This window comes from Musca vetustissima, unplaced genomic scaffold (genome assembly GCF_032173495.1).
Source record: "Musca vetustissima isolate MV318-11 ecotype Yass unplaced genomic scaffold, APGP_CSIRO_Mvet_v1 utg6038, whole genome shotgun sequence".
NCBI lineage: Eukaryota > Metazoa > Arthropoda > Insecta > Diptera > Muscidae > Musca > Musca vetustissima.
In genome coordinates, this window is record NW_026880962.1 from 243,512 (window position 1) to 315,600 (window position 72,089).

At 33.6% G+C, this 72,089-nt stretch overlaps 7 protein-coding genes across 7 annotated transcripts in view; 4 read left to right on the top strand and 3 right to left on the bottom strand.

The window, feature by feature from the left end:
• Window positions 1-2,401, bottom strand: part of LOC133326968 (uncharacterized protein CG1161) — a 3,959-nt gene extending 1,558 nt beyond the window's left edge. The window contains exons 1-3 of the mRNA XM_061535578.1: window positions 2,290-2,401; window positions 2,086-2,210; window positions 1,739-1,841 (exon numbers count right to left, since the gene is read on the bottom strand). Coding sequence (XP_061391562.1) covers window positions 1,739-1,841; window positions 2,086-2,210; window positions 2,290-2,358 — 297 coding nt within the window. The 5' untranslated portion in view covers window positions 2,359-2,401. The remainder of the gene's footprint in view (window positions 1-1,738; window positions 1,842-2,085; window positions 2,211-2,289) is intronic.
• A 2,042-nt stretch (window positions 2,402-4,443) lies between these two features.
• LOC133326950 (stromal cell-derived factor 2) lies at window positions 4,444-5,264 on the top strand. Its single transcript, XM_061535560.1, has 2 exons — window positions 4,444-4,519; window positions 4,655-5,264. Exons 1-2 carry the CDS (start codon window positions 4,447-4,449, stop codon window positions 5,233-5,235), a joined length of 654 nt encoding a protein of 217 aa, XP_061391544.1. The 5' UTR covers window positions 4,444-4,446; the 3' UTR covers window positions 5,236-5,264.
• A 16,075-nt stretch (window positions 5,265-21,339) lies between these two features.
• On the top strand, window positions 21,340-22,689 carry LOC133326952 (coiled-coil domain-containing protein 22 homolog). Its single transcript, XM_061535561.1, has one exon. It carries the CDS (start codon window positions 21,340-21,342, stop codon window positions 22,687-22,689), a length of 1,350 nt encoding a protein of 449 aa, XP_061391545.1.
• Window positions 22,690-30,571: 7,882 nt separating this feature from the next.
• Window positions 30,572-35,184, bottom strand: LOC133326953 (mucin-2-like). The gene is made up of 7 exons (XM_061535562.1): window positions 34,101-35,184; window positions 32,757-33,343; window positions 31,983-32,696; window positions 31,279-31,454; window positions 30,996-31,206; window positions 30,788-30,931; window positions 30,572-30,724 (listed from the first exon to the last, which is right to left on the bottom strand). The coding sequence occupies exons 1-7, from the start codon at window positions 35,182-35,184 to the stop codon at window positions 30,572-30,574; spliced, it is 3,069 nt and encodes a 1,022-aa protein (XP_061391546.1).
• Window positions 35,185-38,539: 3,355 nt separating this feature from the next.
• Window positions 38,540-45,738, top strand: LOC133326961 (alkaline phosphatase). Its single transcript, XM_061535571.1, has 5 exons — window positions 38,540-38,597; window positions 41,572-41,831; window positions 43,092-44,166; window positions 44,227-44,310; window positions 45,572-45,738. Exons 1-5 carry the CDS (start codon window positions 38,540-38,542, stop codon window positions 45,736-45,738), a joined length of 1,644 nt encoding a protein of 547 aa, XP_061391555.1.
• A 12,201-nt stretch (window positions 45,739-57,939) lies between these two features.
• LOC133326974 (importin-7) lies at window positions 57,940-64,668 on the top strand. The gene is made up of 11 exons (XM_061535582.1): window positions 57,940-58,143; window positions 59,700-59,935; window positions 60,192-60,689; window positions 60,757-60,933; window positions 61,002-61,147; window positions 61,215-61,324; window positions 61,434-62,345; window positions 62,419-62,729; window positions 62,809-63,008; window positions 64,122-64,388; window positions 64,457-64,668. Exons 1-11 carry the CDS (start codon window positions 58,054-58,056, stop codon window positions 64,651-64,653), a joined length of 3,144 nt encoding a protein of 1,047 aa, XP_061391566.1. The 5' UTR covers window positions 57,940-58,053; the 3' UTR covers window positions 64,654-64,668.
• A 1,057-nt stretch (window positions 64,669-65,725) lies between these two features.
• LOC133326975 (apyrase) lies at window positions 65,726-70,343 on the bottom strand. The gene is made up of 2 exons (XM_061535583.1): window positions 69,256-70,343; window positions 65,726-66,023 (listed from the first exon to the last, which is right to left on the bottom strand). Exons 1-2 carry the CDS (start codon window positions 70,329-70,331, stop codon window positions 65,726-65,728), a joined length of 1,374 nt encoding a protein of 457 aa, XP_061391567.1. The 5' UTR covers window positions 70,332-70,343.
• Between the last annotated feature and the right edge of the window lie 1,746 nt (window positions 70,344-72,089).

Sequence of the window (72,089 nt, forward strand, 5' to 3'; positions counted from 1 at the left end):
TTTTGGAAATAATTCCGTTTTCAATTAATCAAATTTAAAGAAAAGCTATAGAGATTTAGATATAGCTCCCGTATGTTACAGTAAAAATCCTAGGAAAATCTCTGATATATCCCCAAAGTGGTGAAGAGTATCATTTTCATTTTTTAAATTATCACAGTTGGGAAGTTCTTTTTAGCTCGGTGGAATGGTGACATTTCGCAGTAAAAAAATATTTTGCTGTTTTTTGTTTGGTGCATTCAGTTGTAAGGTACAGGGTGTTAAAAATGGAAGTGAACGAAGAGAAAATTCGGCACATTTTAAAGTTTTCCTTTGACAAAGGCGAAAATGCAAGCGAAGCGGCTAAAATTGTGAATGGTCTATATGGTTCCAATACTGTAACAGCCAATTATGCAAGAATGGCGAATTCGACGGCAGGAGCCGACGGGTTACCAGCCGAACTATTCAAGACTGGTGGTCAGCGCCAAATCCTGGAAAAGACCCACGAAAAACACATCGACACATACCACCTATTCGTCGACGTCGACTATAAAGCCGCATTTGGCAGCCCTATTCGTTCAGAGGTGTTTAAAGCCATGTCTACGTTTGGCATTCCTGCAAAATTAATACGGCTATGCAGGATAACTTTAAGTGGGACAAGGTCAGCAGTTAAAGTCGGAAAGGACCTATCGGAGCCCTTAAATATCGAACGAGGTTTCAGACAAGGTGACAGTTTGTCGTGTGATCTTTTTAAAATCCTGCTGGAAAAGGTCATACGAGACGCAAGGGTGAACAGAATTGGCACTCTGTACACCAAACAACACATGTTACTCGCCTACGCCGATGACATCGATATAATGGGTCGAACATTGCGAGCGGTAACAGCCACCTTTGAACAAATTGAGAAGGAGCCTGCCAAAGTGGGTCTGGAAGTAAACGGGGAGAGGACCAAGCTGGTGGTATCAGCGCGCAAGACGTCCAGAAGACTCGGACCAACTGTGGAACTTGAGAACTACAGCTTTGAGGTAGTTAAAGATTTTATATACCTTAGTACCGCCACAAATAAAATGAATGGAATCAGTTTTGAAATTCGGAGAAGGATTGTGATGGTCAACAGATGCTACTATGGTCTAAGTAAGCAGTTTAAAAAAAGCCACTTCCCGCCAGACCAAACTCACACTTTACAAGACGCTGATACTACCCATGCTGTTATATGGATCTGAAGCAGATATGGCAGCTCTTGTGGCGTTTGAAAGAAAAATTATCCGAAAGATCTTCGGGTCGATCTGCGTCGACGGTGAATATCGGCACCGAATGAACCACGAGATTTACAATTTATACGCGGACATCGACATAGTCAGTCGTATTGAGCGGAGCGACTACGATGGCTAGGCCATATTCTGCGAATGAAGGAGAATGCCCTAGCTCAAAAGGCATATAAAAGCTAGCCTACTGATGGTTCCCGTAGAAGGGGAAGGCCACGAATTAGATAGCAAGACCAAGTAGAAAACAACATCTTGGAACGCGGTTTTTCAATTTGGAGGAGATGCACACAAGACCGACGAAATCTTTTTTAAGCTCGGCTTATGGAACAACCGTTCTGTAACAAATCAGCTAAGTGAGTAAATAAGAATTCTACGATCCATACCTCTGGAAAGACTAAAGCTATTTATCCATGTTTTACTTCAAATTTGTTATCTCTTAAATAGATTGTAGCCTTATTAACTAATTAATATCTAGTATTTTAAAATTATTTACATACTTTTATCAAAGTTGTATTGCGTGCTTCATGTTTACATTTGCATTCGGGACAAATTTCCAATTCATTTTCTCCCAATCGTGGTAACAGTGCTCCATCGCATACACTATAAAAAGAAAAAAATATATATATTTTAATAGGGGGAGGGTATTTACTTAATCAAATAAAAACAACATAATATAGATGTTGATAATCTTTTGTTATGTGGGCACACAGATGTATGTACATACATACTAACATATTCGATGAATGTATGCATACAAAGAAATGTCACTCGCTAATTATTTATCGTATTCTTTAGCAAATACAATCTAATTAAATCAACAAAAGACAATTGATGACAAACTTACCATTTTGGAGCTGTCGTCGAATTTGGTGAAGGAGCAATTCCGGTGCTTAATACTTTTGGTAATGGTGTAGCTGTTGTGGGCTTTTGGGGCTCAATTTTGCTGGTGGCTGTGCTGTTCGTGTCAGCCTATTTGTTTTTGTGTAAAGTTCGTTCGGTTAAATACCAATTGTAAGTTTTGCGATTTATTTGATTTATTTGGACTTACCCATGTCACGCCAATAAAAAAACATATCGCCAATAGCAGTGTGAATAGAAATAGACGTTTATACTCCATTAATTTGCGGAATAGATTTATTTTTTTAATTAAATGAAATAATTTTTGACAGCGGAGAAAATCATTCGCCACCTTCACTTTTTAACACGACAAGTCTCTGCAGAAAATAATATAGAAAAACGTTCCACCTTTACGAATGGGATGGGATAAGACAAAATGCTAATTACAACCCTGTAAACGTGAGGTGAAAGTAAACGATCCGAGGACCAACCGTGGCGAATAAGAATCAAAACAAACGAGAAAAGAACCAACAGCTGATCACAATTTGAACAGTTGATCAGCTGTTTGTAGTTCCGGAACGAACTAGTTCGCCACCTTCACAATTTAACATTACAATTCACAATGACAATTAAGGATAAGTAAATTGATTTTCGACTAATCGACTTTTTGTATAGAAAAGTCTGATATCTATTAATAAGGTCACCAAGGTAGCAATAGAAATCGGAAAACAGCTGTTTTTTCTCATGTCTAATGTCAAAAATTTCGTCTTTGTTTACGTTTTCATAATGGAAGTCAATTCACAATAATGCATTTTGACAGCAAACTTAAGAGGTATCGATTTCCAGCTGGTCTCCCTGGGTGACCTTATTTATAGGCCATGCCACTTCCATTATGAAAACGTACAAAGTCGAAATTTTTGACATTCGACTTGAGAAAAAACAGAATTCGATTGCTAACTTGGTGACCTTATTAATAGATCTTGTAAAAGTCGAAGTCGACTTTGATCTATGAGAAAATCGTAAAGTCGACTTTTCAAGATCGTCTTTCGATTTTCTTCATAAATACTTTGATTTTTTATCACAAAGCTCAAATTGTACAAAAATTGCTCTTTCTTGAACTTTACTTTATCTGTTCACAATTGGTCTGCTCCCGTACTGCAAGAATCTACTCGATTTTACTACGATAACAAATTTTCCTTTATGATATCGAAGGAAATAGTAAAATCTAGTAGATAATTGCAGTATGGGAACAGACCAAATAATTCATAAAAAAATAATTTTTAGTTGATTTTGCAGAAGTCAGTAAAAGTCGAAAATCGATTTTTAACAGTTTTGACAAAATCGACAAAAACCGAAAAGTCTAAAAATCGATTTTTTGGTCAGAGGCAAAAATCTAAAAGTCGACTTTTGCGCTCGACTACGTAACTCTAATGACAATTATGTGGTAGTGGGCAGCCTAAGTGAATTGATATCCCAAATGGAAGAAAATCAAAACAATGCTTCTTCTTCTCTTGGTCTCTTATTAGTATGTAACCTTGAGTTTACAAAATGCTGTGGCCAATATCGATTATGCAAAATTTGCGCTCGCAGCAACCACCGCGATTTCCAAGGCCAAACCCTACTCAAAGGCCTTGGCAATGAAGAGGTTGACAGTGGAACTGCAACTTGCTGTATAGAAGTCATCGTTGAAGCAGAGGAAAACACGTACGAGTATTCAGGCCTGGTTCGCTTTGTATGAAATGTCAATTTATTCTTTTACAATAAAAGAAGCCAATTTAACATGCCAATCTTGAAGTCCTCTTTTGTGTTCCCCCCTTTTACCTTGATATAAGTGCCTTTCTCCTTTATCTTGAGGTACTTCTCACCATCTTTTCATACAACACGGATATCGATTTGTATGAAATTGAATTGAACCATTCAGATAATCAGATAATTATTGTAAAAGACCAAAAGAGAACAACGTGCAAAATCATGTTTCATTCTGATATTCCTTTACAAATTGACATTTCATAAAAAGCCAACTTAGCAGTTCAGGCCTGAATCCTCGTATGTGTTTTCCCTTAAAGGCGCTATTTATTTGTTAGATTCACAGCGAAAACGAAAAATTCACGTACCTGATCACAAAAAATTTGATGTGTCGCTAAGTACCCTTATCTTTTACGTTCCTCTAAATGCTGACATTTTGTGTAGTCGTTTTCCAACACTTGTACATTCTGTTATCTGACTGTCAGTGATTGTTTGACAGCTGTTTGCGTGTCTATTAAGGGGCTGTTCTGCTTATATTTTACGTGTATTATAGTTGTTTTATATTTGCAAAACACACAAAGAATTAAATAAATCCTAAAAAGAAGAAAGAACCAAAAACAAAATGAAATACGAACAACATCGGATACTTTTATTGACAATATTTGCAGTTCTATGCAGATATCCAGCGGCTTTTGGTAAGTTTGTGCTAATGTTGTTGTGGTCGGTTGTGATTGGTCGCTGCGGCCCCCCTTTTTCCAGAAAAAGCCGATAGTAAATTGTTCGATGTTATCAATAAAAATTGTAATGTTGTAAATTGTTTCTATTTGCAGCTGCTAAGAAGAACTATGTTACCTGCGGATCCATAATAAAATTATTGAATTCGGATTACAATATGCGCCTGCATTCACATGATGTCAAGTACGGTTCAGGATCCGGCCAACAATCAGTGACAGCAATTGAATTGAAAGAAGATGTAAACAGCCATTGGGTCATCAAGGCATCTACAAACAAACACTGTGAAAGAGGTGAACCCATCAAATGTGGAGACATTGTCCGGCTGGAACATTTAAGCACACACAAAAATCTGCATTCACATTTCTTCTCGTCTCCATTGTCGGGCGAACAAGAAGTTTCGGCATATGGTGAAAATGGTGTCGGCGACACTGGCGATCATTGGGAACTTATTTGCTCAAATGAAAGCTGGATGCGTGATGCCCACGTTCGACTAAGGCATGTTGATACCGGAGCATACTTGGCTATATCTGGACGTACATTCGGTCGTCCTATTTCCGGTCAAATGGAAGTTGTGGGCGTGAATAATCCCAGTCATGGAACAAGATGGACCACAGCTGAAGGCCTTTTTATTGTTCCCAAAGAGAAAGAGACTGAATACATCCACACAGAACTGTGAGATCATTCACGCCACATTGATGCTTGCTATCATTTTAGATCATTTGAAAAAAAAAACACAGCCCCATTGACGTTTTAGTTGAATGAATTTCAATAAATTAATGATTTGAAATGTTGTGCTCATATTTATTTGGGAATTTTATGATAAGTAGATGATATTTTGTCAGAGTACAGTTTTATGTGTATTATAAATGAGTTAGTAAATAAATCTAATAATTTTGTGTACAAAATCACTAACTAGTTTATATGCTTCAATCGAATATTTTGCTAAATATTAAATGATTTATTTGGAAATTAAGTAGTCTATTACAAAAACAATTTATTAAATATTGTAGGGGAGAGGGATGCTTATAATGATGTACTTTGAATCTAGAAACGACACAATTTACTCAGATTTAATAATTATTCAAGGCTCGGGTAGTTTTGAACTAAATTGTTTCATACAAAAGATGTATATTTTTATTTTTATACTCAAGGAATCTATTTATTAAAAAATGCGTAATCATTAATATTCTCAAATAGAAAATTCATATAAAAATGTTACAGCAAAAAGGGGAAAAATTAATAAAACTTCACTTCATACGATATTATCGATATTATGGAAAAGCCAATTGCAAATTGAAAATCTCTTACTATTGTATAGTGCTCTCTGGAAGTAGTTTCTCCTAAATGTAATGTTTTAGCAGTACCATTTTAACGAAATATCTTCATAATATTTTACAGGGTTGATTTATTCATTCAGTACTTATCACATTTTTTTAAGGTCTTCACTTTTAAGTGAGTTATTTATAATCTTTCGAGTCGAGCTTAATGATCTAAGTTTTGCAATGAAAAGAAAAGCCATGCGAAAAAACATGTGTATACTATGGAAGCAATTGTAGGTGTTGTGGATAAATTATCAATCGCTACAACAAATATCTGCTTTGAAAAGAACTGTTTCTAGAATGAAGACGTTGACAAATTTGAATTTAATTCGCATATGCAAAGTTCGCATCAGGGCGAACCAACAGCGAAACGCGTCGCATAATGGTGGGTTCTTCTCCTGGCTTTCCTTTTCATTGCAAAACTTAGATCCAGCGTGACCGTTGTGCCACTAAAGTAGCAATTTTGATACTTTTTTTCGGCCTTGCTACTCTTGTGCCACTTTTTTATTTTGATACCAAATGTGACACTTTTTGAAATGTTGTGCAAATTCTTCCTATATTTTGCTACTTTGTTTTTAAATGCTCGTACACGAAGATATTTACTAAGGAAATTTCCATGTGGACCGTTTTTGATTTTATTGAAATTGTCTATTGGAATTTTTACATCCTGTTGTACAGGGAATTGTTATTGTGCATGACATACGGAAAATATTTTTGTAATCCAAATGAAGGTAACATTAATTATCCCAATTAGTACGTCTCATTTGTTTAGCCTATCCAAATTGTTTAGAATCGGTTAAGATATAGGTATAGCTGCCGTATACAAGATGGCGCGCATAAGGCCCGACTTTTTTCCCCAATTGGGGCAAAATTTACCATTGGGTATCGAATAGAGTCCACAATGACTTTTCATGGGATACAGGCTTGGGATGAGAATAATATGGATTTTGTTAAAGTCGTCTCAAATATTGAAATATTTGAACAAAAGACTTTGCTTTTGTCCGATTTTAAAATTTGTAACTACCGTCCATATATAATTTCATCAGATTCTATGTTAGGTTAGGTTAGGGATGTACGGTTGTTGTAACAACCGTCCACTCGGAAACTATGTCCTTTGTGATCATCCTTTAAAGAAAAGAAAAAAATAGTGGAAGAGTAGGGAGAAAAATAGTGAGGGGGCGGAAGAGAGATTATTTTAGCCAAGTCAATTTTTTGACAAAGCCTAGAATTTGGTTAGGTTTTGAAAAATTTCATGACATCCAAACTGTTAATGTTTTTTGCTGATCAGCGATGGACATTTGCAGAGGATTCCATGTTAATATGTAGCAAAATAGTGTGCCACTTTTTGTGCCACCTTTTCAAAAGATTTATGCCACCTTTTTTCAAAAATGATACTTTCTGTGATACTTTTTTAATTCAAATGATCACTGCCCTTACAAGGCAAATATTCAAATAACAAAAACTCTTTAATTTTATATATCGCTTATTTGCTGCAAGAGAGGCATAACTCAAAACGAGTTAATGAAGCTGGATTGTTCGCTATAATAGACTACATGTTGTGTAAGAAATTCATATGAATATCTCTTACACTCTCTAATTGAGAAGCTGTAGAAGTTCCTCTGTCCCATATAAAGTGTGAGTAAATTGAAAACTTAAAACGCATTTTCGGCAAAATCGTTTTTTTAGTTATTCCTGTCTTGCAGCAAATGAGCGATATTATCCGTCCGTCCGCCCATCTGTTGTTGTTGTAACAGTTTTTACACAATGGGCTGGGGTGACAGACGTTGGGCGAGTAAGACTCGGGTCGTTTCCGATGGTTCACCTTTCGAAGGGGGTAATCGATTTCATTCATAATGTCTTTTCCAAACTTAAATAAAATTTAAAGATGTGAAATATTCAAATGGCCGATAAAATGGTCAATTGCTGAAATTTATCTTTTGAAGCGAACGAAGTTTCCATTATCATCGCAGCTTTGCACATCGTAAATTTTTTACTTTGCCTAGAACAACTCCGAAGGTGGTATCTATCGATCCAGTTCTTCTGGTACCTTCCCCCTTAAGTGTGAATATTTCGATTTTTTTTAAATACAATATTAAAATCTATTCTAAGTCCGATGCTGAGACCCATTGGTCTAATCCTTCTTGCACCTCCCCAATATAGGGTCCACATTTTTGAATTTGTTAAACCAATATTAAGCTAAAGAAATGTCCGATTTGATACGAACTGTGCGCATCAACATTTTTCTTTCGATTGTTCCTTTTTGCATATTCTTATGCAAGTTTCGGACTAAGGTGCCCTTACTCATTTTTCCTTTTCGCACCGATTGCCATTTTGGCGTCATTCTAAAAGTGTAATTCGAAATAGTAAGACGTAGCGGCAGACCACAACAACAAATTCTACAGTGCAAAGTTATATACCGGTGCAAAGTCCTATTAAATAATTGGAAGTGGAGTGTTATTTTTTTTTTCTTATCCCTCCTGTTGGAATAAACTACTTTTGCGGAAAGTAAGCGGTTTTGTGGGTAGGTTTTGGTGAAACTTACACACCAATGTAAATTAGCGAGTTTGTATAGAAGTGTTTTTTTTTCCAGAGATTTTTTTTTGGAGCGGTAGTTATAACGGTTGCCTTAACGGTATCTGGTGTACCTAGAGTGCCACGTGCTTATCCCGGCCCAGGAATTCTATTACCCTCCTGTGGTATACAGTGGAAAATTACCACACCAAAACCAACTGTTGCCGTCATTATTTTTTTCCTTTTGGCATTGGTATAACCACACCGAAGGCGACATTAAAATTTCTTTGGACAATTTTTTTTGAACGCCACACACAATTTTTGGGACTTCATCATATACGAAGCCATCGTCAGAACCACCATCGGCATCAACGAATACCTTCCATCAGACAAGTCACTCTTACAGTAAAGGTTTGGTATCGATTCCCCAACTGTAAGTACACACCTGGAAAAGTGACAGTTTGCGTCAACTTATATTTTTTGTCCTCGTTTGGTACCCTATCCGACCAGTCACAGACCGGGAGGTTAGGGGCCACATTTTTTTTTTATTTGTTACTCGACGGTCAGCCGAGTTTTGGAACAAAACCATCATAAATTTAAATGATCAAATACACTCCTAAAATACTAAATTGTTTTGACTTGAAAATAACATTTATAAAAGTGAGAATTCCCGCCATTTTGTACACGAAATTCCACCGTTTTCTTTGTCTTCTCCAAATTCATTAGAATTACATCAAAATTAAATCTGTCAAATCAAGTTAATGTCAAAATTGAATACTCTTTCGTGTTATAAAGCAAATTTAGTTGTAATTGCATACTTATATTTCTATATATATATTAGATATATCTATTTTATAAATTATATATATATATACCCTCGTATAGTATCGTACCTAATATACATACATATATATAGTATATATATTAATATATATACACACATAAAAAAAAAATATATAATATATAATAGTATATAATACAAAAAAAGAAATAAATATAATTATATAATGATATATAATAAACATTGTATATATGTACAGTTATTATAGGTGTATGTATATATGAGCATACATTTGTAATATACATGCATACACTCATACATATATAAACGTACATACATATTCAATCTGAATGATTGAATTTATATAATTTGTGAACATTTTGAATTTAAATATTAAATATTAACCCCTATATATATTTATATAGTTATTAGTCTGGATTTAAATTTTTATAAAAATATTTTCTTCGAAATTATAATTTTGTCAAATGTTTATCCCTATTCGTATACAATTTTATTTGAACAATTTAAGGATAAATAATTACACCATTGAGCTCGATAGGTTATAAATATATCCTTTATATATATATATATATATATATATATATCCTCTAGTATACAATATAGTGCACAGTGGTACTTGAATTGGGATGAACATACCAATGTAATTCAAATTTGTATGTACTTCCATTATTGACATTGTCGATTGACACCCAAGTAAATAGATTTCAGATTATTTTTTTTTATTATCATTATGTAGTATATAATATTATGTATTATTATACGATCTAATGTTATTATATCAAAGAAAATAAATATGAAAAGAATTTATGAATTAAAAAAAATATGAAAATAATTAAACATAACAATATGTTTTAATCAACTATATAAGGGGATAATGTAAACTAAGGTGAAGTCGATATAGGTATTGGGGGCATCTCACCATGGTGGGAGCCCAAAAAGGGGATTCATACAGGAATCCATAGGGTGGGCGATAAAGGTATCCAATGACATCTGGATACCAGAAAACAACGCTGTCTGGAAAATAACGCAACAACAATTTATATCTTTTTTTTTTTTTGAATTTTATTTTACATTAGTAACTCAATTTCTTGTTGTCTCTGTTATGCACACCGCTGAGAGTGCCGACTGAGAAGAGCCGGAGCAAACCTAAATAAATCGATACCACCGTCATCTAGGTATTGTTAAAAGATATCGACCTCTCGTTTTAAGAGCATGCAATAACAGTTGACCTTACAACAAAATGGCGCCCAACGTTAAGGCCAGGTTCATCCTGGTACCTCTTTTGAATTTTTGGATCTTGATTACGTTTTTTTTGGTTTTCGACTTGAGTTGTTACCTAATGATAACACTCAATAGCGACTTGGCGTAATTGAAAAAATATTTTATTCTATATTTCCATCGTATAGAATTGTATTTTATATGTCATTGAATCGTCGTTTTTATTATGGTATTAATTTTGCGATAAAATACAACCAAATTCTGAAATTTTATTTGAAACATAAAAGTTATATAGTCATTCTCTGTAGGTAAATATATGACCAACAGTTGAATTTGCGATAGCTAATGTGTTTCATTATTGAGTTACTAATTAGAATTTCTTTCTAAGATCACATTGTTTGTTGCGTTACAGATATGTTGTTGTTTTTCTATATTGACTTCTTTAAACCAACCTGTTTACATTTCCCTTTTTATATTGATTGACATTTATCCATTTGATTTCTGAAGAAGAAAATTACAAATTAGTTTTCAGCTAATATTATATTGCAGTATTTGCTATTTTGAGTATTTGTTTTTGATTTTCACTACAAGTTTGGAATATAACCTTTTGATGAGACTTGTATAAATTTAATTCTCTTGTTGGATGCATAACATTTAGATACATTTTTTTTTGATTTTCAGAAATTAATTTTTTTTGAATTTTCAAAATTCTGTAAATTTTTATTGGAATTTATTTTGGATTTTACATTGACATTTCGATTAAATCAAATTATTTTCGTGATTATTTGGCATTATGCAACCAGCACCCTCTGCGATACCGAAGCCTCTCGGCAGGACCACTCGTTCCAATAGTAGAGCCGCAGGAGATTTGACAGTTAACCAGGGTAATACACAAGCAGAAGATTTAGATAGTGGTAACGGCATTACACCGACAATGGTTGATGATAATGAATCTCGATTTTTACAAGCGGAAGTAACTGGTGATAACAGTACAGTTACTAGACCTTCTTTCAGTCCACTCACAATTCGTGGGAATAGTGTTGACCGTGCTGAACGATTAAGCAGTACAGGTATTGTTGAAGTGGTGGAGACAGCTTTAGAAGCTTCTCAAGCCTCGATGGTAGAAGTCATGAGAAAGGAAATGCAGTCGGCCGTAGCGGCGGCAGTGAAAGTTGCTCTTTCACAATCCCCTATTACTCCGTGTAATCCTTCTGACGGTTATGTTTCACCGGCGCAAAATATAAACTGGCCACACGACTTACCACCGATGCAAACCGATACTAGGCATGTAGCTTCCGGTAGACAAAATAGTGAATTTCAGAATTTTGAAGGCAGAGATTGTTTTAATAGGTCAAAATACCCGTATATTAATAAATGGGGAATTAAATTCGATGCAACGCCAAAAACACCACAGATTGAAGATTTCCTTTTTAGAATTGAGAGATTGCGTATAAGTTATGGATGTTCGGAAAGGGAACTGCTTGATGGATTTCATCATTTATTGGAAGGCCGTGCCAGCCAATGGTATTGGAGTCAAATCCGGCAGTATCCAAACATGAATTGGGAGAATTTGAAGGTTAATATTACTCATGAATTTCAGCGTTTTCAATCCAATTTGGACGTCATGCGTCAAATTATGGACAGGAAGCAGGGAAGGGATGAGTCTGCAACACAATATATAGATGTGATAACCAGTTTGCGTACTCAATTGAGAGAACCTTTAAAGGATTTTGAAGTCATAGACATTTTGAAAGCAGGATTAAAACCCAAACTTGCACATCTGACTTTTAGTGGTAGTTTTTATTCCGTTGAACAATTTCGTAATGAAGTTAGAAAAGCCGAAGAGTTTTTAGAACGAGAATCTTCTCAAAGAATAAGACCAAATGCACCTTCTCGCATGCTGAATGAAATTTTTGAATCCGAAACTGACGATATGGTTAATGAAGTTGATGAATTGAGATTTAGATCGAAACCAGCAATTGCTATCAATAAAGATTCTTCTCGTTGTTGGAACTGTGGAGATCATAGCCATGTTTTTAAACAATGCACCAGTTCCAAACGATCTTTATTTTGCTTTCGATGTGGTACTCCGGGTGTTACAGCTCCACAATGCAACAATTGCAAACAGCAAAGCCGAGCAGGTAATTCCTCAAAAACAGAATCAGTTTCAACTCAGACTGTAGATTGACTAGGTTCGAAAGATGTTTCCACTTCCATAAACCAAAATTTTATAGACCAGATTGTAACTTCCGATTGTACGCATAAATCCAAACCGAATTTAACATTGCCTTTCCATGTCCGCATGGCTAACTATTTGAAAACCCGTGATAGAATTTTTAATGCTGAAATATCTGCAAATCCTGCTGATTTCATTTCCAAACGAATCTTGAATACTCGCGAGCGATACAAGCGTAGACGTCTTAATAGAATATCGATATCGTCCACAACCTTTACTGAATTTAAAACTAATGATCCTCGACCATTCCGAGAAGTTTTAGTAAATGGTGAGTCTGTTTTAGCACTTTTTGACAGTGGTGCAACCGTCACTTGCTTAGGTAAAGATTGTTTTTCTCTGATCGACAGATTAAATATCAAAGTTATTCCTGTTTATAAATGTAGTGTTGGTACGGCTAATGGACAACGTGTTTCCTGTGCCGGAAAAGTTAGAGTAGATCTCACGTTCGATGATCAGACGCAGGCCATGGAAGTATATTTAATTCCGGGTCTTGAGAATTTCATGTATTGTGGCGTTGATTTCTGGAAGAAATTTAACGTAGCCCCGAAGCTCGTTAGCAGTATCGAGATCAATTCTGTAATTAATGATTCTGATATGCATTCTTTATCTGATGATCAATCAGCTCAGCTGGAAAAGGCTAAGGAATGTTTTCTAGATTTTGATAAGTATGGTCTCGGTAAAACCCATTTAGAGGAGCACATCATTGATACTGGTGATGCGGTTCCAATTAAACAACGTCATTATCCTGTGTCTCCAGCTGTTGAGTCATTAATTTATCAAGAATTAGATCGCATGTTAAGTTTAGGTGTTATTGAACCCAGTATGTCTGCATGGAATTCGCCGGTCACTCTCGTTCGACGTGGAGAGAAGAATAGGCTGTGTTTAGATGCACGCAAGTTAAATGAGGTAACCGTGAAGGATGCTTATCCTCTTCCGTTTATTGATTCTCTTTTAGGCCGGCTTCAGGACACCTACTTCATTTCTAGTATTGATCTTAAGGATGCTTTCTGGCAGGTTCCTCTGGCATTTGACAGCCGTCCGAAGACAGCGTTTACAGTGCCGGGGAGACCACACTATCAATTTACTGTCATGCCGTTTGGGTTGTGCAACGCAGCTCAGCGGTTATGTCGGTTGATGGATAGAGTGATCTCGCCGGACCTGAAAAACAAGGTTTTCGTATACCTTGACGATCTGTTAGTCGTTTCGCCAGATTTTGAGACTCATGTCAATCTGTTGCGCAAGGTAGGAGAGATGCTGTCCAGAGCGAATTTGACCATTAACTTAAGAAAATCCAAGTTCTGTCGTCGAGAGTTAAGATATTTAGGCTATATAGTCGGTGAAGGTAAACTCAAGCCAGATCCTTCCAAAATAAATAGTATTACGGATATACCAATTCCTAAAACAACTCGCGAAGTTCGCAGATTTTTAGGTATGGCTTCTTGGTTTAGGCGTTTTATTCGGAATTATGCCGAAATCACAGCTTCAATTACAAGCACTTTGAAGAAAGGAAAACCTTTTTGTTTCGATGGACAGGCGGTTGAGTCATTTAATAAATTGAAAGTAGCTTTGACTACTAGCCCCGTTTTAAGTCATCCCGTTTTCGATAAGAGATTTTATGTTCAGTGCGATGCTTCCAATCTAGGCATCGGTGCAGTCTTGTACCAACTAAACGCTGAAGGTCTGGAACGTCCCATAGCTTTTCATTCCGCACAGTTATCGAAGGCTGAACAAAATTATAGTGTCACTGAACGCGAATGTTTAGCGGTTATCAGTGCCATTAAGAAATTTCGACCGTTTATAGAACTTATGCCTTTTACCGTAGTTACGGATCACAGTGCTTTAAAATGGCTGATGGGACAGAAGGATCTCAGTGGTCGTTTGGCTAGATGGAGTCTGAAGCTCCAAGCTTTCAATTTTGATATTCAGCATCGTAAAGGATCGCAAAATGTTGTCGCCGACACATTATCTCGTTTATATATGGATGAAATAAATATGTTCATTTCCGAAAAGCCTTTAATTGATTTAGAATCTGATGAATTCAAAGATGAGGAGTATACTCAGTTGATTGAAGTGATACGCGAAAACGAGGATAAACTTCCCGATTTAAAAATTGTCGATTCTTTCGTTTACAAGAAGACTCTTCCTTCGGATGGCAATCCAGTTCATGAGAATTTCACTTGGAAACTTTGGGTTCCTACTGGTTTAACCGAATCACTTATTGAGAATGCACATAAGTCTATAGTAAAGAGTCATTGTGGTATTGGTAGAACTATAGCTGCACTTAGACAATATTTTTATTGGCCTAAGATGGCAAGACAAGTACGAGACTTTGTAAATCGTTGTATTGTTTGTAAGGAGACAAAAGCTCCAAATAAAATCTTAAGAGCCAAAATGGGCAATAAAACCGTTACGGACAGGCCATGGCAAAAGATTTTTATTGATTTTATTGGTCCATTTCCACGATCGAGGTTAGGCAACACATTTATTTTCATCGTGTTAGATCACTTGACGAAATTTGTTCTTTTGAAACCAATGGCCAAAGCAAATTCGAAAAATGTCATTAAATTTTTAGAGTCTGAAGTTTTTCACAAATTTGGTGTGCCACAATTAGTCCATTCTGATAATGGCAAACAATTTGTATCTTTTGAGTTCACTTCATTTTTAGAGAAGTATGGTTGCAAACAGATTCGAAACGCGGCGTACTCTCCCCAAGCGAATGCTTCCGAGAGGGTCAATCGGACAATTATCGCGGCGATCAGATCGTACGTTTCGGAGGATCAAAAGGATTGGGATAAATATCTTTCCGCAATCGAATGTTCTTTAAGATCCACTTTACACACATCAACCGGATTTACACCATATTTCTCACTATTTGGAACACACATGATAACACACGCGAGTGAGTACGATTTAGCACACAAACTTGGAATTTTAGAAGACGGTACGGTAGATATAGTTACGAAACATGACATTCTACATTTAGTTCGAGACAGGATTAAAAATAAATTGCACGATGTTTTTGAAAAATCCGCCGCACGCTACAACACACGATCGCGCGAAGTTAATTTCAAACCGGGGCAGGAAATACTGAGACGGAACTTCATTTTGAGTGACGCTTCCCGCCATCTTAATTCGAAGTTGTGTCAGAAGTTTGTGAAGTGTAGAGTTGTCCGGAAGGTAGGGACCTCACTATACGAAATTGAAGACCTTCAGGGAAAGAAATTAGGGGTCTATCATTCGAAAGATTTGCAACATATGGTACCGACGAAATAGTTTCTCCCGGCTTTCGTTTTGATTTATCAGGGTCGCGGTTCTTCCCCACTTCTCTTATTCTTCGGTTGACTTCCCGAATCAGTATGCTTCCGGCAGGCCTCCACCAACGTGTTCGGGTTTGTTATGTCACCCTCGTGTTAACCTACCATAGCCCATCTGTCATCAGTCAATAATCGATCATGACATCGATTAGTCGATTGTTCCTTTTTGCATATTCTTATGCAAGTTTCGGACTAAGGTGCCCTTACTCATTTTTCCTTTTCGCACCGATTGCCATTTTGGCGTCATTCTAAAAGTGTAATTCGAAATAGTAAGACGTAGCGGCAGACCACAACAACAAATTCTACAGTGCAAAGTTATATACCGGTGCAAAGTCCTATTAAATAATTGGAAGTGGAGTGTTATTTTTTTTTCTTATCCCTCCTGTTGGAATAAACTACTTTTGCGGAAAGTAAGCGGTTTTGTGGGTAGGTTTTGGTGAAACTTACACACCAATGTAAGTTAGCGAGTTTGTATAGAAGTGTTTTTTTTTTCCAGAGATTTTTTTTTGGAGCGGTAGTTATAACGGTTGCCTTAACGGTATCTGGTGTACCTAGAGTGCCACGTGCTTATCCCGGCCCAGGAATTCTATTACCCTCCTGTGGTATACAGTGGAAAATTACCACACCAAAAACCAACTGTTGCCGTCATTATTTTTTTTCCTTTTGGCATTGGTATAACCACACCGAAGGCGACATTAAAATTTCTTTGGACAATTTTTTTTGAACGCCACACACAATTTTTGGGACTTCATCATATACGAAGCCATCGTCAGAACCACCATCGGCATCAACGAATACCTTCCATCAGACAAGTCACTCTTACAGTAAAGGTTTGGTATCGATTCCCCAACTGTAAGTACACACCTGGAAAAGTGACAGTTTGCGTCAACTTATATTTTTTGTCCTCGTTTGGTACCCTATCCGACCAGTCACAGACCGGGAGGTTAGGGGCCACATTTTTTTTTTATTTGTTACTCGACGGTCAGCCGAGTTTTGGAACAAAACCATCATAAATTTAAATGATCAAATACACTCCTAAAATACTAAATTGTTTAGACTTGAAAATAACATTTATAAAAGTGAGAATTCCCGCCATTTTGTACACGAAATTCCACCGTTTTCTTTGTCTTCTCCAAATTCATTAGAATTACATCAAAATTAAATCTGTCAAATCAAGTTAATGTCAAAATTGAATACTCTTTCGTGTTATAAAGCAAATTTAGTTGTAATTGCATACTTATATTCCTATATATATATTAGATATATCTATTTTATAAATTATATATATACCCTCGTATAGTATCGTACCTAATATACATACATATATATAGTATATATATTAATATATATACACACATAAAAAAAATATATAATATATAATAGTATATAATACAAAAAAAAAAATAAATATAATTATATAATGATATATAATAAACATTGTATATATGTACAGTTATTATAGGTGTATGTATATATGAGCATACATTTGTAATATACATGCATACACTCATACATATATAAACGTACATACATATTCAATTTGAATGATTGAATTTATATAATTTGTGAACATTTTGAATTTAAATATTAAATATTAACCCCTATATATATTTATATAGTTATTATTCTGGATTTAAATTTTTATAAAAATATTTTCTTCGAAATTATAATTTTGTCAAATGTTTATCCCTATTCGTATACAATTTTATTTGAACAATTTAAGGATAAATAATTACACCATTGAGCTCGATAGGTTATAAATATATCCTTTATAAATATATATATATATATATATATCCTCTAGTATACAATATAGTGCACAGTGGTACTTGAATTGGGATGAACATACCAATGTAATTCAAATTTGTATGTACTTCCATTATTGACATTGTCGATTGACACCCAAGTAAATAGATTTCAGATTAATTTTTTTATTATCATTATGTAGTATATAATATTATGTATTATTATACGATCTAATGTTATTATATCAAAGAAAATAAATATGAAAAGAATTTATGAATTAAAAAATATGAAAATAATTAAACATAACAATATGTTTTAATCAACTATATAAGGGGATAATGTAAACTAAGGTGAAGTCGATATAGGTATTGGGGGCATCTCACCATGGTGGGAGCCCAAAAAGGGGATTCATACAGGAATCCATAGGGTGGGCGATAAAGGTATCCAATGACATCTGGATACCAGAAAACAACGCTGTCTGGAAAATAACGCAACAACAATTTATATCTTTTTTTTTTTTGAATTTTATTTTACATTAATAACTCAATTTCTTGTTGTCTCTGTTATGCACACCGCTGAGAGTGCCGACTGAGAAGAGCCGGAGCAAACCTAAATAAATCGATACCACCGTCATCTAGGTATTGTTAAAAGATATCGACCTCTCGTTTTAAGAGCATGCAATAACAGTTGATCTTACAACAATCGTTTTAGTTGAATTAATCATTATACTTCCGGTATAAAACGCGATATTGGAACGGATGATCTGTGGCACATCGACACGAACAACTTCCTGCCACTTCGTGGTTATTAGGCCGTTTCACAAATCTCGAAATACGACCTGTGGTTAAGTTGTTCCCTCTAAACATTAAAATCTTCTCTCTTTCTCGTAGATAAGGAAATATAAGTAAGATTTTTAAGATTCCTTACTGAGGATGACGTCCGCAAGTCTAGGAATGAAACAATTTAAAATTATGATGCTCATGGTTTCTCTGGCCTATGCCTACAACTAATTAAGCTGCTGCATATCTACTACCTTCGATTTTCGATACTATCTATAGCTTTGTCAGCGTTAACGGTGATGCTCATAGAGTGAATCGGCTGAATCCTTGCACCTTAAAAGATTAACGTTGATGCTCATTGAGTGGATCAGCATGAATTCTTGCACCTTAAAACGTTGTCGGTGATGCTCATAGAGCGGATCACATTAGATCCTTGCACCTTACAATACTATAGATATATCGAAAATGGATTCCAATCGGCAGTCAACCGAAAACTACTAATTTTATGCTGCCTTCGAGGTCAATCTTCTATTGTCCTCGCTGCTCTACGAGCGCTAATTTGCACATCATAAATATATTTGAAAAAAATGAAAAGAAAAAAGTTATTAAAATGTCCACTACTGACGGTAACGCCTTTTTATTTCAATATTTTATTGAGATCAATATATTTCTTTTATCTTTGCAACATAGCGGGATGTTGCAACGGCGGCGGCAATGTTTAATTAAGAATAATATTCAGATTTCTATTTATTTGTCTTACTACCTTAAATTGCAACTTTGCGCATTCGGGGCAAAGTATTGCTGTCAAAGTCAAATCACTGACGTTTGGTTTACGCGCCCGCCTTTGCATCAGTCTGTCTAGAAAAAGTCTCAAACTACGCTTGATGGATTTCGTCCACTAAGCTTGCACAGAGCATACCAACACAAATTATAATAAAAAGGTAATATTGTTTACGACAATAAAACGCCAATATTCTATTGGACAAATTCTAATATAATTGTGTTTTCTTTTATTTGGGTATTTATTTTCATATTCCCCACTTAAACACATGTCATCAGAATTTTCTTTTTCAAATAGCTTGTTTCTCCTTTTACATCGAAATCTCAACTTATTTGAGTGTATTATTAACCCTACGGTCAATAACCAAAAAAGTATACGTAGATCAATAACCGTGGTACATTTGTACCCATCCAAAGATAGCTCTGTAACTCATTAAAAAATTGGACTATCGTGAGGTTTTTTATTTTAAATTAGTCTATACGGATCTGGCCTAGATGTAGGAACTCAAAATTATATATACATTAAAATAATATATATTTAAATCCAGGCTTAAATGATAATCTATCTAAAACAATCATAGTAAATTCGTCATAGCTTTCGAATGGGTTAAGCTTTTTTAGTTATTTTTTTTTATTGGGATCTTATTTAGGTGTTCATCAACCTTGTCCCTGTTTTTGTCCCTGTATGCCAAGGGAAAACCAGGGTAGTTTCTGACTTCCACGAGTCACCCTGATGACCCCATGTTGTCTAGGGCCACCAAAATTTGCAGAGGGGTTGATGAACACCTAAATAAGATCCCAATAAAAAATAACTAAAAAAGCTTAACCCATTCGAAAGCTATGACGAATTTACTATGATTGTTTTAGATAGATTATCATTTAAGCATGGATTTAAATATATATTATTTTAATGTATATATAATTTTGAGTTCCTACATCTAGACCAGATCCGTATAGACTAATTTAAAACAAAAAACCTCACGATAGTCCAATTTTTTAATGAGTTACAGAGCTATCTTTGGATGGGTACAAATGTACCACGGTTATTGATCTACGTAGGTAATAACTTTAAAAAATTGTAAAAATTATATATATGGAAAATATTTATAATTTTTTTTTTCGATTATGTGTTAAAATACCTCAAGAATGATTCCACAAAATTTGATCCAAATATCTCCATTATTAAAAATTTAACAGCAATTTTATTCAAAAAAAGGTACAAATGTACCCGGTTATTGGCCGTAGGGTTAATTATTCTCTTTATCCTGAATATTGTAAGAACCCATAGCTATTTACTTTTTCATTCATGTTTTCCATTTTTTCTGAAAATGTTTTTTTTTTATTTTTATATTTTCATTTTTCTATTTTCTTAATTCAAATGTCTCATATAAAAAATTGTAGAATCTTTTGTTTAAGTTTCCCCACAATTGTTTCTTGTTTTGTACGCTACATTATGTAGATTAAAAAATTTACATTCTGCTGCATATATAAAAACTATACAATTTTTTACTTTTCATTCATCATTTTCAATTTTACTGAAAAAAATTGAAAATTTTATAAATATTTTCATGCTGTCAAAATTAATTTATTTTCGATAAAAACTCTCAATTGTTAGGGAAGGGACAAATTTCTTGGTTATTCAGAGAGTGATTCGAATTAAACAATGTACAAAAGTCGGTGTTCGCTCAGACAATTTTGTATGGGGAACTAAGTAATAACTTCATAATTAAGGGTCGAACAACGAATGAGAGAGCGAACAACGCTCGTCTGTAAATGGCATAAATTCATCCGTATGCGTACGATTTTATTCACTTCAAAAGTTAAATTCGTATAAAATAAATAATAGAATTATAAATTTATTTGGGCGAACAATTGTTTGTGTTTAAAATTTTATCTAGTAATATTTCTCATAGTTGGCAACATTGCTTGTCAAATCCAAGTAGCAATTATTTACTTTGACAGTTAATCGTATAGTCAGCTGTGCTAAAGTGAATACCTTTTTTATTGTGTTTCTATATGGTAGCTAGAGAAGGCCACTGTTTTTGCGAATTTTTGTAAACTTTCCAGACTTCAAAATGGATGAAGTTGACAAAATTATTATACATTCATTAAAACAAATTGGATGCAAACTAGAAACTGATGATAGTGACGTTTTCGGCTTGAACCATTTTACACCAGACCTACTTGTGCGGTCAGTATCAAGATGTTTACAGGAAATTAAGCCGGATGTAGTTCTACCCAAATCATTGCCTGAAAATATGAATATGGCTCAAAGATTTACCATTGCATCTACGCTGGCGGAGACGTGTATTGCATGTGGATATCGCGGTGACATTGGATATCAGACGTTTCTCTATCCGAATGTTGTAGATACCAGACGGCTGTTTATGTTCCTAATCGAACAATTACCAAAACTAAATGATTCATTGGATGCAATAGAGGGTGGATCAGAACGAAATGAATACAAAATATTATTGAAGGAAATTAAAACGAATATATCTAGGGAATTAAAAGCACCATGGGTTCCGCAGTATTGTCGTGGTTTAGCGAATAGAAAATCCGATGGGAATAGTAGTCTTACAGTCGACTTTTTACCCCACTTAAATTTACACATTCCACAAGTGGAGGGCGATTTGCAGTCCAAGGAATTTTATCAAGCTCCAAATATATTTCAACAGACCACAGCAGCTGATTGTGATCTGGTAAGTTCGGTTTTACATAAATGTGCCATCGATTTATATAGCCCAGCACAAAGTCTACATGGTGTACGTATAACTGATATTAATAAACCGGATGCAATAATACCTTCATTGCAAGCCATTGATGTTAGCAGAACGGAAAACGTGGAAGAAGCTGATCGCAAAACAGAATCAATACCGGCCACTCCTCTCCAGAATCTTATTAAAAATGTTGAAGAGTTAAAACAAACTAATGAATCGTGTGTGCGGGAACTTCAAGCCTGCAATGAAAAACTCAACAATTTACGCCTAGAACGAACAAGCGTTGTAGCAGAAATGGAAAACTTGCGAAAAGATCAAAAATTACATGAACGAACATGCGTTATATTGGAAAATCCCAATGAAAATATTACTAAACTAGAGGTGCTGATAGAGAAAACACGGGAAAGGCGCCTTACCGTAGAAAATCAATGGCAGGCACATCGAGTACCAGCCCTCAAACAAATTGACGAATTGCAAAAGCTGAGACATTCGAAAAACTTACAAAACATCCAAGAGCTGCGACAAGCTATACAGGAGTATGAAACGAGTTTAAAGGATAAAACCAACATTCACATGCAACTAGCAGAGGAATTAAAGAAACGAGCCGTGGGAATTGCACCACGTAAAGAGTACACGCGACGAATTTATGCCGCCGCCACTGTTTATTTACTCTTTTTTGTTATTTATTTACTTCAACAAATTTGAGTTATTCCTCTTTTATGTAGTCAATACACTTTTGCATTGATCTCTATTTATCTTCTCGTTGCCCTTTATTTATGTGGCCCTTTGCTATGTGTACACATACATGCACAAAGTTATTAGTATGTTGTTATTGTTTAATAACGGCAATGTCTAGTGGACGAAAACAAGTAGCTTCAAAGGGCAACGAAGATATAACAATAATTAGTTCGAATTTGAATACGCAGCGAGCAAATTGTTTTTAAAGCGCCATAAACTTTTGTTATTAATAAACATTTTATGTGAATAATTATTTTCAAAGTGTTTTACTTTAAAGTGGGCGACTATGAAAGTTGTTCTGCGTACCGAACTCAACATTCTTTAAAAACAATTTGACTCTTTAAAAAACTATTTAACAAGAGTTCATCAGAGCAAAATCAAAATAATTCCCGCGAGTGCTGTAAATTATTACCGTGGTTTCAGTAATAAATTTATTATTTCAAAGAGAGTGTACCAGTGTTTGTGGCTCATAATAGAAAATTTGAAAGCTGTGAAAAATCAAAAAAAACCGCTGATAAAGCATCGCATTTAAAATAAAGGAATTATTTTCGGGAAAATAAAGAAATTATTTTCTAATTAAATATTATTTTTAATCGTGTTTCAATAATTTGACGACATGTCAGAAACCGATTATAATTGCAACAAATGTGAATCAAAAGACACCGAGCGTATGGTGCAATGCGATTCTTGTGACAAGTGGTTCCATTTCGAGTGTGTTAAAGTAGACAGCAATATTGCAAATGTAAGCTGGAGTTGTTCGTGCTGTGGTGACCAATCTGTAGCCCAAGGTAACGAGTGTGAAGAAATGCATATTCCAGCAGTAAATAATACCGCTGATTTCTCCGCCGGGAGGCAGGCTTCATCGTCACCAGCCAATATAGCGCAACCTGGTACATCGCAAAAACAACAACAAAAAGAAATGGATCCCGTTTTTGAAAAAGGTGCATATAAAAAGGCACTTAACCAAAGTACAAGTAAACATGGCTCCAATACTGTGTCATCAATACCAACAGCAATGTCTCAAACGACAGCTATGTCACTGACGAAAACGACGTCGACATATTCAAACAGCGTAACTAAAAATTTTCATCAAGATCGCCATTTTGAGAATTCCGGCCATTCGGATGTGATTCGATGCAACATGTCTCAGACTCAGTTGCAGCTGCAGATGTTGGAAGAGGAAAAAGAGTTACAAAGGCAATATTTGGAGAAGAAATATAAAATTCTGTCCCAAGGCAACGCAAGCCAGCCATCGTGTTCCTTTTCTCAAACGTTTACAACATTTCAACCAACAGCAGCTCAAATTGCAGCAAGGCAAGTGATACCAAAGGATTTGCCGAATTTTGATGGAAACCCAGAGGATTGGCCGTTGTTCATCAGCAACTTCAAAAATAGTACTGAGATTGCAGGCTACACTGATGGTGAAAATTTAATGCGTTTGCAGTCGTGTCTCCGTGGTCGTGCTAAAGAGTTGGTGAAAAGCAAATTATTGATTCCTTCTATGGTGGGTGAAATTATCCAGACTTTGGAAATGTGTTTTGGTCGTCCGGAGCATATTTTAGATGGCATGATCGACAAGGCCATGAGGATTCCACCATTGAAGGACAGACTTGATAGCATAATCGAATATGCTTTAACAATTAAAAATATTTGCTCTACAATGGAAGCGTGTGATATGAAGGCTCATTTAAATAATCCGATGTTAGTTAAAACATTAGTGGAGAAATTGCCGAATAATCATAAATTAAGTTGGGCTATGCATCAAAAAGATTCTAATGTTCCTATAGTGAAAGTGTTCAGTGATTGGATTTACAGCATAGCCGCTGCTGCCAGCCAAGTCGTGTCTCCAATAACGAGCAAGAAAGGAGCATCGGTGAATGCACATCAGCATAGTGACCCAAGGAAACCAACTTGTTTTTCGTGCAAAAGCGAAGTTCATAAAATCCAGAGTTGTGGCGAGTTTCAATCACTAAACTTGGAAGCAAAATGGAAAATAGTAAAAGAAAATAAATTGTGTCGCCAGTGCCTAAATTCACATCGCAGAAAATGTTTTTCCAATAAAGTTTGTGAAATCGGTGGTTGTAAAGCAAAGCATCATCCATTGTTGCATAACTATCAGTCCTCATTAAATGCGAGTTCAAATAATTTCGTGCCAACTGAACAAAGCCGAAGTGTAAATTCTCATCGTGACAGTGATAAAGAGAAGACATGTTTTAGAATTTTGCCGATTCGAGTTTTTTATGATGGTGGCTCAGTGACAACGTTTGCGTTTTTGGATGAAGGTTCTTCTGTGACTCTTATGGAAAACGAATTCTTTGATAAACTTGGAATTAAGGGCAAGAAGGAACCTCTGGAATTACGTTGGACAGGCAACACAACTCGTTCTGAAGATGATTCGGTCAAAATAAATATTGAAGTGTCTGGTGTAAAAAGTGATTCTCGTTTTGTGCTGCATGATGTTAGAACAGTGAAGAACCTTGAATTGCCCAAGCAAACATTAAATTTTGAAGAAGTGGTGAAATATAATCCGCATTTAAAAGGATTGCCGGTCGATTCATACGTCAACGCCAAGCCGACGATTTTAATTGGCATTAATAATTGGCGAGTAGCAGTCCCAATGAAAATTCGTGAAGGTGGTTATAACCAGTTTATTGCAACGAAGACTCGACTTGGATGGACTCTTCAAGGTAGTGGCACGGATGTTGGTAAAATAGCTTCGCTGAATATACACACCTGTGAATGTGAACGTCGTTACCAAATCTTGCATGATGAAGTTAAAGAATATTTTTCCTTGGATGTGTCTCAACCGAAAAATATATTGTCAATCGAGAATCAAAAAGCCATGCATATTTTGGAGAATAACTGTGTAAAGAGAGATCGACGATTTGAAGTGAATCTACTTTGGAAAGATAGTGATCCTCAATTACCTGACAGCTATAATGTCGCAGTTCATCGATTAAAGTGTCTCATGAGGAAGTTTAAGAAAAATCCTGAATTAAAGCAGACTATGCAGACGGAAATCGACAAGCTTCTCTCAAAAGGATACGCAAGAAAGGTTTTTGACTCCGAAATTAATAATTATCCTGGTCGCACTTGGTATCTTCCTATTTTTGTGGCTCTTAACCCAAATAAGCCTGGTAAAGTTCGTCTGGTCTGGGATGCAGCAGCCAAATCCAATAATAAGTCACTAAACGATTACTTGATAAGTGGTCCAGATTTGCTTACGTCTCTATTTAATGTGTTAATCGAATTCCGAGTTGGCCAAATTGCCGTCTGTGGTGACATTGCAGAGATGTTTCATAGGATCAACGTCAAAGATGAAGACATGCACGCTCAACGATTTTTGTGGTTCGAAGATGGTGACGTGAACAAAATCAGTGTTTATGTGATGAAAGCGTTAACCTTTGGAATTAGCTGTGCCCCATGTATTGCTCATTTTGTGCGCAACAAGAACGCGGACGACTTTCGGGAAAATTATCCCAGAGCAGTTAAGGCAGTTGAGTCGTATCACTACATGGATGATTTTATCGACAGTGTACAAAGTGAAGGAGAAGCCCTAGAGTTAGCATTGCAAGTTAAAATGATACATGCTGCCGGTGGCTTCCACATGAGGAATTGGGTGTCAAATTCAAAATTGGTACAAGAAAAATTAGGCGATGGAGAGCAGACGAAGAATACGTTTGGAGCTATTGAAAAAATTCTTGGTATGTATTGGGAATCCAATAATGATGTGTTTCAGTATAATTGCAGATTTTCACGGCTCTCGAGAAACGTATTCGAGTCGAATGTGGTCCCTACCAAGAGGGAGGTTCTCCAAGTTCTGATGTCCATATTCGATCCGCTTGGGTTCATCTCCCATTACACAATTGGATTGAAAATACTACTACAACAAATTTGGCGGTCAGCAATTAGATGGGACGATGAATTAAACGACGAACTATATAGCAAGTGGTCCTCATGGTTGTCCAATTTGGAGAAAATATCAAAAGTACAAGTTCCGAGATGTTACTCCAAGCTGTTGAAGTTCACTCAAGACGTCCAAATTCATACTTTTGTTGATGCTGGGGAAGACGGATATGCAGCAGTGTGCTACTTTCGCATACGATATCTCGAAGAGGTCAATATCGGTCTAGTAGCAGCAAAATCCAAAGTGGCTCCTCTCAAGCCAATTTCGATTCCGAGATTGGAACTTCAAGCGGCCGTAACCGGAGTGCGACTGGCAGACAAAATAGTCAAAGCAACGAGACTTCAATGCACACAAATATTTTTCTGGTCGGACTCAAAAACTGTACTGAGCTGGTTGTCCATGGATCCGAAAAATTTTAAGCCATTCGTCATGTACAGAGTTGGAGAAATTCTAGAGTCTACAAATATTACCCAATGGAATTGGGTGCCCTCGAGATTGAATCCAGCCGATTTTGCGACAAAAAATGGGTCCTGTAATGACGATATGTGGTTCAGTGGTCCAAAATTCCTTGAAGAAGATGACAGTTTTTGGCCGAAAAATCCCGTATTGACGCAAACCAAGGAAGATGTACGTAATTGTCTACTACATATTTCGAAATCACATACGTTCACCATAAATGTTGAGTATTTTTCATGCTGGAGACGACTTTACAAAGCACTGTCGCTATTTCTACATTATATGGAGAAGTTAAAGTCCGTGGTCCGTAGCAGCAAATTACCAGAAAATATTACATTCGAATGTGTCCAGCAAGCCAAACATATTTTGTACAAATTTGCCCAAAAATGTGGTTTTCCTGACGAAATATGGTGCCTCAAGAATAAGAAGCAAATAGAAAAAACCAGCAAATTGAACCCAATGAATATATACTTAGACGAAAACGAAGTTTTACGTGTCTCAGGAAGAGCTGAGATGTTAAATTGCAACAATGCAATAATTCTACCCAATGGTCATTACGTAACGTTTTTGGTGGTTCGATTTTACCATCAAACATTTCATCATTGTATGCATGAAGCAGTGATGTCAAATATTAAGTCCGAGTTTTACATTCCCAGATTGAGAGCACTTTACAAGAATGTACGAAGCAAGTGTCAAGAGTGCAAAAATTTAGCAGCGGCACCATGTCCACCTCAAATGGCAGCGTTACCGTCAGCCCGAGTGTCCAGTTTTGAACGTCCATTTACTTACGTCGGAATCGATTTCTTTGGCCCATTATATGTCACAGTCGGCAGGCACAAAGAAAAGAGATGGGGTGTTCTGTTTACATGTTTAACGGTTCGCGCTATTCACATCGAAGTGGCTCATAGTCTTGACACCAGCTCCTGTATAATGTGCATTCAAAATTTCATTAGTCGACGTGGCTCTCCCAAAGAAATATTTACCGATAACGGCACTAATTTTAAATCTGTTGAGAGAATGCTCCAAGAAGAAAGACGAAATTTGGAGTTCAAGAAGCTATGTTCCAAATATGATGTTATCAAATGGCGGTTCAACCCTCCAGCTGCCCCGCATATGGGCGGAGCATGGGAACGTTTGATACGTTCAGTTAAATCAGTTCTGTACTCAATGTGTCCAACCTTCAAATTTAACGACGAAACCCTACGATGTGCGCTCTATGAAGTCGAATTTATCATCAATTCTCGCCCGTTAACATTTGTGGCTCTAAATACAGTGGAAGACGACGCACTTACACCAAACCATTTATTATTAGGCTCAGCAGCAGGGGATAAACCTCTATGCGAATATGACTACGATCTGCGACAACGATGGCATCAAACCCAGCAATTTGCAAATAACTTCTGGAGAAGATGGGTACGCGAATATGGTCCAATGTTGGTACGAAGAAGCAAGTGGTTCGAAAAGGTTCCACCACCCAGCGTTGGAGATGTCGTAATTATAGTCGATGATACACTACCTCGCAACAAGTGGCCCAAAGGCATTGTAACCGAGATATTTGCAGCGAAAGACGGTCAAGTTCGCAGCGTAAAAGTCAGAACCAGTTCCAGCGAATACGAGAGACCAGTAGCCAAAATAGCAGTATTAGACGTCGGTATAAAGAAGGATGACAGTAAGCTCAAGAGGTCCTAGTTCGCTTACGAAGGGGGGAATGTTACCGCCGCCACTGTTTATTTACTCTTTTTTGTTATTTATTTACTTCAACAAATTTGAGTTATTCCTCTTTTATGTAGTCAATACACTTTTGCATTGATCTCTATTTATCTTCTCGTTGCCCTTTATTTATGTGGCCCTTTGCTATGTGTACACATACATGCACAAAGTTATTAGTATGTTGTTATTGTTTAATAACGGCAATGTCTAGTGGACGAAAACAAGTAGCTTCAAAGGGCAACGAAGATATAACAATAATTAGTTCGAATTTGAATACGCAGCGAGCAAATTGTTTTTAAAGCGCCATAAACTTTTGTTATTAATAAACATTTTATGTGAATAATTATTTTCAAAGTGTTTTACTTTAAAGTGGGCGACTATGAAAGTTGTTCTGCGTACCGAACTCAACATCTGTCTTATTGTGTGCCAGCAGCGAAGACGTTCTTTTGCGAGAGAATTCAGGCCAGATAGATTTTGCGATTCTACAACCAGGTTCTATCAACCATCTGTTGCCGAGTACCTCGCAGTAGAACAAGCGGATTTTGCCAATGAAATAGCCAATGGGAAGTTTCACAGATATCTCAATCGGAAGATTGGACGACTGTGAGACCCCTCGAGGCTATCGGCTATCTCATTCCCTTCAATGTCACTATGTCCTGGAACCCAACATAAGCTATCTGTCGTTTATTATTCAGATCATGATCCAATTAACAGGTCGTGTAAGAGGCGAATATTATCGGCCATTTTGGTAGAAAATCCCTCAAACTGTCAATTATTTTGTTTACGTTTTCACACAATTAAGGCAAATTTTAACAGTTCGGGTGAAATCATGTCGCCTCTAACACGACTTGTTAATTGAACCATGATTCAGATCGTACTTGCAATCATGAACTACGTTTGAGTTTATAGTACACGACTTTACCGCTTTAAGGGCCGCCTGACTATCGACACATATAGTCACCGGTGCCGTAATGTCGGCAGTAAGTGATTTTACTATCTCGGCCGCTTTCGTGATTGCAAGGATTTCTGCTTGAAAAACGCTACAAAGATTGTTAAGTTTATATGAGTTATATCTGCTGTCCAAAAGTTTGTAAGTGAACCATTTTTAAATGAAATGAAAATGATTTTTACCGCGTTCGTCTCGAATTATTTTGTTAACGAAGAAACTTTTCATGTTATTCCGTATTGTATTTCGGGAAGAAACCATAACATTTCATTAATTGTTCGTGTTTTTAGGTATGTGTTGAACTTGTTATGCTTTTTTATGCTTTTTTTATATTGGACAGAAGTAGTCAATACCTACATAGTTGTTAAGTGTTATTCACCTCCAATTGTCCTTCCTCGTATTACTGTACCGTGGTGTACAATTCCAATAAATCAAATAAACACACTTTTTCATTATGAACAAAAAACATGTTACCATATACGTATATATTTGTGTAATGTTAATATTTTATTCTCATAAATTTCTTTTACTTACAACTGCATAAAACTGCACTTTTGCTTCAAAATATTTTTTTTGTAACTATTTCCAAAAGTTAAAATTAAATTTCAAATTGCCACTGATGGTGGGTAGGTATGCCATCTACCCTTTTGATTTAGTATTTAACTTACAATGAAAAGAAACATAAAAACCCAAATGGATTAAAAAAGGTGTCATACTAAAACCTATCAAAAAACCATAAAAATGTTTTGTACATAATAGATATGTACACAATGATATTAATTTTGAAATACTTGTAATAGAAAGAAAAAAGAAACAAAAAGGTTGCGTAACTAAAAATGCCCTTGTTCGGTAATTTTTTTAATTTGTTCCAGACATTCACTGGATGTCCATTGCTCGGCAATTGTAGTGAATTCTTCGTCAAATGTTTCTTCAATGGCTCCCAGATAGCATTGTGTTACAGTGTTTTTCATTGATCGATATGACTGGGGAAAAAATATATGAAAAGTTAACCAAAAGTTCAACAAAATTTATTCTTCTCAACTAACCTCAGGAGGCATTGAAGCCATTTTTCTGGCAACATTTATAGCTTCCTCATTAACTTTAGTGCCAGTAGTTAGTTTGTTGACCAGACCCGCCAATGCAGCCTCGGTAGATTGTACTTTCTCACCTAACCAAAATAATTTGGTTTTCTAAAAATAGTAATAATAATTAATGTAATGCAATGCATTAAATTTTATAATGAATTCTTCTTACAAATGATCCACGTATTTTATTCAATTTATTCCATACACCATAACTTTCCGGTAATTGTCCCATTTTAGTATATGTCGTTTCGTATGTACACTTATCTCCAGCCACGACAATATCAAAAAATATCAATTGCATTAGGCCCAGATTCATAACGTGACCATTTACACCAGCTATCAATGGTTTTGGGTATGAGGCTAATGTTACCAAATATCTCCTGTGATGTGAGAAAATAATGTATACAACATTTATAATAAATAATTTTTGTAAAATATTCGCCGTAACTTACTTGACTGCTGAACATAAATTTTTCACCACATTTTTCCTTTTTTCAACTGCACCTAGAGCAAGTTCGGTCAAATCAATACCTTGGCAAAAATGTGCATCATTCGTTATAATAACGGTAACATGTGTGTCGGAATCATTTGCCATTTTCTCTAATATATCCGATAGTTTATTCAACATCTGAAATGAAACGTATATTTTATTAAGTTGCCAGTAATATAAAAAACACAATTCGACGCCTCCGAACCATAGTATGCTAAGTCTGAAAAGTGAGTTTTTCAGTAGAAGCTTTCAAAGTATAGAAGTTTCTTTAATCGTACGTGCCATGCTAAGTACATTTTTGCTTATAACTTTGGTTTGGTTTGGCCGATGATTACCAAAATTTCAGTGAATTTAAATTAAGGACCGTAGTATCTAAAAACGTGAAGAACTTTAAAACATGCTAAGTCGACTTAGCATACTATGGTTCGGAGGCGTCGAATTGTTGATAAATTTGAATTAACACTTGTTTATAATAATGTTAACTTTACTAATTTTATGTTAATGTTACTATTAATATTCAAAAAAGGAATACAAAATAAAACAAAAACTATACCAGAATTCAGTAAAGCTAAACATCATTAATACCCAACGTTATCAAATGCATTTTGATCTATATGTCTGATATTAATTTTAGTGTGGTCTAGGTCTAACTTCATTTTTACTTACTTGTGCTGTAAACGTATAACTCAATTTAGCCTTATTGGTGCTAAATATAATCTGAGCCATTTTAGATGATTTCTTTACCACAACATCTGAAGTATGTATCTTATCTTTGCCCACTGCTGATGCTGCTGCCGCCGTTGTCGTGGCAGCATTTTTGGCAGAATGTCCAACATCTTTGTTTTCTTCATCCAACGATGCAGTTGGACTACTACTGCTTGTCGCCTTACGTTTATTTGCGGCCGGCGCAGGTTTTTTCATATCGCTTGTCAGTGTTCCCGTTGCCGGACTTTTTGTACGTCTTTGTGTTTTCTTATTTTCTGGCTTGGCAAATTCAAAAGATTTCGGACTATTTTTGGAATTGGCGCCAGCGCGTTTGCCCTGCGTTACAACTTCGTCGGGGGTTTTTGAACTTGCATTTGGTGCAGGTGTTTCAGGCGTTGTCGTTGCTGATTTGTCTTCATGTGATTTTGTTGCATTGCTTGGCGTTGATGGGCCATCTAAACTCAAACGATTCAATGAAGCCGTACTTGAGTATGAACTATTCGAACGTCTACGTATTATCATGGAATCATCAATGTTTTGTTGTTTTTGTTTGTAAACATAATCCCAACCGGAAGAGGCACGTGGCTTGGGGGTACGTTTACCACCTTTAGGAGTTTGTTGACTTGTTGTAGGTGGAGGTGTTTTGACGGGCGAAATGGAATCTTTACGAGGTAACTAAAATCAAGAAACACGAAATATTTAAAACGAGTCCATTTTCTTTGCTGAATAACTTACCCTTTCACTTATGGTTGCAGCACGACTTCTCATCATGGGCCGTGTTGATTTCGTCTCAGCCGTTCCTAATTGTTCCAAAGAGTTGAGCATATTTACAGCTCCTTCATCGCCCATTAAACGATCGATTTCTGACACCTTTTTCTTCTTTGTTACTGTAACGGGACCGTTTGCAACTGGAGTCAGGGACCGTCTTTTATTGCCGGGCGATATATTTGACGCAGTAGGGCTAGTTGTTTTCGTTACAGAATCCACTGATGTGTTTAACTCTGATACCTCTTCTTTTTTGTTGTTTTGTTTTAGACTTGGATGCGGTTTATTGCCAAAATTACCATTCTCAGTATCTGATTTATTTTCCTTCGGTGTTACAGGCCTCTGAGTTTTTCTTGCTACATTTGTCGTCACCTCTTTCTTAACTGGCCTTATTGTTGTCGATCCCTTTGTTATGGTACTAGACGGTACGGTTGGTGATTCGGGTTTTGCCTTATTTTTATTACTACTAGTGACTAACTTGGCATAAGAAAATGTTGTTTCGGGTGCATCGGGATCCCAGATTATTTTGCGTTTTATAATGCGAGTACGACGAAAACCTAATATGGAAAAATGTACAAATTTAGTCGAATTATGTTTTTCGTTAATATTACAAATTATGGAACAATTTACATTTATTAACATATCCGCATGTCAAAGCATGGCGTAGAAATATACAGAAATAAAGATCAATAATATTAAATCACATTCGTTAAATTTTAATAAATGAAATATATGAAAGCGCTTGGATTTTGTAATCATTGTACGGATTATATTCTAATGTTCATTGTATATTCTAATATTTGCTGTAGATAAAAATCATCTGTCTCTTGTTATTGGATATGTACCTCAGGCTAATAAGGTAATGTGCCTCTTCAAACTTTGAGTGTTATACCCCTGATTTCTTCGGACAATTTGGAGTCTGTATGGTGTTTACGATAACTTTCGAAGAATGTAGCCGATTTGCCTATAGATATTTCGAACCTGCTTAAGCCAAATTTGATGATTGTTTACAAACTTTTGCGAAAGTAGTATTCGATTTGGTTTAAACCTCCCACAACATAATATTTTTAACAAACAATAATATGTCCGAAGATGGTCCCCCGTTTATATATTTAATTAGAACACACCTAACATTGTTAGGATATCTGTTGCTTATGTGTTTAAGTAATTGAGGACAATAATGATAGAGGGTATAAAATTAAGTTCACCATATAAGTTTCCGAAACGCTAACTGACTCTTGAGAAAGATTCCAAGGCATTTCATACAAAATTTGTATAAGCACAATAAATGATAAATAAAATTCTAAAACATACCTGTATGTGAACTTAAGACCTGTGATTCTTCATCGGTTTTTGTCACAATGACACCTTCGATTGGTGATGATGTCTCTTTTGTGTCATTCTCTTTGGATGTTGCAGGTTTTTTATCCGAATTTGTCGCATTGGATAAAATTGAATCTGGACTGTTTCGATTGTCAACAGACGGCGGTATAACAACAACACTGGTTATTTGTGGTACATTCGATTTGGACTCAATTATTTGTACGGGAACAGGCGTTTCCTTTTTATTTGCATTTGGCGGTGTAATATTTTCTCTACTACCGTCGTCGTCATTGTCTGTCCAATCGGCTTCCAGCGATGAAACTAAATCCATAACAGGATCAACTTGTTGCATTGGCTTGATGTCTTGTTTACGACGACGTTGTTTGTGGCGACCTTTATCTATGTTGGCAATTTGTTCCAATGCCAGAGCTCGTTCCTCTTCGGTTGTAAGAACGGCTGCACCATATGTTTTTGATGTATTTCCGGCCTTAGTGGGTGAAATTGTTGCAGGGAGTTCAATCTCTGCGGTATCATCGTCAACCACTTCCATAATCTGATATTCACCCTCCCCCTCAATTGTGACACCTTCTATTAGTTCGGTATCGGTAGTGTGTCCATCGTCCAGACCTTTCAATACAGCTATTAAATCTTCATGTTCTAACGCTGTTTCCCCCAATGTAATTGTGTCCACTTTAACTTCATAATTATTTTCATTCGTCTCTTTTTCGTCGGCATTCAGGCTGTTGCTTGCAACAATAATCGTATCGCCATTGTTCTCCGCATTATCACCGCATGGGGAATTTGATGTGGGCACCACATTCACATGTAGATTCTCTGTAGCTTCATCTACGTTATGCATTTTAGCTATTTCACGTTCCAGTGAAAACAAGTCATCAGTGTGTTCATCCTCAGTGAATTTGTTTTGTGGTTTTACTAGTATTTCGTTTCCGATTATACGTGGCGTGTCGCCACCACCTTCTTTATATTGGTTTGCAGTCTTTTTCTGTACTTGATCACTAGACGTGACTTTAGTCACAGCGTCAACGCCGGTCTTTCCCACCACATTGGACGACATGTTCAACTTCGAGGTTATGATATTATTTTCAATTAAAGATGTCAACAAGTAGCCCTTCAGCTACATTCACAAAATTCCAACCAATAATCAAAATAATTCAAACAAATGATGTTCTTACTAGCAGCAGGTAGGCGCCATTTTTGTCTGCGTAGTATGCATCGAAAGTGCAGTCAAAATATTTTCCAAGCTTCTTATCACCACTTGTCAATACAGTTGTCAAATTCTTAAAAACTGTTGATGGTTTTCAGCCAGATACAATGTATAACTGATCTTTAATATGTGTATATTGTTCTACAAATATTTTAATGACACTATAGGAATTCTTAAAAGCAAATAATTATTTATTCTGAGTTAAAAATCGACGCTGTCCCAATGTTGTCCACAAAATTTTTTCTAATTCAAAGGAACTACTCAGTGAAACGAACGATCGGAACGATTTCCAGCTCATGTAGAAATCGCCATTTTATGACATCGATATTTTTATCGATTTTAAAAGTATATTTTTAAAGTGGGGTACACACTATTAGTTTTTAATCAGAGTTGTAACCTAATAATTTCGCTTGTTTGGCTATTCATGTCAAGGCACGCGTATTGGGTAACACTACTGGTTTGAAACAGACCAAATGTTATAGTAGTAAAAATAGTGGATTCCTGCAATACGGGAACAGACCAATTATGTTTTTAAGAAAAATCCAGAAGGAAAATTGGGTACTCATAAAATTTAAAGCAGTAAATTTTTCTTTATAGACTAATTCGCAATTTCCAGCATTTTCAGATTTGTTACACATAACTGCTAATGGCTCAATTAGAGGAAATATGGAAATCATACCAGAAACGTTTTCTCGTAAACAGAGGCGTTGATCTCTGTTCGTTCTGTTGTGACTGATAGATTTTTTGATAAAATATATTCTGTACTACTCGAACAATCGATTTGATATAATAAATGCCAATATCAATCGATATTTCCTCACATACTGCAAAAATATTCCGGCCTTCTTCAATAAAGGCTATCGAAATTGAATCGTTCCTTAAGGTTAATTCCCATTTTTTCAGTTTTTATTTCAAATATTTATTTATTTTGAGAATTGTTTATTGTTTTCTACTAATTCTAGCAATTTCTTGTGCATTCGGACCTTTATTTTCTATAATAAGGGTTATTTTCTGAATGTAAGGTGTACTGTACAAATTTTTGGCAATTTTGATAGATTTTACAGATTTTTTCAAAAATTTTTATCAGTAAATGATTTTATCGGTGCTTACTTTACATAATTTAACTAAATTAAAGAGCTTTTTTAAAAACATTTTCAAAAAATGCAGTAAAGTAAAAAATCACACAATGTTTTAATTATATGGTCACTTCAAAGTCGAAGTATTTTCATAAAAACCGTTATTTATGGAAAAATTGCATGCAATAATTTTCCATTTTCACACTAAATCTCTTAAGTGCAGTATATCGAAGTGTTCTGAATAAAAAAAATTTCGAAAATACTTCAAACGAATCGAGGGCTGATCAAAAAATGTTTACCACAGTAAATGTTTTAATTCTGTGACCACCACTGTATGTCAAATAAATCCTCATAAAGTAGGTTAACCCGGTAAAAAGTTCTAATGTACAAGGAGTTTAATTGTGCCATAATAGAAATATACGTTTAATAGGTTTGCATTCGCGCTTCTTAATTTTATTTTTATGTTTCAAAATTATTAAATTTTTAAATTAAATAAAATTTTTTGATAATTTGTAATTCTTATAACAACAAATTTCCATGTGGTTGTTGTATCGATTGTTGTACAAAAACACTTGTTGTTACCTTATATTAAGTGCGTTCGTTTACTTTCCCAGTGATATTTACTTAGTCAGTAGTCACACGGGCAAATTTTGTGGTAAAGTAAATTGAGTTTATGGGCGAAAGAGGTGAGAGGAATAAAAGGGGGTACATACATACTTGTACTCCGCAATTCTCTTTTGTTTCGTTATTCGTTGTAAACAACTGAAGTTGGCTGCAGAAAAGTTTTGCATTTTCTTTCATTTTATTTTTTCTGTTGACAAACAAACATCAAGGCAGTTATTAAAATTAAAACCTTTTGCGAGAAAAAAACTACATAACAGGTCTTCATTCTACGGCTATAGCTTCTTCGAGTAATTCAAAACTTCCTTTTATAATAAAGTTTTTTTCTTTTAATTCCATTTTTTAATTTTCATGAACAATGTTCAAACGAGAAAATGAGTGTGTGGAAGAATAAGAAAATTCATAAATTTAATGCAAGGGTTATTTGCGTGTCTAAACAACAATGCAATTTTTAAAGAAATTGAGAAGAAAATTTGTCATGAAATTTTGCACGTGTGACTACTGACTTAGTACGAATTTGCTGGGAATAAAATACGAATTTATCGTTCTCAAGAGAGAAAATTTCAAAAACTTAACGAACAACATCCAGTATTTTTTAATTTAAGCAAATAATAAACAAAATGAAAAATAACTAAAGTAAGTTAATCAATAAGTGCAATATTCAGAACAAGCCAAGAAATTATAAATTTTATCTTGTTAATAGATCAATAAAAAACCGCTCTTGAAATTGTTGGAAACAAGCCAACGAAAGATCGAGCAAAATATGAAATAGAAAACCAGTTTTTATTTTCATAAAAAATACCTGACCAAAAAAGCCCAACAAAAGCATTAATAATAAATAAAGTTACAAAAATTTGTCAATAACAATAAAAAAGCATTTTTATTAGAAAAATGGATAATAAGCGGAAAATTGATGTTGTTTATAAATACTTGCATGTTCTTAATCCATTTTAAAGTTTTATGATACAAAATTGTTTACAAATCTGCAGATTAAATATTAGCTGGTGGTACAAGAAAATTCTTCCTGAGTAAAATTTTCCTTGTAAGAATTTGCATATACTCAGTAACACAACTGTCAAATCTGCTCTCTCAATTCACTCTCTTTTATTGGACTTTTGGGTAAATGAACAACATTTTGTAATAATTTTTACAGATATTGAGTAAAACTCCTTGTACATTAGAACTTTTTACCGGGTTAACCTACTTTATGAGGATTTATTTGACATATATGCAAAGGAAATGACAATTGAAACCCACTGGGTTAACGAAATCCGGTTAAATGTAAACTTACTATAAACGAACGAACCTATTATACCATGTTATCGACCATACGGGGTCAAATAACTTTATAAGTTGTTCCCGATTGTTGGAAATTAAATGGTTTGTTATTTATAGCAGAATTTTGGGCGCATTTATTTCTACATAAATACGTCACGGCATAACTATTTTGCTATATATTACTGTGAAATCTGATCTTATAGGCTTCATGCAACTTTGCAAAATCACGAATGAGGCTGGCTATTGGCGTTAACAAGAACATATTCTATGCCTTTCCACAACCTGCAAGTTTGTAAAAATTTTTACTACGATAACAATTTTCATTTATAATTGGTGTGTTCCCGTACTGCAAGAATATCCTATTTTTTACAATTTATTTCGATATCATAAAGGAAAAATGGTTATCGTAGTAAAAAATGGTAGATTCTAGCAGTAGGGGAACAGGCCATATAACGAAAAATATATGGCCGGTTCCCCAACTCAAAGAATCTACTAATTTTTACTATTTTAAAAGTTATCGTAGTGAAAAATAGTACGTTCTTGCAGGTTCTGGAACAGAAAAAATTTAATTTTGGGTTGGTTTATAATATCCGTATTGTGGGAATAATTTTTGGAGTCTTCAATGATGATTTTATAAATTATATATATATATATAACTGGATTCCAAATAACGTGCATATATTTAAATGACGTTGAGTGTTTGTATAAAAATGTATATATGTTAAACATATTAATTAGCCAAACATTGATGCCGATTCCCTCTCACAGTTGTATTAACAAAAATGTCAATTTGAAAAAATATATTTCTTATATAAAAGTAAGTCTATTCATTCTCTAAGCCCTCAATTCGTTTCGAACCAACGAACAAATGATGTGTGTTATTTTCATTTTATTAGTAATTTCAAAAATATCGACCGGTTTTCAAATAAACCATATAGGTGCGTGGATTTCGTATTATTTATTTATTTCATACTGTTCGTAAGCAAATTTTCAAATATGATACCTTAAATGCAAACATTCGGCCCAGAAAAAATTTAAATTGTATGTGAATTGTAAAACATCCGACGCGAATTACTTGTTCCCATCGATGAGTGTTATATGAAAAGTGAATTATTTGTTACACAAAATAAATTGAAAAAAAAAATTAAATCAAATTAATTGTGCCTAAAGAAAAATAATAAATGAAAGTTACAATTGTTTGGTGTGCAGAAAAAAGCAAATATTGTTTTAAAAGGTGTTATCCACTGTTTGGAAGTTCAGTAATTAATCTTAAAGAGAATAGAGTTAGAATATTTGACATTTTTGCTTTAAATTAAATAAGCGGCCGAACTCAAAACCACCCAATGATAAACATATTAAATAAATACAATTGTGTATGGCAAAACTGTAACACAGTGAATATTAGTTCGATTATATTAAAGATATTTCAAATGAAACAATAATATATTCATATATTCAAACGAAAATAATAATAATGAATAACTAAATCTGATTCGTGTTTTTGGTTCACTCGATGACACAAAAAAATTGTACAATCATCCAGCTGTACCAAGGCTATAAATACGCCTTTTCCAATAAGATAACGGACATTTGGTTAAAAAAATGATTAGTTTTGATAATTTCTCCAATTTTTAATTCATTGAAGTCTTCAACCTTTGCCTTTACCGGTTAACGGTATTAATAAAACTTGACACGAATATTACCTTGTAGCAAAACTTGAAGTGAATAACTAAAATGCAACTATGTAGGAAGGGGCTTTTTCTGTCAAATATAAAATACATATACTTGGTTTGTTTCAGTACTTTCTTAATAGTAAAGCTAGTAAAAGGGAAGCATTTCAAAATCGAGTAAAAAATAATTTGAGAAGTTCGGGAACGTAAATCTAGTAAATATGCCAAAATTAGATGGCAATACTTCAAAATTAACATAACTGTTTAACTATTTTGTTTAATATTTCTTAAAAATATGCCAATCGACATACATAAAATTTTATGGAATTTATTTTTCATTCTATTTGAAATTGATATATGAATTCCATTTTAAAAAGGGTTGCCATTATCAATATCTCAAAATAGACAATGTACTTTACATAATTATGCTATGCAACATGCCATAGGCAATCCGTAATAATTCCTGGCACTGAAATTTAAAATAAAATAATTTTAAAAATGCATAAATTGAATGGTGTTATGATTTCTTCCCATAATCTTTTTTCGTTATAAATATTATCTTTTGACATATCTCTCTTTTTTAAGTTTTTCATTTCAAATTAAGATCGTTAGTTTACTTTCCCAGGAACATTTACTCAGTAAGAATGTGCAAAGAATAAATACGAACTTCAAGAGAGAAAATTACAAAAATTAAACGAACAACATCCAGTAAAAAGATTGTATCGAAACAGCTGATTAAAACAACAAACAATTTGGCGCACTGAAAACAGCAGCATTTTTATTAGACAAAATTTATATTTTTATAAAAACTTGCGTTTTCTTGATCTATTTTAATGATTAATGTCACAAAATCAAAATAAAATTCACAAAACAATAAAGTTTCTTGAGAAAAAATGTCTTGTTTTTTACAAAACATAACAAAACAGCTGATTAAATATCAACTGATGTTACAAGCAAATTATTACTGAGTATATTTTCCTTGTATGAATTTGCAATTACTCAATAACACAAATGTCAAATCTGCACTCTCAATTCACTCTCGTTTACAGGACGAGCAACATTTTGTAATAATTTGTACAAATTATTGAGTAAACGAACGAAACTAATTACACCATGCTATAGGCAATCCCTAATAATTCCTGGTACTGAAATTTTAAATAATTCAAAAACAGATAAAATTAGTGTTTTCATGATTTCTTTTTCGTTAAAAATATTATTTTTTATCATATGAATTTGCAATTACTCAATAACACAAATGTCAAATCTGCACTCTCAATTCACTCTTGTTTACAGGACGAGCAACATTTTGTAATAATTTGTACCAATTATTGCGTAAACGAACGAAACTAATTACACCATGCCATAGGCAATCCCTAATAATTCCTGGTATTGAAATTTTAAATAATTCAAAAACAGATAAAATTAGTGTTTTCATGATTTCTTTTTCGTTAAAAATTATTATTTTTTATCATATATCTCTTTTTTAAGTTTTTCATTTCAAATCCTTATAGAACAATATTATTGGGAATATATTCCAAAAGCTGTTTAATATACAACAACAATTGCATTTTTATTTATTCATTTCTTTATAGATGACTCAGCAAAAATATCCGATCCTGATGTTCTGAAAAATGTGAATTTTTGGTTATCTGATTCCCAACAATCACTGCGTAACAAATTATATCTGTCGGAAAATAAAAACATTGCAAAAAATGTCATATTCTTCATTGGTGATGGAATGTCAGTCTCAACAGTGACTGCTAGCCGCATTTACGGAGGCCAAATGAAGGGTATTGTGGGAGAACGAAATTCATTATTTATGGAACGGTTTCCCTATGTTGGACTATCTAAGGTAATAATATATACAGTGTTGATCAAAACATATGCAACTCTGACGAATTTAAAAAATACTGTTATTATGGACAGTTGATTACAACGACAAACAATTTGGCGCTAACAAACGGGAAATTTATGTTGTTTATAAATACTTGCGTTTTCTTCACCAATTTAAATGTTTAATGATACGAAATTAAAACAAAAAACAAAACAATCAATTTTGTTGTTTGTTTACAAAACATAGCAGCAAAACCACTGATTAAATATCAGCTGATGGTGCAAGAAAAATCTTACTGAGTTAATTTCCCTTGTAAGAATTTGCAAATAGTCAGTAACACAACTGTCAAATCTGCTCTCTCTCAATTCACTCTCTTTTACTGTACTTTTGGCATAGACTAATGAAGATATAGACGACGAAATACTCAAAAAATGCGCGGTCAAGTGACTCAAAACTCAAAAATTTTTAAAGACGTTTTTTTTTGGGGAAAATGGACTATTTTTCTTTAATGTTTTTATCTGTGGATATAGTTTTTGCTTAAAACTAACTATATTTAATGGCATTCCAAATCAAAAGGTTCAAACATTTAAATAAATCACGATTTAAAATTGAGTAGCGTATTCAGCAGACTCAATTCAGAGAGGACTGGTGAGAGCATTTCGTCGTCTATACATTCATTAGTCTATGCTTTTGGGCAAACGATCAACATTTTGTATCTGTACATTCGAAGAAAACATAAAAAATGAATGCATTTATTAGCATAGACTAATGAAGATATAGACGACGAAATACTCAAAAAATGCGCGGTCAAGTGACTCAAAACAAAAAACTCAAAAAATTTTTTCAGACGTTTTTTGTGGAAAATTGCCTATTTTTGTTTAATGTTTTTATCTGAGGATATAGTTTTTTATAAAAACTAACTATATTTAGTGACATTCCAAATTAAAAGGTTCAAACATTTAAGTAAATCGGCATTTAAAATTGAGTAGCGCATTCAGCTGACTCAATTCAGAGAGGACTGGTGAGAGCATTTCGTCGTCTATATCTTCATTAGTCTATGTTATTAGTAGAGAAATATTGCATTGGTGATCAAGGGGCAAGGCAGGGAAGACTAAAAAGACTAAGTATCCTTAGTTTTTTATTTGTTCTCTCCAGAGGCTATTTTAATAATTATTGCAATTGGGCCTGAATGTTTTGAAAAACTAATAATTATAAATAATTAAAATAAAAAAAAAAAATAAATAAAATGAAAATTAAAATATTTTAATTTATATATAGACATATTGTGCAGACCGACAAGTATCAGATTCGGCTTGTACAGCAACTGCTTATCATACGGGTATTAAGGCAAATTTCGCAACGATTGGAGTATCAGCCCATGTAAAAACAGCCAAATGTGAGGCAGCATTAAAACCCGAACATCAATTAGAATCCATATCCAGCTGGGCTCAAAAGGCAGGAAAGGCTACAGGAATTGTCACAACAACTCGGATTACACATGCTACTCCAGCTGGTGCATATGCGCATACCTCCCTCCGCGACTATGAAAGTGATTTCGATGTCATTGCCCGGAAGGCTGATCCCAAACAATGTATTGATGTTGCACGACAATTGGTGGAAAATAAAGTTTCGAAAAATTTCAACGTTATTATGGGCGGTGGAGCAACTAAATTATTGCCAAATGGTACAATGCATGACAGTGGTTTTATGGGAGAGCGTTTAGATGGAAGAAATATTATAGACGAATGGATACAATCTAAAGATGATGGAACATCATTTGTTCATAACAGACAACAATTATTGGAACTTGACACTGAGGTTACAAATAACTTAATTGGTATTTTTGCCAATAGCCACATGTCTTACAATCTAGATAATGACGGCTCACAGCCTACATTAAAGGAAATGACCGCAGCTGCTATATCGATATTAAAAAAGGAACCAAATGGTTTCTTTTTATTCGTGGAAGGTGGTCGCATTGATCATGCCCATCATGAAACGAAAGCCAAAAAGGCTTTGGATGAGACAGTACAATTTGATGAGGCCATACGGCAGGCATATGAGTTAACCGATCCCAGTGAAACGTTGATTGTCATTAGTGCGGATCATGGACATACAATGACTATAAATGGTTATCCGAAATTGGGAAATGCCATTACCGGTATAAGTACCGAAATGACAAACATTGATTTTTTGCCATATACAACATTGTCGTATGCTAACGGACCAGCATTTTCAAGATTTTTGTATTCCTCTCATATGTCCAATATGGAGAAACACAATGAAGACTTATTTTCGGATACACATGAAGACGTTGTTAAACGCTATGATGTGAGAAAAATTACAAATATAGGTTAGTTTTGGGAAACATTCATTTTTTAATTGCTTGGAAATAATTTTTTTTTAATTTTAGGTGAAAAAGATTTTCAATACCCTGCTGCTGCGCCAATGATTGAGGAAACACATGGCGGGGGCGATGTTGCAATCTACGCTAATGGTAAATCTACAAATTTTGATTACGAATACAGCTCTGTAGTGCTATTCTGTCACTTTTTAACGATAGAATTACTGATGATGGTCGATAACCAATTTGCTTAAGTCCTCTGGTTTTGCTCTTGACGCATAGCTCGTAGATCGCGATTTAAGGATACAACAAGTGTATTTTATTAGATAAATGAAATTAGTGACATTAAGATATTATGCAACAGGACGCTATCAAGGACCCGTGGGAGAGCAATGAGGGATTTCAATGAGTCAGCCCAACTATAAGTCGATATGTTCATTATGTCACGAATGCTATTAATGATACAGTATTTTGTTCGACCATTATATTCCTTACACCATAAGAAGCGGCTCTCTGAAAAAAATATTTTCTAGGTCATCTGCGCCATTTGTAAGAGGTACAAAAGGTTCCATCAATTGCATCTTTGCCTCCAGAAATGTGTGTTTTTTAATTTTTGTTATTTAAAACGTTGACTTTTTCCAGGCATAGCATTTCCAACTACAGTAGATATCGGGTATAAGCACATCTCATATAAGAAAAAATCGCATATAAGAAAGATTATCAAAAACACCGAGCCTTTTTACATCTCATCAGTGTAAAAATAGCTTCTTATAAGAAAAACGCGTATAAGAAAAACACTGATATAAGAAATGTTTGTCAAACACCAATACTGACAAAGGTATCAGAAAACGTTTCATATAAGAAAATATGTAAGATTGTTGGCCAATTTATTAACATTGAAAATGTTATAAAAAAATAAAATAAAATACGTTTTAATTGTATTTGAAAGAATATTATCTATATGAATAGAAACATATGCACCTATTTTTAGTCAAACTGTGAACTGATTTTAATTTAGTAATTTTGTACTTTTATATGCGTATGTACGCATATAAGAAACAACTTTCTTATATCCGACATTTCCATATAAGAAAAAAAACGCATATAAGAAAGAAATCACCGGTTTTTTCTGAGTTTCTTATATCCGATATCTACTGTGCTGCTTAACAATGGTTGTTTATAAATGTTACTGAATAACAAAATCCTGATTACAAACAACAAAACCTATCGATAAAATAAACAATAATAACTATCGTTAAAAGTTACAGAATAGCCCTACTGCTTGCCTGGTTTACGTGAACAAATGTAACTAGTAACTAGTAGACAATTTTTGTTTTCATTAGCTTCAATTTTACTTTAAATTCTTTTATAATATCAACTAATTTAATATCTAAAATGTACTCTTCTTTTTCAGGTCCTTGGTCTCATTTATTTACAGGAGTTTTGGAGCAAAATACTTTACCTATATTTATGGCATTTGCTGCTTGTATAGGTCCAGATGAATTAAATTCATGCAATTACAATACTGATAATTCTGGCAACAAATTAGATCACAATTTGTTACTGAAATCAGTATCATAATAAGGAAATTATCTAAAATATACGAAATTGTTAAATAAATGTATTACAACATTTGTAAAAGCTTGTACAAATAGGCTTGTACAATAACTTTTCTAGTAAAAATTACTCATTAACCTATGTTGAGTAAGTTTACTCTCACTCATGTAGAGATATTGACAATTTATAGAACAACATTCAATACATGGCCTATATAAGGTCGGCCTGTAAGCGAATTCATACAGAAAATTGTTGTTTCAAGCGTCAACTTTTTTGCCGAGGCGAAAAAAAACTTATAATTTGTAAGATAATTTACTTGAAAACGTTCTTTAACATTGCCCAAATATCAGGCCATCCAGAGGACTAACAAAAACGTCGATGCTTCTATTCTACTTAATCGTATACGACATACATTTATATTTTCTGAAAGTATACTATTTTTGCGATCCTCCCGACAGACCAAAGCAGATAGCACCATAATAGGTTTTTTAGACTTTTTTGTTTCTTTCAATAATTGTATGCTTAATTTGTAATATAATATATTTTGGACAACGCATCATTCATTATACAGAGGTGTCATAGTTCCAGATAAGTATTTAATAACCGGTTCCTATCTTTATCCGTTCTTCGGTACATTTAGTATTTGTATTCCATTCGTATTCTGTTTGTTTATAACATACAAAACTACATACCGAATTTCAGAATTTTACTTTTTCCTTTTTTTACCATTCACTGCGGTATAATTTAGTATAATTTTCCAAAAAATATTTATCCATATCGATCTATTTGTAATAGTTAAGCTACTTACTACATTTCAGATTGTAATCTCTAACCTTTCCATAATAATTTAATATTTTGTACCATTTTAGTACTAATTTCAAAAATATATTACTGTATAGCATAGTATTTGGAATAGTTAATATTCAAATTCAAAAGAATTATGCATAGCGTTATATATCCAATATAGTTAGCTACATATTAAATTTCTGATTTACAGTTACATTTTATTTTTTATTTGGCACTTTTTATCACCACTTTAGTACTTTTTTCCAAAAGAAATGTTATGCATAGTATTTTATTTGTAATAGTTAATGCTATATGCGAAGTTTCACTTTTAGACATTTTAATATATTTTAGTACTAATTTCAAAAAAATATGTTTGCCTACCATTCTATTTGTAATAGCTTAAGTTACATATCAAATTTCAGATATATATCCCTACCTGTTCATCTTAGTATAATATTTAGTACTTTTTAGTACCTTTACTACTTATTTCCAAAATGTATTCGCACATTCTGATTTGTTTATCAATGACAAATCTGCATATCAAATTTCAGATTTGTAGTTCCAACCGTCCCAGGGTAATACAGTTTTTACAATTTTAGTACTAATTTCCAAAAATTGTTTTGCACATCATTCTATTTGTAATAGCTTAAGCTATATACCATATTTTAGAAGTCTATCCCCATCGATTCCCTTCAAATATAATATTTAGTACATTTTAGTATATTTCCACTTCCAACCGTTCTGATGTTATACAGTTTTAGTACTTTTTAGTACCATTTTAGTACTTATTTCGAAAAATATATTTTTGCAAATCGTTCTATTTGGATTAGTTTAAGCTACATACCAAGTTTCAGATATGTAAAGCTACCTATTCCATTCAAATATTATGTTTAGTACTTTTTAGTACCTCTCAGTACTAAACCGTCATAGACAAATCTACATACCAAATTTCAGAGTTCTACATCTAACCGTTCCCGCGTAATACAGTTTTTAGTACTTTTTAGTACCTTTTAGTACGAATTTCCAAAAACCCCGCCTTATCACACGCCTACTTACCAAACCTGACCTACATGCCAAATTTCAAGTTTCTAGCTTTAGCCGTTTCGTCTGGTCGTTGATGATCAGTCAGTCACTTATAACGCAACTCTTTTATAGTCCTGATTTAGATTAGGCGAGTTTACATGCGGCAATTATTATCGTTCTCTTTTAAACTTGCTTCATGCGTCTATACAAGGGAATTCGATTTCAAAAATAGTTATTATTTGACAATATTCTTGATTGGTATTTCAAATTACTGACACTACTACTGCCCCTCTCTCCAGCAAACAAAGCCATGCCGCTTCCCAGCCATAACAAAAAAAATACTCAGCTAAACAGAAATAGAAATTTAACGCCAACGTCAAAAGAATATAACTCCACTTATTTTTTAGTAACAATCAAGGTGTATTTAATAAGGTGTATGCATCAGATACAACAACAAATATTTTACAAAAACAACATTGTTGTTATAGAAATTAAATAGTCATGTTGACAATAAGTTTTTGACAAAAATAAACAAAAACAATTATTAATTTATTTTTGTCAAGAACTATTATATGAGGAATAATTAATGAATTTGTGTATTCTTGGGTTATTGGCGGTTTTAGGTCAGTGAAAAATAAAGTTTAAGACCTGGTCGCGATTAATTTTAAGTTTCTCACATGCAGCCCATGGCTCCTTATGATGTGATGAATTATAATCTATTTTTCTATGGAGTAGTGTCTTTTAATTTTCTTGCCTTCTTAAAGAAAATTGAAAGACATAAATCCCCGGCCAAAGGCTAAATCATGGAAATTGTGTTGATCGTATAAAATGTTGTTGCTGAAATGAGGGCTGATATAAAGAAATGTGGTGACAATGTTCGTCGTATTGAAACAACTACTTCTGCTCGATTTGTAGCTCTGGAAAAAGAAGATAATGTGATGCACAAAAGGATGAATCGTTCTGACATTCTTATAGGAGGGTTGCCAGACGGACTGAATGATCTGGAAGCTCCTGTGATTGCTTTGGGCTCTGTTTACAACGTTCCACTCACCAGCATGGATATAAACCACGTATGTTATATCAACCGCAAAAAGCAAATTTTGGTGAAGTTCAATAAGGTGTCAAAACGTGATCTGCTAATGAAAGAGTACTTCAAAACTCGTAATCTTAAAGTTTCTGATTTGCTGGGTGACTTAGGAATTGGGTTAACTAGTCGTGTCTATCTGAACGATCATTTCTCTCCTGCGGCAGCGCATCTGAACTTCGTATGCAAGAAACTTCGTCGTTTGAAGGTGATAAACAGATTCAAAATTTTGAATTCCGACGTATTGAAGGCATGGCTTAAGTTTGATGACGGCAGAGAAGTCACTTATAACTCAAGTCAGTGTGATGAATTGCTGTGTGATGCTGAAGGCGTAAATATTTGATCTTTTTTATTTTTTTTTTTGTGATTTCTTATAAATATTATAATTGCTTTTTATTTTTTGTAACTGAAATTTTTAATTACTGATCTCATTTGAAAATTCGATCAGCTGCCTTATATATGTGATATTTTGTAATGAATTTTGAAATAATAAGGAAAAGGTTTTTAACATTTTATATATATTTGGTTCCCCGCTATATCAATTATTTTTCGTTTAATGTCTCTTAGTGCAAATTGTGGACCAGCGATTAGCAACAACGTGTACATAAATTCGATACTTGGCTCATGTCATGATAATTTTAACATTGCGCATTTGAACTGCCGAAGTTTAAGGCCATCTAACAGCTCAATTAAATTTTCTGAGTTGAGATCGATTTTATTTGGTTCTTCCTTACATGTTCTTGCACTCTCTGAGACGTGGTTTAAGTCTGATATCTCTAATAGAATGGTTGATATTCCTGGATATAGACTAGTAAGGAATGATCGCATTAATGCTCGAGGTGGAGGTGTTGCTATATATTTTTTGAGTGGTGTGAAGTTTAAAATTGTATTCAAATCATCTGTCTTAGGCAAATGTGAGTCCATTTTTGTTGAGCTCTTAGCTGGTGATTCTAAGGTTTTGTTTGGTGTTGTATATCTGCCCCCACCTGGTGATTTCACTTTTTTCGAGGATCATCATGCTGATCTTTTTGAAAGATATTCCAACATAGTGGTAGTTGGTGATTTTAATTGTAATTTGTTTGATCCACACAGAGCTGCATGTGTTCGTAGTGCTTGTTTTCGTTTAAATCTGTCTATCATACACAATTCTAGGCCTACTCACTTTGATGTGTCTCATGGTTCAACATCTTTGATTGATTTTGTCTTAGTTAGTGATAGCTCTATGGTTTTCCTATCTGATCAAGCTATATGTCCCTCTGTTTCTGATCATTCTCTCATATTTGCATCGCTTAAATTTGCTGTTGAAAACGTGTTTGAATTTATTGAATATCGGGACTACTTGAATATTGATTGGAATGGGTTATGTTCGTATTTGTCTACCTTTGATCTTGATTTTCGCAATATTGTTGACATTGATGTCAAGTGTTCTGTATTAACAACCCTTGTTATGGAGTTATTCGGATTTGTTCCTTTAGTTCGAAAAAGAATTCATTATGGTGAAAATTGGATTAAGTCCAATTCCATTAAACTTGCTTGTTCCCTACGTGATATTGCTTTTTGTTCATATCAGTCCGATAAGTGCTATGAAAAGTGGAAAGTCTTTTGTAAGTACCGTAATAAAGCGAAGTCTGTTATACGACGTGAACGTAGGAGGTTTTACTCCAAAAAATTCAATGCTATGGGATCAACAGCTCTTTGGCGATTTCTTAGAGTATCAGGATGTTTAGGTAGAGATGATCTTACCTTGCATATTGATGTTAATGCAGTTAATTCGTCCTTTGTTACAAATGAATCTGAAGTTGATAATTCTGATTTTCCTGAATTTGATGGCATTGACTCTGGTTTTTCTTTTAGTTGTGTAGATGTTGATGATATTATTATGGCTCTGGGTAAAATTAAATCTAAAGCAGTTGGTGTAGACGGAATACCTTTGGAATTCTTAAAACTTGTTTTTCCTTACATTTCTAGTTATTTTTTGGACTTAATTAACTGCATTCTAACATCTTCTATGTTTCCTGTGTTGTGGAAGAAAGCTCGTGTTGTCCCTATACCAAAAGGCAATGTTGTACATAGCTATGATGATCTTAGACCGATATCAATTCTCCCTGTGTTGTCTAAAGTGTGTGAGCACATTATGAAAAACCAAATACTGACACATGTTAACAGATATTTATATAATGGTCAGTTTGCATTCCGTAGGAATCACAGTACTACAGGGTTGTTGCTCTATATGACGGATATGATTAGACATAACACAAATCTTAATAAGAATACGGTAGTTGTTTCTTTAGATCTCACTAAAGCATTTAATTCAATTTCTCACCAAATGTTGATGAATAAACTCAAGAATGAATTCAATTTTTCTGGTACTGCTTGCAAACTTGTTAGATCTTACTTGTGTGGTAGATCGCAATTTGTTTTTTATAATGGAGAATCTTCAATGTTACTCCCGCTTCAATGTGGTGTTCCCCAGGGATCTGTTTTGGGTCCGTTATTGTTTGTGCTTTATGTTAACAGTATTGCTGAGTGTTTTTCTGACGTTAACTGTACACCACTAATATATGCAGATGATGTGTTTTTAGTCTTTTGTGATGAGAGTGAATATGCTACAGATTTTGAAGAGGAAATAAATATTTGTCTTATACGTTTTAGGCAATGGTGTATCGATAATTGTCTCTTAATTAACCCTTCTAAGACCAAGGCCATTATGTTCGGTAGTCAAGCATATGATATTAATATTTTTTTAGCCCAGAATCGTATCAGTTTCGTAAGCTGTCATAAAATTCTGGGTATATTTTTGGATGATAAACTTTCATTTGAGTCACATGTTGACTGGATTAAACGCAAAGTTTGTTGTACTATTCGAAGGCTGTACTCTTCTAACTTGTTTCTTCCGGCATGGGTGAAAAAAAGGTTAGCATTTGCGTTGCTGATGCCCCATGTTAGTTATGGTTTAGAAGTGGTTTCTGGCACTATTGATCGAATTTTTGTTAAGTTAAGACGTATAGTAAACTGTATTGCTCGTTTTGTGTACGGATTAAAACGACGTGAACATATATCTGGTTATGTTCAAACATTATTGGGAGTTGATTTTGAGCATTTTCTTTCTAGTAAGTTGCTATTCACTTTCTATAAGATAATCAAGCATGGTGTACCTCTATCCTTAGCAAATATGTTTGGCTTTATATCTTCGTCGCGAAGTACACAAATTTATATACCTAGGATATTTTACTCTTCTTTTGAGAAATCATTTTTAATACGTGTTGCAAGGATATGGAATTATTTACCTGTGGAACTGAGACTTTTTTCACACTCCAATAATTCTTTCAGAGTAAAACTAATGAACCACTTTAAACTTCAGCGGTGATTATTCTATGATGAATATTTTCAGCATCCATATTTTTTTCTTCTTTTGAATCACATAATATTCAATATATATTCTAAGTCTGTCTTGTTTCTTTAACTAAATCTTGTTTATATTTGTTGCTATCGTGGTCAGTACTTGCATCTATTTAGCTGAATATTTTTTTTTTGTTATGGCTGGGGAGCCAATTATATTTAATTATATTATATTATTTTATAACATATTATATGTAATTAGGTTATATCTATATAGTTGTTTATTTATAAGTTCTACTTGGAATGTTATGATTGTTAATACTATTTATTGGCCTTGAAGGCTTTAGTATTATGGAATGAATTGAATAAATAAATAAATAAAATAAAATAAAATCTTTCCAAAGGCGTATTTAACCTTCGCCGAGAATTGTCACAAGATCCAAGGGGCCGATTCCAACATAGGCTAACATAATCTCCTCGATTTTATGAGTATCAGGTATTTATGGACAGATTTCCACACATAACATAAAAATATGTGGACCATTCGGTGAGCGGGGTTATAACTGATTTAAGCCTAGAAAGAAAACTGCATTCATGAGGCGGACGGAAAGGAACGTCCGCCTCATGAATGCAGTTTTCTTGAAATCGAAATGTAATACTGAAAATGTTTTTGACAATTTGCTTTACAAATAATAAAGAAAAAAGTTTAAAACCATATGATTGTCACTTACACCTTATTAAATGCACCTTGGTAACAATTCATCTGTTTTTCACAATAATTTTTTTCATTTGTATACAATTGATTTTAAAATTTAACAATTATATATTTTGACAAAAATGTAGATATCAGCTGGCCTTACAGGATGACCTAATGTAAAGGCCTTGTTCTTAAAATCTTGAAATAGCCCAAGGGCCATGGTATAATAATAGAAGGTAACAGCAAGTGTTGTTGTACAACAAATGATACAACAACCACATTGTAATTTGTTGTTATAAGTTTTACTAGTGTCAACATCATTTGACAGAAAAATGTAAACAAACAAACAAAGAAATTATCAACAAATTATATTTATTTTGAAAATGAAATATTTTCGAATCCTTCAAATAAAATTTGAAAAACATGAATGAAAATCTATCAAATTTATATTTCTATCCGTTACGATTTCATAATGGAAATCAATTCACCATAATGGATTTTGACAGCAAATTTAAAAGGCAGCCGATATTCAGCTGGTCTCCCTGGATAACCTTATTTATAGGCCTCGTACTTTTGCATTTACTTTACTTTATGCCCTCTGTAATACGAAAACGTATCAAAAACTCGTTCGTTAAACGCAAATATCTTGCGTTAACAAAATAGCAATTAAAGGTTTTATTATTTTATAAATTGTAAATTATTTTAGGGAAAGACCAAAAAAGCTACAGACATCAACGTCAGTTCCAAACTTTAGTAGATTTTATGGTGCAGTACAGCGATTTGGCAATGCTTCAAAATCAACATAACAGCCAATCAGAAGATGGCATTCCGGTTGCTATTTTTACTCGTTCAAATTTCTCGTGTGAAATGTTTACAAAGAGAACGCCATTTTGTTTTGTGATCTCTTAAATTTGATACAATAGGTGTGTCTCAAGGTATATTTAATAAGGTAGCCGCATCGGCACAGCTGTTGGTGCAAATAAATGTCAAAGATGTTGTTGTAATGTAGAACCAAAAAAAAAATAAAAAACAAAATTATAAATGAAAAACTCCGAATTTTGAAGAGATTGTTGTGTAAAAAAATCTTATGAATCTGTTTATTTTGGCAAAATATTTTTGACATGCGGCTACCTTATATATCTACCTTGGTGTGTCTGGTTACTTTTCCAGTAACATTTACTCAGTAAGTTCTAGTTCAGAGAACCTCCTCTTTGCGATAATACTGAGAAAAGTAAACAGACAAGCTTTAGTAGGAGTTAGACAATAAACAGCTGATTCAAGAAAACATTTTTATTTGCGCCAAAATAAACAAAGGAATAACAATAATAGAAGAATTGATTTGGTATGTTCCCCGGAAACATTTAAGCTTTCTGAATCAATACATTGACATCTTTCTGGAACTTGCCAAAAAAAAAAAAAAAATAATTAGTTTCTAATTTAATGAAACTTTGCATTACATAGAAATTTCTTCCATTTTCTGTAGTAATATCATCTGTCCGCCTCTCCATTATAATTTGTAATCTGATTATCATGATCCGAATCAAATGGTGATTGAAAAAATTATCTTCTGAATACACAATATTAGCACTATTTTGAATAAACGATTCAGTATGTGTCGACATCTTTCAATGATTTCCCTTGATGAATTCTGGAAATTTTGTATGTATATACGGTTCTGGCATAAGTGAACTTCTATTGGTTTTGGTAGTGTCCGGTTTATATTTAGAGGACACAATTATGACTCAAACACAGGAAAATTCGGAGATGGGGATCTGGCCTACGAATTAATATAACTGTCTTCATAATAATCGTTCAATATTTACGGCGTCAAATAGATTTTATTTGAAAAATCGCTAACTTTGAATTGTATCGCTATGAGGCCGCATAAAGTTCAAAGATGTCACAAATGGTGATGAATCAAAATCCTTATTCTCTCTATTTTTGTAATAGACCATATATATAGTTCATATACCATATATATATAGTTCATGTGGAAAGGTTCCATATAGTGTCAATTTGAAATGTTTTACTCCCTCATCATAAAGTGGAGTGTATATTTCATTTGTCACAGCCCTTTCTTTCAGCCTCATTTATTGTAGCTTGTCGTGCATCTACAAACTCTTGAGACTTACATTTAACATAGATGTGTAGGGTATACCAACATTTTGTTCTGATTGGTTGAATAATTTCTTGTAAATTAAAACACCTTTCACGAAAATCTTTCCAGTTTTGATGTAGCCCTCATATAAAATTCCTGTTCGTTTTTAGATATTTTGGTTCTTTCGAAGTAAAACGGGAAAAAATCACGAAACTTCAATTTTATTTACAAAAATTAATTAATTTTTTAAGGCGAATTAAAAAGTACAACAATTCAACATCAGATACAACAACAAACATTTTACAAAAACAACATTGCTGTTATAGAAATTAAATTGTCATGCTGACAAATAGGTTTTGACAAATGTAAATAAAAACATTTATACATTTCTTCAGGTCGAATAATTTTGAAAAGTGTCCCACATGTAAGCCTTGGTTCCTTGAGGATTTTGCTTATATTTTAAATTACAATATAATTTTCGAAGAAGTGGCTTCTTGGTAGAACAATTGTAGGACATATATCCCCGGTCAAGCACCACAAACCCGTATGCAATCTGTCAATAGACTACGCAACAGAATCTATTTTTAAATTGTAAAAAAATTTTATTTAGCCAGGTCTTTGTAGAAAAGTAATGAACAGATTCTAATACAAGCTTGATTTTGAGGGAAACAGGGGATTTAGGGGCAGATTTCCTTTTCCTTAACAATCTCCTTTTGGTATTAAATCGATCATAAGCACACACATATACATATGTATATTTGCAATCTGGAACCCAAGTTGTACTTGTGGCAAATATGTGGAACAAATCAGCGGCCGGATTTAGAACTGATTTAAGCTCACGCTTAAATCAGTTCTAAATCTTGGGGCATTAATAAAAATTCCGTCCCTATAAATTCATTATTATTGCACTTTTTTAATAAAAAAAAAATAATCGAAAACAAAAAACAATATTTTAAATCGAAATGTAACGTTGACAAATATTTTTGACAATTTACTTTACAAACAATACAGAAAAACCATTTAAAACCATATGATTGTCACTTACACCTTATTAAATACACCTTGCATCTACCTTGCTTAGTACCAAATAGAAAGAATTGAATGTTAAATAATATTAATATTTTCGTTTTGACGTTTAACATAATTTTGTATGTTTAGGTTTCAAAATATGATTTGACAGCTAAATTAATACTCCGACCTTATAATAGGACTTGATCCAGTAAAATCCGATATGTAGGGGAGACTGGGGCACCTTCAGCATCGGGGCACCTTCGGCAATAGCGTTTTCGATATGAAGCTCTCACCGTACATCACTAGTTTCGATACATAGGTATCGAGTATCGAAATAAATAAATGACACAAAGTTTGGAATTTCTAGCTAATAAGCTTATTTAGATACATGGGTTTTTGTATTTTTATAGATGTTTCTGTAATATTTCAATTCCATTTCGTAAGTATTTCGTATATAAAACTTTTGAAATTTTTAAGACAATATTATTAAAAAGAGGTTAACTACGATGTGTATTATTATAGAAATATTTAAAAATATAATGTTTTTACAAAATTGATCGAAAAAAATTAAAAAAACTATAAAAAGTATATTCGGGGTACATTCGGCAATATACAGATTGTGCAATATTATTTCCTTAAAATGTTTTTGAGTTTGTCTTTAAAACTAATCCTTTAATATGGTTCGAAATTGCATATATAAGATCAAACGTGCTTGTATTGACGAAAATGCGATAGAAAACCCCTATTTCTGATGGTGTGTGTGACCTTGAGATGTAAACGTCCGCTGCTAGAAAATAAAGCCCTATAATTCAAACATTGTGTGGCGTGTTAAAACCAAATCGAGCCTTAAGAGGATCAGAATTTCAACCAGACTGATAGCGATGACAATTACCCGGCTATGACTATGGTGCCGAATGTGCCCCATCAAATGCCGAAGCTACCCCGGGTTGGGGCACATTCGGCGAATTTGACTTTTTTTACAAAACTGTAAAATTTTTTAACTAATACTATTTTTTTATATCTTTTTGGTACTATTTTTTATAATTAAGTGTCAGAGGACAGTAATCAGCCATAAAGTTGTTATATATGTTGAATAAGTTCTGAGATATAGAGCTCTAAAAAAAAAGTGCCGAAGGTGCCCCAGTCTCGCCTATGCATCATAATGTGTATTGGAAAAATAATAATTTTTAATAATTTAATATAGTTTATGCTATAACACAATATGTAATCAATAAAAAACGCATTTCTAAATAAAAAAAACAAGTATTTTTCTATACATTATAACCTTTTTCAATCACGTTCTTCTTTTTTCTCCAAATAAATACAAATTAAATTTTTAAAATATATTCCACCTAATTGTCAGGCACTGTATATTGAAGTGTATTGATCATGGTACAATTATAAAAGGTAACAGCAAATCCCAGTTGATTTGATTCCAACGTAATACTAGTGTCAATATGAATTTGACAAATTATGTTTCTAAAAATCACCCAACAGGAAAATTGGGAACGCATACAATTTGAAATTTTTCTTTATTAATGTGCTCCCGTATTCAATTTACTCAATCTGCCTGCTGGGAAAGTTTGAGGAAACAAATATTTCTTGAAGGAATAACTCGCTATTCCCAGCATTGTCATATGTGTTAAACATATATATGGCAATGGCTCAATTAAAGGAAAGATGTGGAAGCTATAGAAATATAAATTTGATAGATTTTCATTCATGTTGTTCAATTTTTATTTTGAGGATTCGAAAATATTCCATTTCCAAAATAAAAATAATTTGATGATAATTTGTTTGTTTGTTTGCATTTTTCTGTCAAATGAGTTGACACTAGTAGAACTTACAACAACAAATTTCCATGTGGTTGTTGTATCGTTTTTTGTACAACAACACTTGCTGTTACCTTTTATTATTATACCATGTGTATTGATATATTTGAAAATGTAATTAAAAGATTGACACTTTTTAAAGGATATTTGCTACTTTTTCAAATGTGATACTTTTTGTGACGCTTTTTACCAACGGTCACAGTGATTGTGTTCAAACAAACATTGTCGCCTGCCGGCATTATTTGAATGCATACGCCGTCGTCGAGTACACTTCGGCATCATACTCTGCTCGCGGGTCTCGGTTGCTAACACGTTTTCCCCGTTCGCTATAGATTCATATTTTCATATAATTTTTGCGAATTGTTTGTGCTTTTTTATTATTGGTTATAATTGAATTTGTAGCACACAGGCTGTGTGGTTTCTCACTGAGTTGTTTTGTACACGGAAAAAGTAACAAACCCTAGAAAATATGGATCACCAAAAGCTGACGGAATTGTTGCGTGCAACAATTGATCCTAATCCCGAACAGAGGAAGGCGGCAGAAGACCAATTGGCACAGGTTAGTACCAATTGCAATATATATTTTAAATTAGTACTAACTGCTGCATGCAAGAATTGTTCAAAAAATCGATAGAGGTTACTTTTATCAAGTCAGCGGAGGAACAATCAATCAATTAACTTAGTGATGACATTAAATTTTGTGCTTCTCTTTTTCCGGCATTTGTGTGATGACATGACTACAAAAACATGTGCTTTTCTTCAATTTACTTATAATTATTTTGTGGGGTGTGTGTAAATGACTTAAAAATATACGAAAAAGAATTAAATCATAGATTATTATTTGTTTAAAATCGATATTATAGTTGCGTCCTTGGAGATGTGGATACGTGTTTCGTCCTTTCGATAGTGTATGCTTTGTTCTATTACTTTGTGTGTTGCTGGCAATAAAAGACAAAAAAGTAAATTTGCAAAGTCCAATTAGAAGGCAAACACCAAATTTTTGACATATGACAGTGTTGTCATTGTTGCGTTTTTTGCCATTGCTAACAAATAGCTAGGTGCCGCCAAAATATTTGTTTATATTAAATAGTTTACAAAAACTTTTCAAAGAGTAAATATAAAACGTTTTGAATGAAATAAGATTCTGGGGAGTTATAGAATAAATAAATTCATTAAGAGTGTTTAAAATTTTATAATATATTTTTAAATCATGTATTAAATCTAATAAAGATTTAATTAAGCCTGGCACTATTTAAGTCATTAGAAAAGACTTACAATTTTAATGTGAAACATTAGTTCTAGGTATTTAGAATACACTGAGATCATCTAGACAATGTTGTAGGCCAAATAACGAGAATTTCCAATGAGGGAAGAACACATTTTTTGCCTCACAGGTAAAAGTTTTCAAGCTAATCCTCAAAGTTCTTACATGTAAAGACTTTTTTCCAGGTACCTTTGAAAAAATTCATTTAATATGCTAACATTTAGAGGAAATACAAGAGTCTCTTTTCAAAATCATTGTATGTATCTATCATTACAAAATTTTTCCCATGCGGATGTTTTATTTTAGTACTGGTAAAAACTTTCAAATTTATAAAAGAAACAAAAGTATCAAAAATATCAATAATAGTATTTTTTTTTTTTTTTTTCAAAATGTTCAACAGATTTTTTCAAATGTTGGTATTGATATGATAAACGATGAATATCATAAATAAGATTTTTTTATTTTTTACGACTATACACTGTGTTCTTCGTGCACGTGGTTTCTTTCATTTATATTGTACATAATTGGAATATCAAATTAATTGCCTATTATTCACAAGAAGTAATTCTCAAATGTACATCCATATATATATCTATGTACAAGCATGTGTGTGCACATTATCTAATTGATATGATGAGTATGTTCATTTTAATATTTATTTCTCCCAACTTCCTCCCGCAATGATGACGATTATTTTTATGTAAAATGTTATTTATAGATGGACTTTGTTTAAATTAATTTCAATTCTTTAGCTATGACTCATATATATATAATTATTTCTATTATTTTTCTTTGAAAATCTTATAATATGTAACGTTAATGATGTTATTATCTTTCTACAATTTATTTAGATACACAAAATTATTGGTTTTGTACCAACAATTTTACAAATTGTTATGAACAACAATGTGGATCAACCTGTTCGTCAAGCTGGTGCTGTTTACTTGAAAAATATGATTTCGAATAACTGGGCTGATCATGAAGTTCAACCCGGCGAACCCATACCATTTTCCATACACGAACAGGATCGTGCCATGATCCGTAGCTCTATTGTAGATGCTATTGTACATTCTCCGGACATTTTAAGGTAACTAAATAAATAGTTTGTGATAATTATTGCAAAGAAAATCGAAGTACTAAAACATACGTTTAGTTTTATTTCAATTTAACTGATCCCATTTCACTAAAAATTTGATAAAAAAAAATTATCAAAAAAGTTTTAAAACTATTTCATAGAATTCAAACTATCATCCTTTTGAACTATTGGTTTTCATTTTCATTAAAAATACAAACTAAATATTTAAAATCGTAAATATTAAATCAATTTATTCAATTGTACTTAGTGTTCAACTGGCTGTGTGTCTAAATTGCATTATAAAAAATGACTTTCCTGGTCGTTGGCCTCAAGTTGTGGACAATATTAGCATTTATCTGCAAAATCCCGATATTAAAGGCTGGAATGGAGCTTTAATTACCATGTATCAATTGGTCAAGACATACGAATATAAACGTGCCGAAGATCGTGCGCCACTCAATGAAGCAATGAATCTACTTCTACCAATGATCTATCAACTAATGTTGACCCTAATGAACGATCAGTCGGAGGCTTCGGTACTGATGCAAAAACAAATTCTCAAAATTTACTATGCTCTAACGCAGTACAGTTTACCTTTGGAATTGATAACAAAGGACATCTTCTCGCAATGGATGGAAATATGCCGGCAAATTGCCGAGCGACCTGTGCCCGACTGTTCACATTTGGAGGACGATGAAAAGCCCGAATTTCCATGGTGGAAAACTAAAAAGTGGGCTTTGCATATTATGGTGCGCATGTTTGAGCGGTAAGTTGGTTGATATGAGAACATATAAAAAAGGAGTAAAAAATCTGACAATTTTGTTAATTATCAGTTATGGTAGTCCACGCAATGTAGTCAGTGACAAGTATCAGAAATTTGCTGAATGGTATTTGCCCACATTTACTCAAGGCGTTTTGGATGTTTTACTGAAGATTCTAGATCAATATCGTAACCGCATCTATGTTTCGCCCCGCGTGCTGACCGATGTTTTGTCTTATCTTAAGAATGCGTAAGTATTCTGCAATAATAACTGTTTATTTTGTTCTTAATTGATTTATTGACCCATTTTTATTTTAGTGTCAGCCACGCCTACTCCTGGAAATTAATTAAGCCCCATATGGTTGCTATTATTCAAGATGTACTCTTCCCCCTTATGTCATTTTCTGAACAAGATCAAGAACTGTGGGAATCTGATCCCCATGAATATATTAAATTGAAATTTGGTAAGAATTAAATTTACTTGACAAATTATAAACTGGAAAAATAATTAAACCTTTTCTAAATGTTTAGATATATTTGAGGATTACGCTACTCCAGTGCCCGCTGCTCAATCATTGTTGCATTCTTGCTGTAAGAAACGTAAGGGCATTTTACCCAAGGCCATGACAATTATTATGCAGGTAAGAAAAACAATAATATGCGATATTTCGAGGGGAATTTCTCTAAAATACTTTTAGTTAGTTCGTAGTTTAACATAATTTTACTAATTTAATTTTCTACTTTTCAAAGATAATCACCTCTCCAAATGCCGACAATAAGCAAAAGGATGGCGCTCTACACATGATTGGTACATTAGCCGATGTCCTATTGAAGAAACGCATTTACCGCGATCAAGTTGAAAATATGTTGACCACCTACGTTTTCCCTGAATTCCAAAACCCTGTTGGTCACATGCGTGCCCGTGCCTGTTGGGTTCTTCACTACTTCAGCGAAATCCAATTGCAAAATCCTCAAATATTGGCTGAAATTATTCGCCTGACAACCAATTGTCTGCTGAACGATCAGGAGCTACCCGTTAAAGTCGAAGCCGCCATTGGTCTGCAAATGTACTTGAGTTGCCAAGACGATGCGGCACAGTATTGCGAAGCACAAATTAAAGAAATCACCAAAGAATTGCTTACAATTATCCGTGAAACTGAGAATGAAGACCTTACAAATGTTTTGCAAAAGATTGTGGGCACTTTCTCCGAACAATTGCTGCCCGTCGCCGTGGAAATCTGTCAACATTTGGCCACCACCTTTAGCCATGTTTTGGAATCTGAAGACGGAGGCGATGAAAAGGCCATCACCGCTATGGGTCTGTTGAATACCATTGAAACTCTTTTGAGTGTAATGGAGGAGCATCCGGAGGTCATGAGCAATCTCCATCCCATTGTTATTAATGTTGTGGGTCATATATTCCAAAATAATATAACTGATTTCTATGAGGAGACCTTCTCGCTAGTCTATGACTTGACCGCAAAAACAATATCCCCCGAAATGTGGAAGATGTTGGAATTGATTTATCAGGTATTCCAGAAGGGTGGTATCGATTACTTCATTGATATGATGCCAGCTTTGCACAATTATGTTACCATTGACACACCAGCATTCTTATCGGATCCATGCCGTTTATTGGCCATGTTCGAAATGTGCAAAACTGTAAGTATAAAAAATATATTTTTCAAAGACCATATTTTACTAAGAATAATAACTTTTTTCCATTTTATTGTAGATGTTAACTACCAACCCAGGCGAAGATCCCGAGTGTCATGCAGCCAAGTTGTTGGAAGTTATTATTCTCCAGTGCAAGGGACAAATTGATTCTGTAATACCGGCATTTGTTGAATTGGCCTTGGGACGTCTAACGAGAGAAGTACAGTCCTCAGAATTGCGTACCATGTGTCTGCAGGTTGTAATTGCCGCCTTATATTATAATCCCCAATTGTTATTGTCGATTTTGGATAAAATGTCTCAGCAAAATAATGAGTCCATATCGGCACATTTCATCAAACAATGGATACATGACACCGATTGTTTCCTTGGGTATGTATTATCAACATTCGCAGTCGCATACAATTTTCGCAGAAACTTCAATTAATCGTTTATGTTTTCGTTGCTGCAGTATTCACGATCGCAAGTTGTGTGTTTTGGGCTTATGTACTCTCATTTCGCTGGGAGATAGTAAACCACAAGTATTAAGCGAAGTTGCTGATAAAATTATACCATCTTTAATTTTATTGTTCGATGGACTTACTCGAGCCTATGAATCACGTGCTCAAGAAGAGGAAGAGGAGGAGGAAGAGGACAATGACGATTGTGAAGGTATGTAATTGTTGTTGTTTTGCTACATCATAAATCTATTATTATTAGCATAGGCCATTTTGAAAATTCGATGGAAAGTGTATGAAAAGTACTAAACTTTACTAAAATTAATTCTATTGTATATATATTGACAACATATATAGCTAGAATCTTGAAATTTTATATGAAATACAGGTGGGGAAGTGGTGTTGATGTATGGAAATGATTTTTAGAAATTCGTACTTGTGTGCATATAAAGTACTAAATTTGGTACTATTTGCATTTAGTTAACAGTATAGAGATGGAATCCTGAAAATAGGAATTAGGATTACTATTGGAGTACAGGATTGAGTTAGTCTTAAAAAATCGTACTTTGGTACCTGTTGAATATATGTGAAAAGAAAGAGCCGGAGTGTTCAAATTAGGAATTAAAATGACTGTTGGAGTGTAGGATTAAGGTAGTTTAGGAAATTCGTATTATGGGTATGAAAAATACTAAACGACGCTAAAATCAGTATAATTTAAATTTTGGGTGAGCGGATAGAGTTAAAAACATGAAATTTGTAATAAGTATTACTGTAGAGGATTGATTCGGAAATTATTTTTTTTAAACAGCATTATATTTGGTACAATTTGTATTTGGGTGAACGGAGAGAGTTTAAAAATTAAAATTTTGGAATAATGGTTGCTGTTGGAGTTTTAAATTGAGATATGGAAGTATAGTACTTATGTGTACTAAATGGTACTATATTTGGTACAACATGATTATGTGTGAACGGGAAGAGCTGGACTCCGGAATTTTGGAATTGGAATAATTACTGTTGGAGTGTAGAATTGAGGGAGTTTTGAAAAATTGACGAAAAGTAATAAATGGTACTAATTTCGCTTCTCAACAAAACAATAATAAAATAATAAAAATAAATACTAGTCCATTTACATTTTACCAGCCCACAATCTTCGCATTTTTCATTGGCTTTGGAGGCTTTAGTATTATCTGATGAAATAAATAAACAATATAGATCATGAAATTTTCCTTATAAGGAGTTCTATCTTTCACAGTTAATAACCTTTTTTCAAGCTTGTATTAAACAGAATGATTAATTTTGATCTCTATTTTTTCTCTCATTCCTATAGAGGCTTTGTCTAGCGATGAAGATGATATTGACGAATTTGCTCCCGACTATTTGGAGCAAATAGCCGAGTTCAGCAAAACTAAGGCTGCTGAAGCTGGTTTTGAAATGAAGACTGAAATTAGGTCTGACGATGAGGACGATGAAGATGAAGAAGATTCAATTGATGAATTAAACGAAACTGCCCTGGAGGGCTACACTACTCCCCTAGATGATGAAGAGGATGAAAATGCTATCGATGAATTTGTCACGTTCAAAAACGTCATTGCTGGTAATACACGATCTCATAACAAATAAATGTTACAGAAGTATTTACATTATCATTGTAATTTTTTTCAGCTCTATCTACACAAGATCAGGCCTGGTATGCCTTACTTACATCTGGTTTGACACCAGAACAAACAAAAGCTTTACAAGATGTAGTAACGACAGCTGATCAACGCAAAGCCGCCAAGGAATCGAAACTAATAGAAAAACGTGGTGGTTTCGCATTTACCCAACAAACAGTACCATCGACATTTAAATTTGGTTCATAATAATTATGAACCAACAACAACCATTTATCATCGTACAATGACTTTTCAAACATACATACAATTTCCAAACAAATATATATGTCTGAATGAAATTTTCATTAAGTAATCAATAATCGAACACCAAAAATGTTCGCCTATTTTTGTTACAAATAACGAAACGAACTCTATCTGTCCATGCAATTGTGAGAGAACTTTCTGGTTAAAGTAACTTATAAAAAAAAAACAAACAAAACAAAAAATATATATCAAAGCATATTGTAACTTCGCTTTTTCTATTTATTGTATATTCATTATACAAGTACTCAACAAAACACCATTTTGTAATATTGTAAAAAAAAAATGTTCCAAATAATTAGTTTAAACATTTCTGATTTCATTTTGAAGCAACAAAAATCTATCATAGATTTTTTTATATGCATCTGAACATAACAGTCCTTGGAACTTGTTGACTCCTCATTGAATGAGTATTATAAAAAATATTGCATGCAGTAATGGTCAAATAACTAAATCCCAAGGTATGTTTTGTTTTTATTATTATTTTCATTCTGTATTTAATTTAATATTTAATTTTTGCGAATTGTTAAATTCATCATCGACTTTTTGTTGACGTAAAGTTTTTACTATTTAAAACAAAAAATGGTGAATAAAATTGTATTCATCTCAATTATCAAATCAAGTTTCCTTTTATATACATACACACATGCATAAATCACACACACTCAGTGTAATTTTTTATTTAAAGATATTTGCAAGAAACAAATGAAAAAAATATAGATTTTTAATATGTTTATAACAGAAACAAATCAAGTGCGGCTTTTATTTTCTTTTCAAAAGTGAGTATATCTATTCATATATTTATTCCCTGTCGAATTAAAAAATAAACAGTTATTTTCTGATATATTCAAATATTATTATTTTTTCTATTTTATTACAATTACAAACAAATCACAATCGTAGAACCTAATTATTAACACAATTATTTGGAAGTTATTTTAGTTAAAATCTTATTGATATAATACATTCGTATAGTAGTAGTACATACATACATATTAACACTCTACAATTGTGTGAACTATATAAACTCAATACCTTCATATTTTAAATCCGTTTCTATATGTTGTTCGGCGTACAATGTCTTGCCGTGTATATCGAAAGCGGTTATAAATGTTGTAGTTTTGCCATTCAATTCCTCAGTTTTGAGAGCAACAATAATTCGATCATCTGTTCCCGGTATAAATTTGAAACTTGAAAATCCATGTGTCGGTTGATTATTTTTAGGATCCAGTACTACCGTTTCTATTTTGCTGAAATTTTCATTGGCCATAATAAGAAGATTACAGCCCATATATTCGTCACGGGTTTCGTTGTATCTAAAAACGTTAACAAGAATATAGAATATACATATATAACTAGATTCTCATTTTTAATAATAAAAAAAGATTAAAAGTCTAATAAAGAGTCAAAGATAACAAATTGATAAACGAAAGAGAGGAGGCCTACCCTGAAATGTCAGATAATATTAATAGGATAATAATCCTAGTATCCGGTACTTCGTATGCGGAAAGAGAATACAAAACAAATATTTTATATAAGACTCGTGAATACTGTATACTTTGCTATACTATAATTACGAATTCCACCTCTATTCCTATATCTGATATCATGTTTATTACCGTTTAGTACTCCTCATACACGTAAGAACTAATTTTCGAAATCTCTTTCTTATTTCCATTATACAGATTCGAAAGTGATCAGAATTCCGATTCCAAGTCTGGCATATTTAGTGCATTTAGTACTAATCGTACATCAATCCAAACTCCAACAGTAATTTTAATTTCAAAATTCAGGATTCTAGCTCTATCCGTTCATCCAAAGTCCAAATTGTATTGTATATATTTAGTACTTTTCGTATCCATAAGTATGAATTTCCTAAACTACCTCAATCCTACAGCCAATATAATTCCCAATTTCAAGACAACAGTTCTTTATGTTCACGAAAACGATTTTTTAAATCCTGTACTCCAATTATCTGCATAATAAACCGTATCTGTAAACTGTAAGTAATCTTAATTCCTATTTTCACGATTCCATCTCTATTTGCTCAACTAAATGCAAATAGTACCATTTAGTATTTTTTATACCCATAAGTACGAATTTCTAAAACCATTTCCATACATCAACACCACTTCCTAAACTGTATTCCATATAAAATTTCAATATTCTAGCTTTATATGTTATATATATATGGGCAATATTGCCAATTTTTTAATATTCCCTTTTTTTTAATTTTAGACAAAAAAATGTTGGGGTTATTCTGCTATCCCTATACCCGAATTTCGCCGAAAAATTGACATATATAATAATAATCACTTTTTGTGTATAAGTATACGCCTTGGGGATTATATCAAGACCCTTCCGATAAATCATGGGGTTTTATAAATAGGAATAAATCTTAAAATAAAATAATATTATGAAATATACACTTTGATCGCACAAAATTTTCACCATCGGATGAGTATTACTCTGAAGCTGTGCATACTACATACACAAAATACATATCAAATTACGCAGATACGCGACTACAATAATCTTATAATCGATTTTTAGAAATTCCTGTTTGCGTATTAAAGCTAGAAGTAAAATTAAAAAACATTCAAAATCGAGCTTCAAAATGTCAGTATCATTTAAAGGTAGATGCAGTAAAAATTTTGAAAAATGATACATAAGGGGCGTAGTCCCCCTTTTGTTGGCTTCTAGTTTTACTTTGACACGAAGACCGTGAAATTAGTGGCTTAATCACAAATCGATAGAGAACATAAAAACTGGTTTGCCTCACTTTTTCACATTAAAGTAGACACAGCTTCCACCAAAATAAAGTTTGGAAGTCAATATCATGAACAGTTTGCAACGACAGACCAATTAACCCAAAACTACTCACTTTTTTCATATACTTAAGTAATTCCCGAGTTATAAAGGGGTGAACCTCCGCTGCAGCTATGTTAAAAAATTGCCAATATTGCCCATAAATCTAGTAATGTTTAGTACTTTTAGTACACTTATAGGTTGAATTTTCAAAAAACCTTCTGTACATCTTTCTAACTTTCCATTAGTGACCCACATTTCAAATTTAAGAATAATAGCCCTTCCAGTTGGCTTTAATTAGTACATTTTAGTACTTTTCACACCCTTCTATTTCGAGAAACCCACAGTCACCTCAGCTCATTGTGTAAAACAGTGTTGGACAGAAATACATTGAGAGTAAAGCTACATTTACACGATTGAAGACATTTTGAAGTTTTATCAAAATTTTGAAAATGTATTTTGAAGTCCTATTTACATGTTTCAAAAATTTGATCAAAATATTCTTTCGATATATTTCAAAATATTTTGATCAAAATGTTTTGAAGCTAATTCACACTATTGGTAATTTTTTCTATTGCAACTATTGACTTTGAACAGCAGTTTTGATTATTTTGAGAAATAGGACATCAGCATTTTTTAATATTGGAGGAAGAAGTAGCTGATAACAATGAAAAAAGAAGAAAACAAAAGCAACATTGGGTTCGGCCTTTTCTTTTGGAAGGTGATGTTGTGGATGATTTTTTTAGGGAGCGATTAAAACGGAATGATCCCGACCTATACAAAAACTTTGCGCGAATGTCACCAGACGATTTTGATGTTTTGCTTGAACTAGTCACCCCATTAATAGAAAAGGCCAATACTAATATTAGGGAATCTATATGTCCCGGAGAACGCCTGACAATAACATTGAGATTTTTTAGCGACTGGGGACAGCTATGCAAGTCTGACGTTCTCTTACAATCTCATATTAATTTATTAATTATAATTTAATTGGCAAGTGATTTAATTCCATTGTCACTTGTCGCAACAAAAATGTGTAAATAAAAACATATGACATGTATTGATCAAAAGAATGAACATTCTATCAAAATATTTCTAGTCATCAATATTGCCAGATGCGATTTTGATGCCTATTTACACGTCATCAATAAAATCTTCAAATGTTTTCTTCAATAAATTTTGAAGAAATGTTGTTTACACGAGTTTGAAGCATTTTGAAGACAAATTTTGAAGAAACTCTCTAATCGTGTAAATGAGGATTAAGTGTGGGAGAGCGTAAGAGCGATACCGCTATCGTACTATTTTGTGCATTAGTGGTGTAAAAACAATAGGGCTGCTACAATAACAACCCACACTCAATATTTCAAGCTTTAACCGTTACGTCTGGGCGATGATCTGTCAGTCAGTCACTCACTTATCACTAAGCTCTTTCATATTTTCCACTAATACTGTAAATATATTCTTAGATCTGTGTTGTTTTGTTCGACCTTTTGATTCTTATATAATAAAACAATATATTTTTTCGAGCTTGAGGTCTTTTTTTATCGTCGGATGACGATAGTGAAGTCTATCATAGTTTTAAGTAAACTTGACACTAGTTTATTTATTATCCTGAAGATGCAATTTAAAACAATTGCGAAATATTGATCGTGAAAAATAAAAAAGACCTCAAGCTCGAAAAAATATATTGTTTTATTATATTCTTAGAAAATACAACAACACTTATGTGATAATACTTACTTTTCTTTTGAACATCTTCTAGGCAAAAAGAACCATTTCTTATGGTAAGCCGACCAAACACCACTCTCGTGTATCATATAGCCAGGCCATGTTATCTGCGCTGACTCTTCCCGCAGTCTTTTAAAATTATACGACCAGTCGAGAGATTTCACTGCTCCGTTTGTAGAGATAACTTTTACATACATAGGATTTTCGTTTTCAAAATCGCCCACACCATTGGTCCATTCTTTCCCCATAGAACCAACATATAGTAAACCATCTTTAACCGTTGCCCATTCCGATTTGAAGCCCTTGAGATTATTACCATTTCCATCAAGTAGAATTACCCATGGTATTGGCTTGTCGCTATTCGTAATGTCGTATATTAGGCCAGTTCGGTCATCGAAACTCAATATTTTTCCGTTAAATGTAACCAGCTCGGAAAGTTCCATACCACGTCCCTTAAGGGAAAAGCTTGATTCAAGCGTTGCAGGTTCGCCGCTATCCCATGCAATTGATATCTCATCTTTTGCAGCAATATACGTAAGGTGGCCCTTTTTCAAATAACTACGCCATACTGTTGCACCGTTTGTATCCACCTTTGAATTAGTATCTAAATCCGCAACTATTGCTATTCGGTAGGTTATCATTCCGGGCCTACCCACCATGGGAGGTGTCAAGGGATACGTACTGTTGTATGAGGAGGATATGGCATCTGCATCGAGATTTCTATTGCTAGTACCACCGATGATATTTGTGTTTCGGTGGCCACTTGTTGAACTGGCATAATTTTTCAGCCACGCTGCATCCGATGATGATGTACTACCTCGTACATAATAGAAAAGCACCACTAAAGCACATGCACCCACAATAACCATTGCGATGTGATAGTTAAACCGTACCGTTCTGTTGCCAATACGATACGTCGGTGGTGTTCGCAAAGCTGTTCGCCAGTCACGGTTATACATGACTGATCGTTGATGTGATGTTCTGGGTGTGCTGTTGTTTAGCTCTCTATAGGTATGGCCCGATGCAGAGGAGGCAAGTGATGGCGTGGCGTTATGTTTATTTGTGGTATATAAAAATTGTTGCTTCATTTATCTTTCGGTAAAACAGTCAGCAGAAATCGAGGTATGGTACATTTTTATCTTTTGTATCTTTTCAACAGTGGACGTCACTTCCTGTTTGATTCTAAATTACATTTTAAGTGAAAACATTCTGTTGATTTAATTTTATTTAAGATACGTTGGCGAAGCCTCTGCCTTTTAACTTGCAAAAAAAAATTATGACATAAAAACAGCTGTTTTAGAAAGGAGCTGTCAAACGCATATGCAGTGTACTGGACAAGGCAGATTTAATAAGGTAGCCGCATGAGCAATTTATTAGAACAAAAATGGTGTAGTGAAAAATAAAAAAAATAAAAAAATAATATTGTGAAATCAAACTAATTCATAAGATATTATTACACAAATTCATTCAGAAATGTGAATAAATGTCTTGTTGTTACTTTTCCTTATGTGGGTCAAAATTAGCACCATAGACAAGACTTTTAGTTTTTGCAAACAAATAAACCGTTTGTTATTTTGTCATAAATCAACAATTTTTTGTTAATATATAAACTTTTGCTTTGATTTTCAATTCAAATATTTTCTTCAATGATCTCTTATTAAGGTCATTCTGCATGCGAAAGTCAGTTGTTTTTTCTCAAGTCGAATGTTAAAAATTTGGAATTTGTTTACTTTTTCATAATAGAAGTATATGTACAATAATGGATTTTGACAGCAAACTTGAGAAGCAGCTGGTCTCCCTGGACGACCTTATTAACACTAGAAAGACTGCAATTTTGTTTATACTACCTATATTGCCTAAAATCGGTCAAAATGACCTCATTCTGAAAAATTTTTTATTGTATAAAGACATTTTTTAAACTTATTTCAAACTACTATGAATTTTAAACGTAATTCCAAGGTATATTTAATAAGGTAGCCGCATAGGCCCAACTGTTGGTGCAAATAAATGTCAAAAATGTTGTTGTAATGTTGAACCAAAAAATTAAAAAAACAAAATTATAAATGAAAAATCTCCGAATTTTGAAGAGCTTGTTTGGCAATACTTTTATTAACATTTTCTACAAGAATTTATGTAGAAAAATCTTGTCAATCTGTTTATTTTGGCAAAATATTTTTGACATATCAAAATACAACAAGCGATGTTTGTTGTAGAAATTCGCCGATGCGGCTACCTTGTATATCTACCTTGCGTAATTCTATGTGGTACAAAAAGTATTAGTAAATTCTATTTTGATTTTATATCCTTAAAAATTAAAATGGATATAGAAAACTCAAATACAATTTAAATTAAATGTTATAAATAACATATTTCCCTTGCTATTTTTTTTTTATTAACAATTACATATTTTATATTTGCTCCAAACTTCTTGTTACTGGAATAAGCTGCATCGAAACAACGATTTTAATGGATGTTGTCCGTTTACTTTTTACAATTTTCCTTTTTATTTTAAGTAAATTCTTACTAAGTATATGCCACTGGAATAGTAAACGAACGTACCCAAAGAGTTTCTTTCAAACAACCGATTTTCTTATTTTTCACATACGAAAATAAAGCGCCTCATATTCGGAAAAAATATATATGTTATGTAAAAAACAAATTGTGTAATAGCACCCTTTTAGAACCAATAGTTGTTCCACCTAGCTTATTAAATTTATCTTGCTGGTACCCACTAAATTTACATTTGACAGCTCAGAATATTTCGGTGTGTGTGTGCCATATGAAACTGTTTTATCGACATTGTTTTTAAACAGCTGTTCGAACATTAACACCCGCAGTTTACGACG

Bases quoted from the DNA above. Each gene is read 5' to 3' on its own strand.
- LOC133326950 (XM_061535560.1), top strand. From the start codon at position 4,447: ATGAAATACGAACAACATCGGATACTTTTATTGACAATATTTGCAGTT. The intron at 4,520-4,654 runs GTAAGTTTGTGC...TTCTATTTGCAG, and splicing joins CAGATATCCAGCGGCTTTTG to CTGCTAAGAAGAACTATGTT.
- LOC133326952 (XM_061535561.1), top strand. From the start codon at position 21,340: ATGGATGAAGTTGACAAAATTATTATACATTCATTAAAACAAATTGGA.
- LOC133326953 (XM_061535562.1), bottom strand. From the start codon at position 35,184: ATGTCGTCCAATGTGGTGGGAAAGACCGGCGTTGACGCTGTGACTAAA. The intron at 33,344-34,100 runs GTATGTTTTAGA...TTTCCATATTAG, and splicing joins GGTCTTAAGTTCACATACAG to GTTTTCGTCGTACTCGCATT. The intron at 30,725-30,787 runs GTTAGTTGAGAA...TTTTTTCCCCAG, and splicing joins TGGCTTCAATGCCTCCTGAG to TCATATCGATCAATGAAAAA.
- LOC133326961 (XM_061535571.1), top strand. From the start codon at position 38,540: ATGAGGCTGGCTATTGGCGTTAACAAGAACATATTCTATGCCTTTCCA. The intron at 44,167-44,226 runs GTTAGTTTTGGG...TTTTAATTTTAG, and splicing joins GAGAAAAATTACAAATATAG to GTGAAAAAGATTTTCAATAC. The intron at 44,311-45,571 runs GTAAATCTACAA...CTTCTTTTTCAG, and splicing joins TGTTGCAATCTACGCTAATG to GTCCTTGGTCTCATTTATTT.
- LOC133326974 (XM_061535582.1), top strand. From the start codon at position 58,054: ATGGATCACCAAAAGCTGACGGAATTGTTGCGTGCAACAATTGATCCT. The intron at 62,346-62,418 runs GTAAGTATAAAA...ATTTTATTGTAG, and splicing joins TGTTCGAAATGTGCAAAACT to ATGTTAACTACCAACCCAGG. The intron at 62,730-62,808 runs GTATGTATTATC...TCGTTGCTGCAG, and splicing joins GACACCGATTGTTTCCTTGG to TATTCACGATCGCAAGTTGT.
- LOC133326975 (XM_061535583.1), bottom strand. From the start codon at position 70,331: ATGAAGCAACAATTTTTATATACCACAAATAAACATAACGCCACGCCA. The intron at 66,024-69,255 runs GTAAGTATTATC...TAACGTTTTTAG, and splicing joins AGAAGATGTTCAAAAGAAAA to ATACAACGAAACCCGTGACG.